This window comes from Mauremys reevesii, linkage group 17 (genome assembly GCF_016161935.1).
Source record: "Mauremys reevesii isolate NIE-2019 linkage group 17, ASM1616193v1, whole genome shotgun sequence".
NCBI classification, from domain to species: Eukaryota; Metazoa; Chordata; order Testudines; family Geoemydidae; genus Mauremys; species Mauremys reevesii.
The window spans coordinates 24,961,629-25,031,681 of record NC_052639.1 but is presented as its reverse complement, the minus strand read 5'-3'; the positions used below and the strand labels follow the sequence as shown (position 1 = coordinate 25,031,681).

General features: G+C 51.7%; 2 protein-coding genes and 4 long non-coding RNA genes across 6 annotated transcripts; 4 read left to right on the top strand and 2 right to left on the bottom strand.

Annotated features, from left to right (window-relative positions):
* Positions 1-1,005: 1,005 nt before the first annotated feature.
* Positions 1,006-7,389, bottom strand: LOC120385176. The gene is made up of 3 exons (XR_005589330.1): positions 7,339-7,389; positions 1,967-2,052; positions 1,006-1,133 (listed from the first exon to the last, which is right to left on the bottom strand). It is a non-coding gene; the product is annotated as an uncharacterized LOC120385176 (long non-coding RNA).
* A 4,321-nt stretch (positions 7,390-11,710) lies between these two features.
* Positions 11,711-13,724, bottom strand: LOC120385159 (acidic leucine-rich nuclear phosphoprotein 32 family member B-like). The gene is made up of 2 exons (XM_039504282.1): positions 12,901-13,724; positions 11,711-12,302 (listed from the first exon to the last, which is right to left on the bottom strand). The coding sequence occupies exon 1, from the start codon at positions 13,396-13,398 to the stop codon at positions 13,024-13,026; it is 375 nt and encodes a 124-aa protein (XP_039360216.1). The 5' UTR covers positions 13,399-13,724; the 3' UTR covers positions 11,711-12,302; positions 12,901-13,023.
* Positions 13,725-18,343: 4,619 nt separating this feature from the next.
* Positions 18,344-28,832, top strand: LOC120384982. The gene is made up of 6 exons (XM_039504078.1): positions 18,344-18,674; positions 19,773-20,131; positions 23,374-23,537; positions 25,558-25,655; positions 27,464-27,590; positions 28,641-28,832. The coding sequence occupies exons 1-6, from the start codon at positions 18,658-18,660 to the stop codon at positions 28,830-28,832; spliced, it is 957 nt and encodes a 318-aa protein (XP_039360012.1). The 5' UTR covers positions 18,344-18,657.
* Positions 28,833-29,598: 766 nt separating this feature from the next.
* LOC120385161 lies at positions 29,599-30,813 on the top strand. Its single transcript, XR_005589310.1, has 3 exons — positions 29,599-29,660; positions 30,169-30,312; positions 30,692-30,813. It is a non-coding gene; the product is annotated as an uncharacterized LOC120385161 (long non-coding RNA).
* An 895-nt stretch (positions 30,814-31,708) lies between these two features.
* LOC120385162 lies at positions 31,709-33,508 on the top strand. Its single transcript, XR_005589311.1, has 3 exons — positions 31,709-31,754; positions 32,843-32,965; positions 33,349-33,508. It is a non-coding gene; the product is annotated as an uncharacterized LOC120385162 (long non-coding RNA).
* Positions 33,509-33,907: 399 nt separating this feature from the next.
* Positions 33,908-36,140, top strand: LOC120385165. Its single transcript, XR_005589314.1, has 3 exons — positions 33,908-33,969; positions 34,798-34,951; positions 36,042-36,140. It is a non-coding gene; the product is annotated as an uncharacterized LOC120385165 (long non-coding RNA).
* The last annotated feature ends 33,913 nt before the right edge of the window (positions 36,141-70,053 follow it).

Below are 70,053 nucleotides of genomic sequence, written 5' to 3'. Positions count from 1 at the left end.
TTCCCAGTGTACGCTGGGCAGTGTCTTTTGCTTCAGGTTCTTGAGTCCAACTCCAAAGTTCCTGTAGTATACCCCACCCTTAACATCCCACCTCATAGTTGTTGTCCCTGGTCAGTGCAGACCCACAGTTCAGAAGTGCACCTGTTGAGTGGCTAGGCAGCAGTTCTGCAGAAAAGGACCTAGGGTTACAGTGGATGAGAAGTTGGATATGAGTCTACAGTGTTGCCAAGAAGGCTAATGGCATTTTGGGCTGTCTAAATAGGAGCATTGCCAGCAGATCGAGGGATGTGATCATTCCCCTCTATTCAGCATTACCTGTAACCAGTTTCTGAATATATTAGGCTTAGACTTGAGTGTTTTGGCTTTATTTTGCTTTTGTGGCTTACTTTGTTCTGTCTGTTATTACTTGAAACCACTTAAATCCTACTTTTTATACTAAATAAAATCACTTTTGTTTATTAATAAACCCAGAGTATGCGATTAATACCTGGGGTGGGGAGGGCAAACAGCTGTTCATCTCTCTCTATCAGTGTTATGGAGGGTGAACAATTTACAAATATACCCTGTATAAGCATTATACAGAGTAAAACAGATTTATTTGAGGTTTGGATCCCATTGGGAGCTGGGTGTCTGGGATGCTGAAGACAGGTAACTTGCTGAGCTGTTTTCAGTGAAGTCTACAGCTTTGGGGGTGTGGACCAGACCCTGGGTCTGTGTTGGGCAGGCTAGCATGTCTGGTCACAAGATGGGGTTCTGGGGGGCCCAGGCTGGCAGGGAAAACGGGCTCAGAGATAATTTCAGCACATCAGGTGACAGTCCCAAGGGGATCTCTGTGACCCAACCCATCACAGATCCCTTTGAACTTCTTCAAAGTCTTCTCTAGGGCCGAGTAACCTACATAATTTTGTGTCATCTGCCAATATACATCTCACTGTTCAGCCCAGGTTCCAAAGTGTTGATAAGCATCTGCTGTACATACCATAGCAGGATGAAGAGGTCTTCTGTGTTGGTCCTGGTTCCCTAGTCTAATGCAGAACCTGACACGAGATTTCCAAGTTTCTGCAACCATTTGTAATGTCTATTGAGGATGTACCTTCTGGTCCTGTCAGATTTCAAAGGCACTTCTTGAAAAGCTGAAACAAAGAGGAAACGGGTTGGAAGCCCCATGGTGCTGATGTAACTGGTGCCTAGGAAACCTCCCCTTCAGATGGCCATTGCCACATGCTATTAGCTACCCAAGAGTCTGGGGGCACAGAAACAACAACTCAGCTACTCCCAAAATAGCCCTGGAGAGAGAGGAGCCTCCATTTTTGCATAAGTTCCCTCTCCGCCGGCATACACATGCACACCCATACACACAGACAGTTGGGGGCACTTGTTCTTTTGGTGGAATAGGAAATTGACAGCAGCAGAGGTGTTAAACCATCAGACATTTAGGCTGAGATCCACAAAGGGATTTAGGCTCCTAATGTCTATTGAAATCCTTTGTGGCCCTGTGCCTTCATTCCTTAAGAGTTCACAGGAAAAGTGTTTCCCATGTGCACTCATGGGTTTTCCTATGAGCTGATAACCAATCTCAGGTGAAGTTCCTTGGCCTGCAAAGACGCCATTACAGGAGGGCAGGTGATGAATCTTTCCCTACAGAGGGTAATCGTCATCATCATCATCACCACCACCACCCTTAATAATAACAACAGCCCTTTTCAATTCTGTCAGGCCTTCCTTTAGAGACATTCCTGACCTTTATGACAACAGTCTCCCCACACAGCTCTATTCTAGGAGCTAGAGATGGAATTCCCCTGCTCCCGTACACATATTGTGGCACCTCGATGAAAGCTCGCGTGACCATCCTTCTTCCTTAAACTCTGTCCTTAGACAGAGAGGACACATTCAAACTGTTTTCAGGCCCTGTGCTGCACCTCTGTACTTCCCACAGAGGCACTAACACACAGAGGTATTTCCTTACCTTCATACAGGCGGGAGATGCCATCTTCATTCACTGTTTCAGACAACAAATCGCAGTAATGGTGGATAGTCTTTCCTAGGCCTGCTCTAAAATACAAGGTTAGGTCAAATTTAGCCACGTTAGGTCGATTTTATAAGTAATGTGTCTACACAACCAACCCCATTCTGACCACCTAAAGGACTCTTAAAATCAACCACTGTACTCCTCCTGATGAGGGAAGTAGCGCAAAAATCAAGCTTCCTGGGTTGAATCTGCAGTACTGTAGATTCAGTACTGTGCAATTTGATGGTATTGGCCTCCAGGAGCTATCCCAGAGTGCTCCAGTGTGACTGTTCTGGAGAGCACTTTCAACTCCGATGCACTAGACAGGTACACAGGAAAAGCACCAAAAACTTTTGAATTTCATTTCCTGTTTGGTCAGCATGGCGAGCTCAGCAGAACAGGTGACCATGCAGTCCCAGAATCACAAACGAGCTCCAGTGTGAAGCAAACCGGAGACACTGGATCTGATTGTTGTATGGGGAGAAGAATCTGTGCAGGCAGAACTCTGATCAAGCAGAAGAAATGTTGATATATATGCCAAAATCACACAGGGCATGGTGGAAAGAGTCCACACCAGGGGGACACAGCAGTTCCATATGAAAATTTAGGAGCTCAGGCAAGCCTACAAAAAGACAAAGGAGGCAAATGGTCACTCCGGGTCAGAGCCACAGACATGCCGCTTCTATGATCAGCTGCATGCCATTCTGGGGGGTCCTTACCTCTACCCACCACTGTTTGTGGACACCTGCAAGGTGGCAGCCTCGTGCGACACGGAAGAGGATTTTGTGGATGAGGAAGAGGAGGAGGAGGAGAATGCCCAGCAGGCAAGTGGAGAATCCATTCTCCGCAGCAGCCAGAACCTTTTCCTCACCCTGGAGCCAATACCCTCCCAGGGCGAATTGTTCCCGGACCCTGAAGGCGGAGAAGGCACCACCTAACTACACTACAGTGATTAAAAGCAACTGTGTTTAATGTTTGATTTGCCCTGAACAATTGGGATGCATTCACAGCCAGTAAAGCTATTGGAAAAGTCTTTTAACATGTCTGGGGATGGGCGGAAATCCTCAGGAATATCTCCACGAAGCTCTCCTGGAGGTACTCTGAAAGCCTTTGCGGAAGGTTTCTGGGGAGGACTGCCTTATTTCGTCCTCCACGGTAGGTCACTTTACCACATCAAGCCAGTAGCAAGTAGTCTGGAATCATTGCAGCACAAAGCATGGCAGCGAATGGTCCTGGGTTTTGGTCACATTCATGCAACATTCAGTCTTTATCTTTCTGTGTCAGCCTCAGGAGAGTGATATCATTCATGGTCACCTGGTTGAAATAGGGGAATTTTGGTAAGGGAACAGTAATCCCCTCTGTTTGGTGATCCCCAGCACATTAGACCCCAGTCATGCTGGGCTGTTTGCACTTGGCTAAAGGGATCATCCTGGAGAATATTCATGCAGGGGATCGGGGGGAGGGGTGTGCTGCACATTTACCCCAAAACCACAGCCCCTCCTTTTAAACAGCAAACCCAACCGGCATTGGTTGCTATGGGAAAGGAGGGTACTGCAGTTTGAAACCATTCCCACATGTCATGAACGTGGAAGAAGCCAACCCTGCGTACCCTTTGGCTTACCATGGCTGCCTGGAAACCGAATTCTGTTGCCCAGCTGTGTGTGATGTGTCACCATACCGGCAGGCACTCAATATAAAAGACAAAGTGCGACCTTGTACCTAAAACACATATGCTGTCTGCTGTGAATTGCTTGATTCACTGTGAAAGAGTCTCTCTTTTGTTCTCAGAAATGTATCTTCTTAAATTCTACTCTCCCTTTCCCCACCCTGCAGCTCCAAATGTTTCTATGCTCCTGTATCAACTTCATCCCTGAGGTTATCGCAGATTAGAAGGCGGAAAAAACGCACTAGTGATGACATTTTCAGAGCTCACACAGTTCTCCCGCACTGATAGGACACAGCTGAATGCATGGAGGCATTCAGTGGCAAAACCAGGAAAGCATACAGTGGCGTTATCGGAACACGCAGGAGGAGATGCTGAGGCTAATGCGGGAGCAAGCGGACATGATGAGGCGTCTGGTGGAGCTGCAGGACAGGCAACTAGACTTCAGAACCCTGCTGCATCCATTGCCCTCCTTGCCAAGTTCAGATCCTCCTCACCCAGATGCCCAAGAACACAGGGGTGGGAGGCTCCGGGCACCAAGCTGCTCAACTCCAGGGGATGGCCCAAGCAACAGAAGGCTGTCATTCAAACAGCCTTGATTTATACTGTGGCTACAATAAGCACTGTGACCTTGTCCTACCCTCCTATCCCACCCGACTAGGCTACCTTTTACTAGTCAGCGTTGTCAGAGATCTTTTTTTTTTTAAATGAATAAAGAATGAATGGATTCAGAACAATAGAGACTTTATTTCCTGTGCCAGCTGTGGTCGAAGAGGGGGAGCGGGATTGGCTTACAGGAAGCACATTCACCAAAGGAGGCAGCTTCACATCAGGACAAACACACACAACTGTCACACCGTAGCCTGGTCAGTCATGAAACTGGTTTTCAAAGCCTCTCTGATGCATAGCATGCCTTGGTGTGCTTTTCTAATTGCCCTGGTGTCTGGCTGTTCAAAATTGGCCGCCAGGAGATTTGCCTTAACCTCCCACCCTGCCATAAACATCTCCCCCTTACTCTCACAGATATTATGGAGCACACAGCAAGCAGCAATAACAGGAATATTGCTTTCGCTGAGGTCTAACCTACCCAGCAAACAACGTCAGTGCCCCTTTAAACGTCCAAAGGCACATTCTACCACCATTCTGTACTTGCTCAGGCTACAGTTGAACTGCTCCTTACTACTGTCCAGGCTGCCTATATGCGGCTTCATGAGCCATGGGAGCAAGCGGTAGGCTGGGTCCCCAAGGATAACTATTGGCATTTCAACATCCCCAATGGTAATTTTCTGATCTGGGAAGAAAGTCCCTTCTTGCAGTTTTCTAACAGCACGGAGTTCCAAAAGATGTGAGCATCATGCACCTTCCCGACCGTCCCACGTTGATATCGGTGAAATGGCCCTTGTGACCCACTAGTGCTTGCAACACCATAGAGAAGTACCCCTTGTGGTTTATGTACTCTTTGGCAAGGTGGCCCGGTGCCAAGATAGGGATACGTGTTCCCTCTGTCGCCCCATCACAGTTAGGGAACCCCACTGAAGCAAAGCCATCTACTATGACCTGCACATTTCCAAGAGTCACTTCCCTTGTTAACAGAAGGTTATTGATTGCCTTGGCTACTTGGATCACAGCAGCCCCCACGGTAGTTTTACACACACACACACACACACACTTTTAAGATTCTGGTGCTGTCGGAGGGAACAGAGCAAATTGATTCCCGACTGACCGGTAGCAGACAGGTGTTGCAAGCTTCCACAGGGATATCGCCACTCGCTTCTCAACTGTCAGAGCAGGTCTCATCTTGGTATTCCTGCACTTCAGGGTGGAAAAAGCAACTCACAAAGTTCCATGAAAGTGGCCTTACACATGCGAAAGTTTCGCAGCCAATGGGAATCATCCCATACCTGCAACACTATGCAGTCCAAGCAGTCTGTGCTTGTTTGCAAGACCTAGAATCGGTGTTCCACTGTATCAATATGCCCCAATGCCGCCATGATATCCCAATCGCCACATCCTGTGCTTTCAGGAACATCTGTGTCCATGTCCTCCTCACAATCTTCCTTATGCTGGTGGCTCCTAGCTAGGCTCTGCACATACTGCAGGATAATGCGCGAGGTGGTTACAATGCTCACAAAAGCCGTGTGCAGTGGAGCGGGCTCCATGGTATCTGCCATGGCATCTGCACAGATAACCCAGGAAAAAAGGTGCGAAATGATTGTTTGCTGTTGCTTTCAAAGAGGGAGGGAGGCCAGACTGACAGCATGTACCCAAAACCACACACAACGATGTTTTTGCCTCATCAGGCATTGGGAGCTTAACGCAGAATTCCAATGGGCAGCGGGGACTGTGGGATAGCAACCCTCTGTGCACCACTCCATGAGTCAATACTAGCCAGGGTACTGAGGACGCACTGCACCAACCTAATGCGCTTAGTGGGGACAAGCATGATTGACTGTATAAAATTGGTTGCTAAAGCTCAACTTCTATAAAATCCACTGAATTTCGTAGTGCAGACACGCCCCTAGACATACCATGGATCTCATTACTTTTCAAATCCTTCGCTGAAAACTGCTAAAGATGCAGCCATTGCCCCAAGACAGCCCTTGGGAAATTAAATACATTCCTTACATCTGTTCACAAAGCACATTAGATAAAACATCAGGGGCCCAGAAGATACTGAGAGGCTGATTTCCAAAGAAGATTGAATTCACATCATGCTGGCTTCCCTAGGTGCAGCCAAAATGTAGTTGTGGGCAGGGGACATTGGTGCAGTCATACAGCTAAGTTGCTCCCTTCACACACGCACACACAGTGTTAAGATTCTGGTGCTGTCGGAGGGAACAGAGCAGCAGTCTAGAAAAGGGCTTTGAAGGAAGCAAGTCAAAAAAGCTCAAGTGAAGTTGCTCTGATTACCAATGAACAGGGCTGCAGAATGTCTGATTGTTGTCTGTGAGCTTTCCAGGTACTCTAAGGCGTGGAACAGGAATTTGGGGATGTGGCTCTGTCATAGGTCTCACCCCCACTTGGAGCTGTTGGGATCCAATGTGGGGACCTGCATGTATCCCCCCACCCTAAAATCCTAGGGTAGGTCTCCTTCTCGCTGCCACCAGTCAGGTTAAAGTGTCTGACACACTGCCTGTCCCCCAAGCTTCCCCTGGGGAACCCAGATTCAAACCCCTTGAATCTCACCAGAGAGTTATCAACAGCGAGTTCCCCTCCCCCCTTCCCCCTCTCCAGCCTGCTCCGGAGAGAGATACCTTGATCCAAACTCCTTGAATCTACACACAGGGAAGCAGCCCACTTCCCCCCTCCCTCTCTCCTAGCCACTCTGGAGAGAGACACACCGATTCAACTTTGTGAATCACCCTTAGGAGGAACTCACTCTTCCCCCCTCCCCTTCCCTTGAATCTCCACAAGAGGAGGAATTAACCAAGTTTTAAAAAGAAAAGACTTTATTAAAAAATAAAAAGAAAGTAACTTGTCTCTGTAATCCAAGATAGAACAATACAGGTTCTAAACTTATCAATCTCTGGAGAGAATTCCCCCTCCCCCCTTTCTCAGTAAAAGCAATATCAGCAAACAGGAATAAAGAATTTCCTTTAGCAAACACACAATTGCAAATGTAGAAATCAAATTATAAGACTAATTCGCCTTTCTAATTAATACTCACTATTAAATAGTAGAAACTACTCCAGGAGAACTTGGAGACATGACTGACCTCTCTTAGATCCAAAGAGAGCTCTAACAAAGAACACAGACAAAGGCTTCCCTCCACAGAGATTTGAAAAAAATCTTGTCTCTGATTGGTCCTCTGGTCAGGTGGTCATCAGGTACTGCATGTTAACCCTTTACAGGTAAAGGACCTTAACCCTTAACTATCTGTTTATGACAGGCTCTTGTTCTGCATCTAGGAAGAAAGAAGGAAGAAATGCACAATATACAAATGACATGTTCTCCCCACAGCGACTAGTCCAGGGAAGCCAAAGCATAGAGCCAGGGCATGGCAACAGCCAGTATGAGCCCATGCACCACAGTAGCACCTCTCTGGAGTTACTATTGTGTTCTCCAGAACCTCAGCTTTCATTTTCAAAAACAAAAGTTTGCAGGTCTGACAGTTGTGGAGAAAAATTTAAAAAATGTGAAGAGATTGTAACTCCTGCAGAAATGAACCAGCAGAGAACCTGGAATAGAGTCCTGCCACCCAACCGAAGCAGATGGGACCTGGCTACAGGGTCAGCTCAGGTGGGAAAACAACCGGACCCTCTCAGGCTTGGGTCAGGGCCAGCTGCAGAGGAGCGAAGGAGTCACAGCGTTTCTAACTCCACAGCGCCTGCAGTGCAGCGGGGGCCGCAGACAGCAGCAGCGGGGTACACAGCCGATGTGCCGACCGCACAGGCAAACGGAGCAGAGTCCGCACAGGCAGGACACAGAGGCAGGAGAAAAATTTAAAAAATGTGAAGAGATTGTAACTCCTGCAGAAATGAACCAGCAGAGAACCTGGAATAGAGTCCTGCCACCCAACCGAAGCAGATGGGACCTGGCTACAGGGTCAGCTCAGGTGGGAAAACAGGCTTGGGTCAGGGCCAGCTGCAGAGGGAGTGAAGGAGTCACAGAGTTTCTAACTCCACAGCAAGGCTTGTGTGGGGATCTCACTCTCATTTCTGAGCTATTCGATAGACATCGGCTTCCTTGGTCCCCCGGACAATCCATGCCTCTCACTTTTTCTGGCTGAAGCACAATACTGCCAAGGCCCCGTAGACTGAGCCTGCGTATGATGGGATTTGTGTCTTTGATCTACTCCATGAACTGCGCCCGGAGGTCTGATTTTGTCACTGTCGTGGCAATAGAAGCACTCTGAAGAAACTGAAAAGAGCCAAATCAAGATCTGGATGAGGAGCAGAGATCTTACTGTGGAGTCTGTTCCTGGACACTCATCTTTACCAAATGGCCACTTACTCCCATACAAAGTCTCTGGTGTGTAGGGAGCCAGGTGCTGCTCTTTCAGTTGGTTCAGAACTTAGACTAATACACAAGTCACAAATAAACCCCCAGGGAAAGGGGAATCTCCAGGCCCCACTGAGTGCCATGGAGCGACCCCTGGGGCAGAAGAAAAGCAGAACCCCAGGAAAAGGTGAGGAGAGAAGCATGGCCTTGGGGCACCGGAGAAACATCTCCTCTTGTCACATGATCCCACCTAGGCACATCCAGCCAGGAGCGATCTCACCCTGTCTCTCCCTCCCTCTCTGTGCCATGCCCCACCACCATCCATGTGCGGAGAGGAGCTAGCTGGCTGGAAGGCTGCTGAGCTGCTGACAATGTGCCCAGAGCTTACTGGCCTGAGCTGCTCTCCAGAAAGCCCACTTGTGCCTGTCAACTAATGAATCTCACCTCAGTGCAGAAAGTCATGGCGATATTTCTCTGCTCCTCCTCCTTCTCACTCTGGACAATGCTGACGGCCTCTCTGAAAGCTGCAGGGAGCTGAGGTTCTCAAACTCGATCATGGCTCTGGAACATAGAGCAGAAAGTCCCTTGTGGTTATCAAAGGAGAGAGAGTTCCTCTCTAGTTGCTGGGCTGAGATGGCAGCCTGGAACAGAGGAATATTTCACATGGAAATCCCATTCCCAATGAAGAGGAACCTTTGGGCTCCTACCTTGCAATCACGCCAACACCCTGCGAGTAGTAATTGCGGGAGGCTATCATGTCTCAACTCTGCTGTAACTGGATGCCAGCAAATTCCTTCCAGTCTCCAGGCATGGAAAAAAGAGTCTTCACAGCCTCCACCGATGTGCTAAAGACAAAAAATACCAGTGTCAGGTAAAGAGATCAGCCCCAAGCATGGCAAATCTGCACATGCCCTGGCACACACAGTATGGACAGCAGGAGCTAGCCTCCCCAAGGATAGATCTAGTGTGATATCATGGTGCTTCCCTGCCCAATGGGCCCTGTCGACACTGCAGTTCCATTGAGTTTGTAACCAGTTAGTGACACTGTAGCTTCTGAAGATGGTTGATGTCATCACTCAATGCGGTTGAATACTTGATTCTTTACTGTGACAGGTAACAGGACTCAAGCAGGCATGTGGGGCCAGATCCTTAGTTGGCATAAGCGAGCAAAGCTGTGTCAGTTTACACCACCTGAGGTGTCTTCTGGCGCTCTCTTTTTCCCATGTAGATGGAGGCCCCTAACTGTGCCCACAGAACCAGTTGAACTGGTCCCTCTTCCTCCTGTTTACCTGTGACACTGACATCCTGCGGTGCCTGGTCCCATGTGCTGCTGGTGTGGCTCTGTCCACGTTCTGGGACAGAGGCCCACAGATTTGCTCAGGGGTCCTTGGCAAGTGCAGATCCATCACATACTGCACTTGCCTGATGCAGAGGATGAGCATCTAGGGATACATTTCCAGGATGGCTTCTCGGTATCCCCATAGGAAAAGGACCTCGTAAATGGTCCTCATTGCCTGGAGGGGGGGAAGAATTTCACTCAACTATCCCAGTCTGCCATCTGCCCCCATTGCCACTCGCTATTGTCCTTTTGTCATGTCTCAATTCCTCTCCAGTGTATTACAAAATAAGATTGGCTCCTCAGAGCGGAGGAGACATATGAAGGCTCCTGAACCTTCACCCACTCCTGGAAGCAGGATGGAGCCCTGTGGAAAGATCAGAAGAGTTTGGATGATGTTATTCCCCGTTCTTTCTCTTAATGCTGCAGACTCTGTGCTTTGGCTTTCCAGCCATGACTGGACAGGCTGAAACCATCCAGAGTAGATCCGTTCTCATAGGCCCAGTATTTCTGGCCCAGTCAAAAGTGGTGGACATCTCATGATCCCGTGCTGGGAAGATTTCTAGGCAAAATTTACAGAGACAGAAACCTGGATACTTCCAAGACACACCCCAACTGCACCTGCTCACTAAAGGGCCACCTAGAGCTGAAGGCAACTGAGCCAGGGTACCAGCAGAGAAACCACTTAAGATCTGGTTTCAGAGTGGTAGCAAAAACGTTTTGTATCAGCAAAAACAAGGAGTCCTTGTGGCACCTTAGAAACTAACACATTTATTTGGGAATAAGCTTCCGTGTGCTAAAAATCTAATGTCCCCCTGCTGATACTCACACTTTCTTGTCAACTGTTTTAAATGGGCCACCTTGTTTACACTGGCTTCATTAGCACTACAAAAATGCTTTCCACCCCTTCTTGGTGGATGCTTCCACCTTGTTGAGATTAGCCCACTTCCACCTTAATTGAATTGGCTGGTTAGCACTGACCCCCACTTGGTAAGGCAACTCCCATCTTTTCATACGCTGTTTATTTATACCTCCCTACTGTCTGTTACACTCCATGCATCTGATGAAAGCATGCACTAAATCTTATGCCCATATAAATTTGTTAGTCTCTAAGGTGACACAAGGACTCCTCGTTGTTTTTGTATTCTGTGTTGTAATTGAAATCAATATATTTGAAAGTATAAAAAAATTCAAAAGTATTGATAATACATGTAACCTGGTATTCTATTATTGTTTAACAGTGCGATCAAAAGGCCATTAATTGACAGCCCTAGTTATTGGCTTTGGATGGAGCCCAACGGGAAATCAGTAGAAATTCTTTCCCAAACACTCACCCACTGTCCTTCTGAGCTCAGAGCTGCCAAGGGGCGGATGACATCAGCGCCCCGTGAATACTGGCTGAATGCCCTCACATGGATAAGGAGAGTCCTTTTATCCCCCGTTTGTGACAATAGAGACCAACCCCCTGCTGGCTGACAGGGCACATGCAGCAGATCTGGGCGGTGTTGGCAGGAGGCGGTACCGCAGTGCCGGTCCTTGGAGGCGTTCTCTGCTTAGGAGAGTGCGGTGTGAGCTCTCACCGTGCAACCCCCACGCTGCAGTAGTTACTTTCTGCAATCACAGCCCTGATGGAATCACATGGCACAGCCCTGGAGGGGGAAATGCCCAAGAAACCCACCACAGGAGCATTTAACCTCAGAAAGGGGAACTGCCCAGACGTGAGCAGGCTCGTTAAATGGAAATTAAAAGCAACATGCCAGGGTGAAATGCCAGCCAAGCGCACGGAGACTGTTTAAAAACACTGTACTAGAGGCTCACACTAAATGTACACCGCAAACAAAAAACAAACCCGTGCAAGGATAAAAAAAATGCCCCCATGGCTAAACAGCCGAGTAAAAGAGGCACTTAGAGGCCAAAAGGCACCTTTCAATATTGACACCCGACTGTGCAGCCCGGGGGTTCTCCCCCAGGAGTTCTCCTGCTCCTTCGTTGTCACCGCAGGCAAGAGTCTGGCAGTGGGAATGGAGAGGGGGTGTCTGCAGGCAGAGCCTTCCATGGCTACCTGAATGGGAGCCTGGCAGGCTTGTGCCCGTGATGGTGAAGGGCCCAGATTCAATCCCCATCCGTGCCCATGGTGTCTCCGTGTGGCCATGGGTTCCCTTACCCATCACCGCAGGCTGTTCAGTAGGTGGAGGAGAACCTGGCCATGGAAGAGGCAGCGTCTCTGGACTGAGCAGCACCGGAGCTGGGGGAGCCAGGCAGGAGCTTCTGGTACGGGAGGTTTCACGTGCGGTCCATGGAGCTGGAGAGGACAGAGCTGGGCCCAGAGTCCTGGGGCAGCTCTCAGTTAGTTCCTGTAAGACCCAAAGGAGAATGTCAGATTCAGGCCCTACTGACCCCTGGGCACTTCCCAGAGAGGCTGCCCAGACACAGCCAGCAGGATCCTCTGGCAACACAGCTGGGCCCTGTCCTCCCGATTCCTTCCTTCCCTTCCCACTTGGCCCAGCCTCTCACAGCTGCCCCCTACCTTTCTACCGCCAGCCTCGCCTTACCCCCCAATCCCACGATTCCCACCTACCCCCAGCGCTTACGCCCAGAATTTCCCCTTGGCTGCTGCCCAGTCCTCAGCCCCAGGAATCCCTGCTCTTTGCTGTCCTCTCCAGTGCCACCGATCTGCTTCCCTGCCAAGGGAGCCCCCTCCTTGTCCAAGGTCTCCTGCCCTCCCGCCAGGTCCCCACAGCCGTCTCTCACTCACTGCTGTCTTCTCCGCCAGGGCCGCTTTGGAGCAGGGCCATTCCAGGCTGTCCAGCCACCCTTCTGTGCGGTGAAGCACATTGGACAGGGGAGGGGAGACGATGGTTCATAGAGTTTCATAGAGCTTAAGGCCAGAAGGTACCATTGGATCATCTCATCTGATCTCCTGAATGTTCCAGGCCATTAAATTTCACCCACCTACAATTTGAGTCTCTCACTGTAGGTCATTTTCTCCAGCTCTCAGATCATTTGTGTGACTCTTTTCTGCACCCTCTCCAATTTAACACCATCCTTTAAAAACACAGACACCAGAACTGGACGTCACCATTCCATTATCTCTCTCACCAATGCTATAGAGAGAGGTAAGATCCCCTCCTTGCTCCTACTCATTACTTCCCTATTTATGCATCTGGGCAAGGGGGACCTGGCCATGGAGGTGGAGGAGGACTTGGCTTTGCCCTCCTCATCCTCTTCCTCATCCAAGTCATCCTCTTCCGCTTTCTTCTCCATGACGACATGCTCCATTCCCATGGCCCGGTCCTCCCCCTCCTCCACTTCCTCCTCTATGGTCAGGTCCTCCCTGGACAGGTTCTCCTCCTCCTTTTCCTCCTTCTCGTCCTCCTCTCTGGCCAGGTCCTCTTGCTCCTCCTCCTCCAGGGCTAGGTCCATCTCCTTCTCTTCTTCATCCCCCTGCATTGGCACATCCTCGTCCTCCTCTGTTCCTGGGTCCTCCTAGTCTATAGCCAGGTCCTCTACCTCCTCTTCCGCCTCTTCTTCCCCCTGCATGGCCACATCCTCCTCCTTCTCCTCTGTGACCAGGTCCTCTTCCTCCTGCTCATTCTCCGGGGCCAAGTCCTAATCCTCCTCCACTTCCTTTCCCTCCATAGCCAGTACCTCTTCTTCCTTCTCTTCTTTCTTCTGAATGGCCACATCCTCGTCCTCCTCCATTGCCAGGTCCTCTTCCTTCTCCTCCTGCTAATTCAGGTCCTCCTTTCCCTCCTCTGTAGCCAGGTCCTCCTCCTCTCCACCTGCTCCATGGCCAGGTGCTCCACTACTGTGGCCAGGTCCTCCTCCTCTTCCTCCACAGGCAGGTGCTCCTCTTGCTGCTCCATGGCCAGGTCCTTCTCTTCTTCCTTTTGCTCCATGATCAGGTGTTCCTCCACCAGGGCCACGTCCTTCCTTTACCTTCTTCTTCCTCTTCTTTTACCTTCTTCTTCCTCCTCCGTCTCTGTGGTCAAGTCCTCTTCCTCTTCTGTGGAGAGGTGCTTGACCTCCTCCTCTTCTGCAGACACGTTCTCCTCCTCCTCCTCCTCTTCTTCCTCTTCTGCAGACAAGTTCTCATCCTCCTCCTTTTCCTCCTCTACGGATATGTCCGCCTCGTCCTTTTCCTCTGTGGTCAAGTCCTCCTCCTCTTTTATGGCTAGGTCCTCCACCTCCTCCTCTTTTTCTGTGATCAGGACTTGCTCTTCCTGCTTCTCCTCCTCCTCTGTCTCTAGCTCTTCCTCCTCTTCCTCTCCTTCTGCGGCTGGGTCTTCATTCTCCTCAGCCTTCTCCTCAGGGGCAAGGTCCTTCTCTGACTGGTCGGTGGGGGGTCTCTGCATCAGAGAGACAAGGGCAGAGGGTGACTCTTGCTGGGAAGGGGGGAAGAGGAAGGACAGGGGTGTAAAGGGATGGGGAGAGAAGATTTAATGTTTTCCCCTCCCATGTTAGCATCCAAAGGCAGAGAGATCCCCACACTGCCCCTCCCACAGACCCCAGGCCCCATAGCAGACAAGTCCGGACACTGTCCCTCTCACAGACCTCTCAGCCCCAGGGCCCCATGGCAGAGAGATCATAGAATCATAGAATCTCAGGGTTGGAAGGGACCTCAGGAGGTATCTAGTCCAACCCCCTGCTCAAAGCAGGACCAAACCCAACTAAATCATCCCAACCAGGGCTTTGTCAAGCCTGACCTTAAAAACCTCTAAGGAAGGAGATTCCACCACCTCCCTAGGTAACCCATTCCAGTTCTTCACCACTCTACTAGTGAAAAAGTTTTTCCTAATGTCCAAACTAAGCCTTCCCTTCTGCAACTTGAGACCATTACTCCTTGTTCTGTAATCTTCTACCACTGAGAACAGTCTAGATCCATCCTCTTTGGAACCCCCTTTCAGGTAGTTGAAAGCAGCTATCAAATCCCCCCTCATTCTTCTCTTCTGAAGACTAAACAATCCCAGTTACCTCAGCCTCTCCTCATAAGTCATGTGCTCCAGCCCCCTAATCATTTTTGTTGCCCTCCGCTGGACTCTCTCCAATTTATCCACATCCTTCTTGTAGTGTGGGGCCCAAAACTGGACACAGTACTCCAAATGAGGCCTCACCAGTGCTGAATAGAGGGGGATGATCACATCCCTTGATCTGCTGGAAATGCCCCTACTTATACAACCCAAAATGCCATTAGTCTTCTTGGCAACAAGGGCACACTGTTGAATCATATTCAGCTTTTCGTCCACCGTAACCCCTAGGTACTTTTCTGAAGAACTGCTGCCCAGCCATTCGGTCCCTAGTCTGTAGCAGTGCAGGGGATTCTTCCGTTCTAAGTACAGGATTCTGCACTTGTCCTTGCTGAACCTCATCATATTTCTTTTGGTCCAATCCTCTAATTCCCCACACTGTCCCTCTCACAGACCTCTCAGCCCCAGGGCCCCATGGCAGAGAGAACCCCACACTGCCCGCCCACAGACCCCTCAGCCCCAGGGCTCCATGGCAGAGAAGGCCCCACACTGACCCTTGCACAGACCCCTGAGCCCCAGGGCCCCATGACAGAGAGAACCCCACACTGCCCCTCCCATAGACCCCTCAGCTCCAGGGCCCCATGGCAGAGAGATCCCCACACTGACCCTTGCACAGACCCCTGAGCCCCAGGGCCCCATGACAGAGAGAACCCCACACTGCCCCTCCCAAAGACCCCTCCGCGCCTGGGCCCCATGGCAGATAGATCCCCCCGCTGCCCCTCCCCACGACCCCTCAGCCCTATTCCCCATGGCAGAGAGATCCCCACACTGCCCCTCCCACACACCCCAAGCCCCATAGCAGACAAGCCCGGACACTGCCCCTCTCACAGACCCCTCAGCCCCAGGGCCCCATGGCAGAGAGAGCCCCACACTGACCCTTGCACAGACCCCTCAGCCCCAGGGCCCCATGGCAGAGAGATCCCCACACTGCCCCTCCCATAGACCCCTCAGCCCTATGGCCCCATGGCACAGAGATCCCCACACTGCCCCTCCCACAGACCCCTAAGCCCCAGGCCCCATGGCACAGAGATCCCCACACTGCCCCTCCCACACACCCCAAGCCCCATAGCAGACAAGCCCGGACACTGCCCCTCTCACAGACCCCTCAGCCCCAGGGCACCATGGCAGAGAGATCCCCACACTGCCCCTCCACTGTGTCCTTCCTACCGCAGTAAGTCGTCCTAACTGATGCTGCTCCAGCCACATGACTAACACAGCTGGATTCGAGGTAGCTTAGGTCGACTTACTGCTGTGTCTATGCTGTGCTGGGCCGACGGGAGACTTACCTTACTCCTGTCGTTCCCGGTGTAGTCCCAGAGTTGCCGGAGGCGCTCTGCTGTCAATTTAGTGGGTCTTCACTAGACCCCCACTAAATCGACCCTGGTGCATCGATCGCAGCAGACAGCCTCACAGCTGTGCTGCGCATCCACCCTGCACTACTCAGCCCCGAGTCAGAAATTCAGCTCCTGTGGGGTGTGTCACCCTGCTCAGCTGAAGATGCTCCCCGAGTCCCCAGTGATTTCTGCGATAACTTGTCTCCAGCCTGTTTGGGTCCATACGCTTCCCACGGGGAGGCTGTGCGTGGTCTAGTGACAAGCTCTGGTTGCTCAGGCCTGTCAGGGAAGGCGAGCTCCGGGGAACATTGACACTCTGGAGATCCCTCAGTGGAAGCACAGGCGGTGGGTATAATAGTGGGGGAAGCCTCCCCTGGCACAGCTGCCGCCAACCAGGCCCCGGATGCCTGGGCCCCAGTGCCCAGCCTGTGCTCCATCTCTTCCTGTATCTGCTTCCCCACTTCTCCCAACCCCATCTGCCCACTGCTGCCTGGCTGAGTTCCCCCTCTCCTCCACTGCACCCCCGTCTCTGGGGTCCCTGCTGCTCACCGTGTGCCTCCTCTTCTCCACCCCCTCCCCCCGCTGGGTCAGTCCTGGGGCCGATTTATGCAACATCTTCATAAATGATCTGGATGATGGGATGGATTGCACCCTCAGCAAGTTCGCACATGACCCTAAGCTGGGGGGAGGGGTAGATATGCTGGAGGGTAGGGATAGGGTCCAGAGTGACCTACACAAATTACAGGATTGGGCCAAAAAAAAAATCTGATGAGGTTCAAGAAGGACAAGTGCAGAGTCCTGCACTTAGGACAGAAGAATCCCATGCACTGGTAAAGACTGGAGACCGACTGGCTAAGCGGCAGTTCTGCAGAAAGTGACGTGAGGATTACAGTGGATGCTAACTCATATCAAGCTTCTCAGTGTGCCCTTGTTGCCAAGAAGGCTAACGGCATATTGGGCTGCATTAGTAGGAGCATTGCCAGCAGCTCGAGGGAGGTGATTTTTTCCCCTCTATTCAACACTGATGAGGCCAAATCTGGAGTATTGTGTCCCGTTTTGGGCCCCCCCACTACAGAAAGGATGTGGAAAAATTGGAGACAGTCCAGCAGAGGGCAAGGAAAATGATTAGGGGGCTGGGGCAGATGATGTATGAGGAGAGGCTGAGGGAACTGGGCTTATTTAGTTTACAGAAGAGAAGAGTGAGGCGGGATTTGATAGCAGCCTTCAACTACCTGAAGGGAGGTTCCAAAGAGAATGGAGCTTGGCTGTGCTCAGTGGTGGCAGATGACAGAACAAGGAGCTATGATCTCAAGTTGCAGTGGGGGAGGTCTAGGTTGGATATTAGGAAACACTATTTCACTAGGAGAGCGGTGAAGCACTGGGATGGGTTCCCTAGGGAGGTGGTGGAATCTCCATCCTTAGAGGTTTTTAAGGCCCAGCTCGACAAAGCCCTGGCTGGGATGATTTAGTTGGTGTTGGTCCTGCCATGAGCAGGGGGTTGGACTGGATGACCTCCTGAGGTCCCTTCCAACCCTCATCTTCTATGAGTCTATCAGTCCTTTGTCCATCCCCTCAGTAGGCACCAACTTCCCCTCTGGCCAGTGGTGCTCAACTACGCTCTGCCCCAGGCCCCTCCCCCACTCCACCTCTTCCCCAAAGCACCGCCCCACCTTTTCCCTGGTCTGCCCCGCTGCACCCCCAAATCAACCCTTTCCTCTGCCCCCTCTCTTCCTAACCCTGTTCCACCCTCGCCCCACTTCTATCCCACCCCACCTCGCCTCTCCTCCATCTCCTCCCCCAAGTATACCATCTCCCCCTCCGCCCCGACCCTCCTGGAGTATCCTGAATTCCATGAAAGAGCTGTTTTGTGGTGGGCAGGAAGTGCTGGGAGGGAGCAGGAGGAGTTGCTCACTGGGGCCACTTGCATGCGAGACGCACTGCAGGCAGGGCAGAGCTTGGCTGCCAGTGGGTGCTAAGCACCCACTAATTATTCCTTGTGGGTGCTTCACGCCCAGAGCACCCGTGCAATTGGAGTCTATAATCCCCCTCCTCCAAATCAAAATCCCTAGAGATTTTGGGTGTCTCTCTCACTGTTGTTAATGTTACAAACTCTTCTGTGTGTGTGTCTCTCTGGGTGGGTGTCCAGGTGTGTTTATGGTTAAATTTATTGTGATGTCATGTATCCCAACAGCAAAGAATGTTCTGCTTCAGCATTCTTGCCCGGCCTTCAGTCTGCCAACTGGCTTGGTTGACAACGGCTGGTGACCCAAGGAGCTGCTGATAGACGCGGACTAGCCATCTCTCAACAACTTCTTGAATCAGCTATTTCCACAGGTGTTCGAACGAAGATGAGTTTTTACAGAAGGTAATTCCCAGATTCTGTTTCTGCTCCTTAGATCGCACATGGCAGGTTGGTGCCTCTTTCTCCTAGCCCAGGGGTGGCCAACCTGTGGCTCCGGAGCCGCATGCGGCTCTTCAGAGGTTACTATGCAGCTCCTTGCATAGGCGCTGACTCCCAGGCTGGAGCTACAGATGCTGACGTTCCAATACGCTGTGGGGTGCTCACTGCTCAACCCCCGGCTCTGCCCCAGCTCCTGCCACCACCCCACCCCTTCCCCCAAGGCCCCTGCCCCTAGCCCCGAGCCTGCCATGCCCTCGCTCCTCCCCCCTCCCCACCACAGCCTCCTGCGCACTGCCAAACAGCTGATTGCAGCGGGCGGGAGGAGTGGGGAGGGAGGGGGAGGCGCTGATTGGGGGGGCTGCCGGTGGGAGGGAGATGCCGGGGGCTGGGGCGGTAGTGGATGAGGGCTGCTGACATATGACTGTGGCTCTTTGGCAATGTTCACTGGTAAATTCTGGCTCCTTCTCAGGCTCAGGTCGGCCACCCATGTCCTAGGGACTGGTGGGGGCCAGGGTTGCAACAGTCAGGTCTCAACGTTCCGTTTTGATTTGAACGTCGGCATCTTTCAGCTCCCTCCTGCGCCAGCCTCTCACCTTCTCTGGAGGCAGATTTCCACTGTTTTAACTTTCAGCAGACGAGTGGGGGTGAATTTCCAGGGTATCACCTAAAGGGAAGATAACAAAACTGGTGTAGAATTTAGACTGATATCTCCATAAATAGTATTTCCTCTGGAGTTGCCCCAATGCACTCCTTGCCTTCCCGTTGGGAATAGAAACCTTTTGTCTCATGTAATGATTGTCTAATGTAGGTGTATTGTTCATTCCCTCTGGGGCACTGGCTACTGTCTGAACACAGGATAATGGGCTAGATGGACCTTTGGTTGGACCCAGGATGGGTGGTCTTGGGTTGCTTATGTTCTCGGTTGTATGAACCAGTCCTGGCTATTAGAGGAGCAGATGGCTTCAAAAGACCGGTCTCCTGGACCTGTGAATCCTGGGCAAACTAATTCCCTTCCTTTAGAGAATGACAGAAAAACCCATTTCCTCCTTCTTTCTATTCCAGGCTTCATTCCTTTTTCCAAAGACTCATCTCTAGGGAGCACAGAGAGATCCATGTGCACAAAGTGCTTGTCCAACCTGTAGCAATGGAGGCATGCTCTGACTTTAGCCAGCAAGAACAGGCCTTGCCAGAGAAGCCCCAGAGAAGGAAATGTTCATGGTCCATCCTGTCAGGCATGAAGAGACTCTGTGTCTGTAACCAATCTGACACCTCGATGGCAGACAGGGATGAGGAGAGAACAATTTCCTCACAAAGAAGGTGGAGGCACTTGTCCCGGAAGAAGATAGCAGCTGAGAACCAGGTGGAGTCAGAGGAGGTGAAGCTGCAGGAGGATACAGGGAAAGTTGAACTGGATCCTACAGGTGAGGATTCAATCCACATGGTTAGCGAGGAGCATGTGAGGAATACTCACACCAGTCACCCTACAAGCCTTACACATCAGGGCCTTCTCACGGGACAGCGATGGGGACCAGGGCCGGCTCTGGCTTTTTTGCCACCCCAAGCAAAAAAAAAAAAAAAAATTGTGCAGAGGCCGAAGTGGCGATGGGGTTGGGGGGAACAAACCTGCCAGCCAGCGGAAACAGCAAAGGGGGGAAACCAACCTGCCAGCCAGCCGGCGGAGCATCAAAGGGGTCGGAAACCTGCCGGCGGTTGGAGCAACAAGGGGGCTCAAAACAAACCGGCCGGCGGGCAGCGAAGTGGGAAACCAACCTCCTGGCGGAGCAGCAAAGGGGTGGGTGGGAAACCTGCTGGCGGTCGGAGTGACGAAGGGGCGGGGAGGATGAATCAAACCTGCTGGCTGGAGCAGTGAAGGGGCGTGAAACAAACCTGCCGGTCGGGCGATGGGGGGCATGAAACACACCGCCCCGCCGGCCGGAGCCGTGACGGGGGGTGAACAAACCTGCCGGCCATAGCAGCAAAGGAGGAGCAGCAGGAAACCTGCCGGCGGTCGGAGCAGCGGGGCGGGGTGTGTGCGAAACAAACCGCCCAGCCGGCCGGAGCAGTGAAGGGGAGTGAACAAACCTGCCGGCCATAGCAGCAAAGGAGGGAGCAGCAGGAAACCTGCCGGCCGGTCGGAGCAGCGGGGGGCGGGGGTGTGTGCGAAACAAACCGCCCAGCCGGCCGGAGCACCGAAGGGAAGAAAAAATAAAAAACCGAAAAGAAAAAAAATACCTGCGGGCGACGGGAACACGGGTGCAGGGGGACTCCGAGCCCTGCAGACCCCGGGCAGCGGAGTGCACACTCCAGCTAGCGTGGGGGGTGGAGACAAGGGGGGCGGCCAGGGCTTCCTTAAGTGGGGTGCTCGCGCTGCCTGCTGGGAGGGCTCCACGCTGCTCCGGTGGGCGGGCTGCTGGGCTTGCTGCAGACCTGGCACCGCTCCCAGCAGCTCCCCTCCTCTGCGCTGCCACAAACCAAAAAGAAAAAAACCTGCCGAGGCAGCGGAAGCAGCAAAGCCCCCCCCCCAAAATGGGATTGGACGGACTGCCGCCCCTTGGAATCTGCCGCCCCAAGCACCAGCTTGCTCGGCTGCTGCCTGGAGCCGGCCCTGATGGGTACCTCAGACTCTGGAATCCATTTAGTGCCAGATCCTTTTGGCAAGGGTGGCCGAGGTCCATCTCTGAGGTGGGGAGAGCTGAGTGTGTCAGGTCACCCCCCCTCTGGGGGTCTGGCACTGTGGGGTGGGGAGTACTAACATTGCTCCGGGCTGTAAGGAGAACAGAGAGGCTGGACGTTGTAGGAAATCATTTCTTGTCTCCTGGATCACGTCCATTTCATCAGTAAAATGCTCCAGAGGTCCCAGCTGGGAACCGTACCAGAGCTGAGCCATTACTTCTTGGGGGGTTAAATGCAAATGAGGCCCGTTGCCCATCACTGACAGGGAAGGTGTGCAAGGGGAGGGGACAAGTAGAAAACACCATGGAAAAGAAACTTGCCCCCAGGTCGAGGAAGCCTCGTGTGGTAAAAGCCCCAGCAAAGATCCATGAGATCGGAGTTCTCTGTAGCTGCCAACAACCTTCAGTCTGACCCTGGGCAATTCACTTCAGGGCTCTGGGCCCGACCTCCATCCTCTGTAAAGCAGGGATACTACATGGAAAAGGAAATGTTACGAATGTTTCTTTCTGCTCCAGGGACGAAGAAGGAGGCGTCAGTCGCAGGGGAAGTGGGAAAAAGGAGCCCAGAAGAGCAGGAAGAAGAGCGCACTCCCACCCCTCATTACCAAGCAGCTCCCATATGACCATGGTAATGACGCTTTGTGACTGTGCTATTGGAAAGCCTCCCCTGCTGGGTGTATTAATATCTCCCGGAGCTGGGATCTCTGACAGGAGACCTACCTGCCCCTTGCTCAGGGAGCTGAAAGGAAACACTCTTCAAGTGTGATCGACTCCAGCCAGTCTTTACGAGTTTCTCTGGGTTGCTTGAACGAGGCCCAGGTTGACAAAGGGGTTCAGGCACCTCAGGAAGTTCAGAGGTGCTTAGTGGGATTCGCAGAAGTGCCTGACTCAGGTGCCTGATTCTGATGCACTCTCCATGGGACACAGGCACTGCTGAAAATCCTACCAGGCCCCTCCCTGCACTTGTAGGGGTAACCCACACACCTGCTGGGTGGGGTGTTCTGGCCCGTCTAGTGGCACCAGGACCACTTAGAGACAGAGATCAAAGGAGTCTGCTCTAGAGCCTTAGCTAACAGCCAGTTGGGTTTTAGCTGCTGCGGGAGAGGCTCCTGCACTAAACTCAGAAATCCCAGGTTGGATCCCCTCTGCCAGGAGTATCTATGCGAGTGTGTCGCTCTGGTGTGCTCTACTGCATCCTCAGCTGCTGGCGTCCAGGACAGACAGGGCTAATCCAGCCACGCAGGCCAGCTGCAGTAACACTCAGGAGGTGCCTGAGACACCAGGGCAAAGGCCTTCAGCACCCCAGGCCCTGGGTTTAGGTGACCCTGGAACCAGTCCCCCTGCAGTAACATTGTGCCCAGTGAGTTCTGACCCACGGGGGGCTGGCCCCAGAGGCCCACAGTTTGGGATTCTCCTCAGCCAGGCAGACTTGCTCCTTCAGTCGAAGCTACTTTCTGTCCTGCCGGCGATTCCTGCCTGTTGGGTGGCCGCACCACACGCTGCAGGGTGGGAAGGAAGAGGCATTTCCGCTTGGGCCCTGTTCTCAGTCCTTTCCTCGCAGACACTGTGGGCTGCTAGAGTTGCTGAGCCAATCTGCTCAGGTGCTCGGGGTGGGATGGGACATGGGGCAGGTTCTGCAGTGACCCCTCGGCTGCACTCAACAAGCAACTTGACTGGGCTTTGCAGGCCATTGAGGCTTTCTCTGCAAATGCTGGGCTTCCTGGGGGGAGGAGCTAGAGAGGGAGGAAATGGGGTGCCCTTGGGGTCCCAGCACCGGCTGAGAGGCTCCCATCTCTTCTCAGGCAGGGGGGAGGGGGAAGCGTATGAAAGACTGAGGAAACCTCGGCACCTGTTGAGGTTTGTTAAGAAAAGGGCTCAGCCGGAGTCTCCACGCTCACGGGCGCTGCCAGCCTCCGCCGGGACAGACTGGTCCATGGCAGCTGAGCGATGGAAATACTCAGTCCCGACAGGCTCTGTCCCTCTCATTGCAGACCCCCGGGGAGCAGCTTCCCTCAGCCCAGCTCCAAGCCCTGCTGATGAGAGCCGTGAAGGGTCTGACGACACCCACCCTGGAGCGATTTCAAGCCGCCGAGGAAGAGCTGAGGACCATCGTGTCTCTACGGAGACAAGATGGAGAGAGTACGAGACTCCCGGCGTGGGGCAGGGGGATGCTGCGCAGAGAGGGGGAGGGGAGAATTTCCTCTCCTAGGAAACTGTTCCTGTGACACACGGGCATGGTGCTGTGAAGGTTGGCTGAGCCCCTTTCCCTTCATCGGCAGCCGCGGGGATCAGCGGCGTGAGGTGTTTGACCTGTTCTCTGCCCGCTGGAGCTCTGACACGTCCTGAGGACAGCCCAGCCCCACTGAAGGGGCGATAGCCCCAGCCCTGGCAGCGCAGCACTTACCTAGTCTGCCCAGGGGCCTCCACACTGGTTTCCTCAGACATGCTGCGGGGCCTTGTTTTCCAGCTGAAGGATCAGGAGGAATTTGGCTTTGCACTTTTCTCTCTGTCTCTCCTAGCTCTGATCCTGCTGCCCATCCCCACAGGATCTGAGTGCCTCCCCGTGAATTAGACTGGCCTAGGAGGTTTCTGGCAGACTTCATTTCTACATCCCCTGGGTAGGAGGCTCTCAGAGTCATTATTCCCCTGATTAATGAAGCTCCACCACCCTCCTGGGAGGTAGGAATTCAACCCATTTGACACCTGGGAAACTGAAGCCCAGAGAGCTCCTTGAGTTGCCCAAGCCTGCGCAGGTGGGGTTATCGAGAAAGGAATCAGGGTTCACGTTCCCTACAGTCCTTTAACTGTTGCCTTCAATCGCTCGGCCTGGAAATAGGTGACATTCCTGCCCTTCCCCAGATACCGCCTGCCCATGGCGCCTAAGTGCAGACTTATTCCCTTCCTGGGCTTTGGCTTTCCTGGAAACTCGGAGACTCATAAACAAACAGAATCCTGAGCCTGAGCTTCCTCCCCAAACCTGCCTGTTCCTGGGGTTTCCTGCAGGTCGTCCCTGTCTCTGTCCGAGTTCCCTGTTTCCAGCAGGTCCGAGGGGGAAGATAACAAATGGCCCCTCAATCAGGAGATTGATTTGTGCAGGGCTCTAACTCCTGCTAGCAGAACAGGGCACCAGAATCCAGCCACCCGGGTTGTAGCTCCTGCTCCTTGTTCGAGAGAGGAAAGAGCAATGACCAGTTCCTCATGGAAGAGCCCGAGGGGGCGGCTTGTCCCTTTCGGGTCTGTCTACCTTGTGCTGCAAACTCTGCAGCAGGAGCCGGAAAGCCTGGCCCTATGGACGTGGGCTCCCAGGGCTGGCACAGTGGGGCCAACCGGCAACGCAGCCTCTTCTGGGCTTGGGCTGGAACTGGAGCTCTGAAGCCTGGGGAGGAGGGGGCTTCAGAGCCTGGGCTCCAGCCCAAGTCTCCAGGTCTGCACTGCTGTTCCCAGTGCCATAGCCTGAGCCCGAGGTTAGAGACCCGGCTTTGAGATTGGTTACGGCAGGTTTTAAAATCCCGCAGTGTAGAGGTTCTCCTTAGGGCTGGGGCCTGGAGCTGGCTAGCCCCGTCCAACTAGCCCTGCCTGCCATCTCTGGGATGGGCTCTGGGGTACATCAGTGGAACCAGCTGGGTCTGGAGCAGCGCTTCTCTACCTGGGACATCCTCAGGGCCAAACAGGTGGTATTGGACGTGCCCCACACAGCACATATGGGGCCCACAATGGAAACTGGGTTGAGAAGCATGGGCCTGGAGGAACTGATTGTGCTAGAGAGATCAGCAGGAAGCTGCAGAGATGGAGGAAAGGCTCCTGCAGGGAAGCCCTTGAGAGCAGGCTGAGAGCAGTTTGCTAAGGCAGGGAAGGCCCTGGGATAGCAGGGGAGTTTGGGCTGTGCCCACAGTAAGGTTTGGGGAAGTCTTTTGTGTGTGTTTCTGAGCTTTGGGTACTAAACCAGACCTCAGGAAGGCTGGGGTTCCTGGACTTGTCAAAGCCTCTTTCTTCAGATTATGGAGGAGCCAAGATGGGCAACCGAGGTGAGAGGCGGCTTGCAGGGCTGCCAGGAGGGGTTACCTGGGAGGTTGTCACTCATGGATAAATCCATCCCTCAACTTTCTGGCATTCTTCCAGGTTGGAGACGTCGTGGGACGTATCTTAATCTGGCTGGACAACGTCTGTCATCCCAGAGCCAGAAAAGCAGCACTGAGGGCCACGGCCTTGCTGGCTCGTTCCCACCCCAGGACGTGGTTCTGAGCTGTGTGGCACACACGCTGTCCTCGGACAGGTAGGAGCTGCTCTGTTATCACCTCAGGCCATTATTTCTCTTCCTGCTCCTACCGACAGGCCACAGTCCGGGAAGGGTCCGTCGGGCTCACGCAGCTGGAGGAGTTTCCTGCTGTGCAGAGAGCTGTCCAGGCTCACCAAGAGGAGATGCCCAGGCCCAGCCACTGAGGAGCCAACCCTCCTCCTGCACTCCCAGGATGGAGACGTGCCAGTTTTCTGGGAAGTCCAGCACGGTCCTGATGTCTATGGGTCACCCCACTTCCTCTCCCGTCCAGTACAGGGCCAATAAATGACTTTGGGGCTCACTCCACATCCCTGGGTCATGAGGTCTGGCTGCTCCCTATTGTGTGAGAGAAGGCAGAGATGGAAAAGGTCCATGAGGTCCATCTGTCCGTCCGCTGGGGACCAGTGCAGGATTATTACCTGCAGTCAGATCCTAGTTATTCCATGGCTGAGGAAGTGGTGAAAAAATGCACTCATCCTTATGGCGCTGCGCAGCAGGTAAATCTCTTCAGACAGAAAGTTCCAGACCTAATTGTTGCAAACTAAATAAATAAATAAATGATCCACACATGACCAGGCGTAAATGCAGTGCAGCCTGCCTGAGTCTGCAGACAGCCGGCAAGAACAGCTCTGAGAGGGGTGAGTGCCTCTTTTCATCTCAATACGTTGTGAACCCTGAGTCCTGCTGGTTATTGCCGATCACTTTGCAGAGTCATCCAGCTGAGGTGTTTATAATACAGTCTCCATGTGCCTAGGGGCCGTGAAACCCAACTGGACCCTCGCCAGAGAGTCAAAACTCCGTCTTTCCTCAGCATCCTCTGCAATGCAGTTCTGCACTGACCATAGACAAATCTGTGTCACATGGGAGAGAGAATTGAAGAGCAGCATGAAAGAAACTGAATTTCTTACCCAGTTCCGTTACCAGAGGAATACAGTGTTGGTTTTCATATTGATTTGAGTGTTTGATTTGTAAACCTTTCAGGTTTGAATTCCTTGAAGCAGCCCCAGTGCTTTCCAGGGTCTGTGCTCAGAACCTATAGAAACTCGGCAGCGTTGGCACAGAATTTCAGTCAAGCTTCCTGAAGACCTTAAATCCAGGCCATTTGCTCTTGGTTTGTCAACCTAGTTCTCAGTGTCCCCAGGGCTTGACCACCATGTCCGACCTTCCTCACCAAACTTGGAAGTTAAATGACTGGAAGCCTTTTGGATCTGTCTGCAGTCTTCCTGTGCGGATGCCTGGGGACCAGGAGCGGTTAGATCAGCAAGAATGGAGAGAAGAGAGGAGGGGATTTCAGTACTAGTTTCCTTCCAGCTCTGTCACACTGGGCAGTACAATCTCCCTGAACCCTCTCCTATCAGGGCATGTTCTGAGTCAGTGTCTGACCCGTCCACCACACTGCAGTAGGATTCAGCTGCTAAGAGACACTTGGCCAAATGCTGGGTCTCAGTTACACCCCCAAATAGCCAGAGGAACTGCACTGAGGTCAGGCAAGTTCCTCGGGACTGAGCCTAGCGTAACAGAGCAGAATGTTGCACAGTCTGGTGGTCACACTGTGCTGGTCACTCGGTGGTCAGATCATGGTCACTGTCCTGGAAACAGCGGTGCTAGCTTCAGGAACAACAACCCATTAGGGGAAAGGAATAAATACAACCTTCTCTGACAGGACTTGCCCTGCCTCAGCCTCCCTGCACCAATCGGTGTCTCCTCTCTCAGACGCCTTTCCTGCCCGTTTTCCAAGCCTCTCCCTGGGGAGGGCAAGAGGTGGCCAAGCAGGGAAGGTCTGACTTCTCTTTCTGAATCTGCAGATGTGCCATTGAGCTGTGGAAGGCCCTGGGGGAAGAACCACAGCTCCCCAGGGAGGTGCTGCAGCAGCTGCTGGACAAGCTCCAGCAGAGACACCGGGAGGAGAAGAGCGGCAATGTGTCTCTGGCTGTAAGTGAGGTTTGAGATGTCACTTTGAGAACCCGCAACCGCGGGGAGGATAGTGCATCTGTGTGTGTCTGTGAGCTTCACCCCTTCTTAGCTTCAGGCCACGGCTCCACTACACAATGAAGCCGACCTGCGTAATCTCGGCATACAGCCGCCACAGCAATTCTATCCCTTGTGTGTGTCTGCACTTTGCTGCTTGTGTCGGCAGTGCGTCCTCACCAGAAGCGCTCGTCTCGATTATGCGGTCAGGGTGGGGCATTGTGGGAAGGCTCCTGAAAGCCAGTTGGCGTCTGTGCGACGTTGTGTCTACACTGACACTGCATCGACCTGGACTCTCTGCCACTTATGGAGGTGGAGTTATGAATTTGGCACCAAGGGGCAGTTCTGCCAATGGGAAGGAAATTCCATAGTTAGGGTGATGCTGGGTGAGGGGCCTTGCATTGACATAACTCTGTAATGCAGACCAGGCCTTAGTGTGTCCTGGCCACCTGCTAGCAAACCAAAGAGGTGTAAATAAAGCTTCACCCAGGAAAAGTTACTGATCTGAAGCGGTTTATCTGCTGGTGCCCTGGCTCTGTTTGCCGCTCTAGGTGGCTCTTTAGTGAGCAGGTGCAGTTCGGGTGTCTCTTGGAAGTATCCAGGTTTCTGGCTCTCTAAATTGTGACTAGAAATCTTCCCAGCATGGGATCATGAGATGTCAGTACTTTTGACTGGGCCAGAAACACTGGGTCTACAAGAACAGATCTCCTCAGGATGGTTTCAGCCCGTGCAGTCATGGCTGGAAACCCAAAGCACAGAGTCTGCACCATTAAGCGAAATAATGGGGAATAACATCATCCAGACTCCTCTGACCTTTCCGTAGGGCTCCATCCTGCTTCCGTTCCAGGAATGGGTGAAGGTTCAGGACCCTCCAAATGTCTCCTCCCCTCTCAGGAGCCAATCCTCTTTTGTAATAGGCTGGGGAGGAAATGAGACCGAGAAAGGACAATAGCGAATGGCAATGGGGGCAGGTGGCAGATTGGGATAGTGGGTGAAAGTCTTCCCCCCCTCCAGGCAATGAGGACCATTTACGAGGTCCTTTTCCTATGGGGATACCGAGAAGCCATCCTGGAAATGTATCCCCAGATGCTCATCCTCTGCGTCAGGCAAGTGCAGTATGTGATGGATCTGCACTTGCCAGGGACCTACATGGCCAGCACGACATCCAGCCCCGAGGAGGATCAGCTGCCTCAACCCCTAAGGTAATGACTGAAAGGAAAGGAAGAACAGATGTGCTCTGCTAAACACATGTAGGCTGTTCATGGCCATCATTTGTTCAGGTGCTATAGTTAGCCCAGGCTCACTTACACCAACTAAGGATCTGGCCCCACATGCCCGCTTGAGTCCTGTTACCTGTCACAGTAAAGAATCAAGTATTCAACCGCATTGAGTGATGACATCAACCATCTTAGAAGCTACAGTGTCACTAACTGGTTACAAACTCAATGAAACTGCAGTGTCGACAGGGCCCATTGGGCAGGGGAGCACCATGATATCACACTGGATCTATCCTCGGGAGGCTAGCTCCTGCTGTCCATGCTGTGTGTGCCAGGGCGTGTGCAGCTTTGCCATGATTGGGGCTGATCTCGTTGCCTGACACTGGTATTTTTTGTCTTTAGCACGTCGGTGGAGGCTGTGAAGACTCTTTTTTCCATGCCCGGATACTGGAAGGAATTTGCCAGCATCCAATTTCAGCAGGGTTGGGACATGATAGCCTCACGATATTACTACTCGCAGGGTGTTGGCGTGATTGCAAGGTAGGAGCCCAAAGTTTCCTCTTCAGTGGGTCTCTCTTGGGAATGGGATTTCCGTGTGAAATGTTCCTCTGTTCCAGGCTGCCATCTCAGCCCAGCAACTAGAGAGGAACTCTCTCTCCCCCTTGATAACCACAAGGGACTTTCTGCTCCATGTTCCAGAGCCATGATCGAGTTTGAGAACCCTCAGCTCCCTGCCGTCTTCAGAGAGGCCGTCACCACTGTTCAAAGGGAGAAGGAGGAGGAGCAGAGAAATATCGCCATAACTTTCTGCACTGAGGTGAGATTCATTAGTTGACAGGAGAGCAGCTCAGGCCAGTAAGCTCTGGGCACATTGTCAGCAGCTCAGCAGCCTTCCAGCCAGCTAGCTCCTCTCCGCACATGGATGGTGGTGGGGCATGGCACAGAGAGGAGGAGAGACAGGGTGAGATCGCTCCTGGCTGGATGTACTTAGGTGGGATCCTGTGACAAGAGGAGATGTTTCTCCGGTGCCCCAAGGCCATGCTTTTCTCCTCACCTTTTCCTGGGGTTCTGCTTTTCTTCTGCCCCAGGGTCTCTCCATGGCACTCAGTGGGGCCTGGAGATTCCCCTTTCCTGGGGGTTTATTTGTGACTTGTGCATTAGTCTAAGTTCTGGGAATGAGCCAACTGAAAGAGCAGCAACTGGCTCCCTACACACCGGAGACGTTGTATGGGAGTAAGTGGCCATTTGGTAAAGATGAGTGTCAGGGACAGACCCCACAGGAAGACCTCTGCTCCTCAACCCGATGTTGATTTGGCTCTTTCCAGTTTCTCCAGAGTCCTTCCATTGAGACAATACTGACAAAATCAGAGCTCCAGGCACAGCTCATGGAATGGACCCAAGATAAAAACCCCATTGTACGTCGGCTCAGTCTGCGAGGCCTTGGCAGTATTGTGCTCCAGCCAGAAAAGGTGAGGCGTGGATTGCCTGGGGACCGAGGAAGCCGATGTCTATTGAATCGCTCAGCAATGAGGCGAGATCCCCACACAAGCCTTGTTGTTTAACGCACAGCACTCGAATGTTGGAGGTGCTTTACTGAGCAAATCAAGGCACGACGTGGTCCCTGCTCCCGTGAGCTGACCCTGATTGCAGATGTGATGCAGTGGGAGGCGGGTGAGCAAAGACAAAGGTTACAGTGAGCAGCTGGCAGAGAGTGACAGGAGAATGACTTTGTGCCCCATTGGGCGGCTGTGCCAGCCGTGGTGTCTCATAGGTGGGAGTGGGATGGGCCAGCATATGCCCCAGGCTGTCATCCAGGGTAGTAATGAGCTGCCTTCTCCATTGCTGCAGGTGCACTCGTTACGGGCCCAGCTGCCAGCGATCATGGACATGTTCTGTGACACGGATAGAGGGCGTGTCATGGGAGCCATGCATCAAGCTGCAGACATCATCTACCTCCTGGATGGGGAGGGCTTGGCTCCATCTCCCAGGACATTGCAGTCAGCCTTCGCCCCTTCATTGATGACGTAAGGCTGGGAAACACAGGAGAACCCCATTCCTCCCCCCCCGCCTGTCAATGGTGCCCTTGTCTCTCTCTTCCCATCCCCTTCCCTCCCCCCCCACACCCCAGCCAAGAAACCACCCAAGGGTGCCCCAGCCACGGGTGGGAATCTCCTGCTCAGCCACCTCCTGTCAGAGCTCTTCTCCGCAAACCTCAGCATCAGCGCCATGCTCCCAGCCCCTGCTGCCGCCTGGCCTCGGGGAGAGGGGTCCTGGCACTGGGCAGATGACCAGCTGTCTGGAGAACACCGGCCCCCAAAGAGGTGGAGATTCCCAGCAGGAAAGAGGTGGGTCGGGAATCTCCCGGCTCTCAGGGGCACCAAGGAGCAAAAGAACTGCTGTGTTTTGTAGCAGCACCTCCCTGTAAGGCTCCAGCAGCTGCTCCTCCCCTTCCCCAGACCAGTCTCCAGCAGCCTTCCCTCCCTCTCCCCTAAGCTTCTAGGGGTCTAGGATTCTGTGCTCTCCAGACAGAAATTGTGTCTAGGACACCATGGGGCTGCACTGCCCTGCACAGTGTCTCAGGCCTTGTTCTACACAAGATGTCTATGGCGCTGGCCTGGTGGCCTCACTGCTCCCGCGACCCAAGTCAGTTAACACGGGGGAACCGGAGCAGCGTGCGGATTATGACTCTGTCACGTTATGCTCTGATCCTGCCTGGCTTTAACCGGGCTTCCCCACTCCCTGTGTGTCATTGCCAGGAGAGGGACAGCGTGCGCTCCGTTGCCATTTTACTGCTTGGCAACGTGGTGAGCAGCGTGAAGGACCCGGACAAACCCATCGTGCAGCAGAAGATGATCCACTGCTTGCTCCGCTCCTGCTGCACCTTGAAGACCGGGATGAGAGTGTGACACTGGTAAGTGCCACGGTCATTATTTCCTTAAGAGTAAAGAGCCAGAATCTCCTGGGGCCCCACTCCATTAATGGCCAGAGCCCCTTGCCCAAGCAGAGTCTTCTCCTCCTGCTTCACTCCATGCTGGAGCCCAGTGCCTCATCCATTCTCACAGCACACAGCACAATTGGGAAGAAAAGCCTTCTTCTGGGAAAGAGCCTGACCCTCTCCTGCAAAGACGGGCCTCAGGCCTTTGGGCTGCTGCATCCAAAGGTTCATAACAAGAGGCAGCAAAAGAAAGGGAGCACAGATCTGTAAGAGCCCCTTCAGTTCAGGAGCTGATATCTGCCCACAGCCTTCTGGAAAGTGGGTGCAGCTGCCTGACTTCTTCCCTGGAGCTCCTGAGAGAACTTCTCCAGGTCCCAGCTTCCCAGAATTCACCGGACGTTGCCCTCTGTTGTTGGGCCAACTGGGATGTGGAGGGAAGCCTGATCTGGGGGCCCTTTGGTCCGACTCTTTGGGATCCCAAAGCTGACTCACGCTCTCATGCAGTCTCTTTGCACCTAAGGACTGAGCTGTGGAGATCTCTTATGAATCTTTCCAGGGCCGTCCATAGAGGGGCACAGGGCCTGGGACAACACCCCCTACTCTGCCCTAAGCCCCAGCCCCACTCCATCCCTTCCCCCAAGTGCCACCCCACCTCTTCCCACCGCTGCTCCGCCCCCTGCCCCATCCCTATTCCTCCCCTCCCCCCAAAGCCCCACCCCCTCATTTCCCAAACGACGCTGGGCGCTGGCGAGGTGGGGCATAGCATAGTGGGACCGGGAGTACTGCTCCTGGCCCCAGCATGGCCCACGTCCTGCGTCCCCCTGAAGTGCGGGGCCCCCCAAAGCGCAGGGCCCTGGTCAACCGCTCCAAACCATCCAAAGACAGGACGGCTCTGGCTCGCTCCAGCCAATTCCCTCTCCTGAGCACACTCCTGTGTACAACAAATGACAGGAATCTCCTCCACTAGCAGGAAAAGCAGGAGAACAAGTGACGGGGAAGGCTCCATGTCCCCCAGACTGTCCCTCTCTCAGTGAGAACCCTCTTGGTCTCACCTTCTCTTGCAGAGATGCAAACTGACGCTCTTCCGCTGCGCAGTGTTTCTCAGGTGGGCTCATTTGAAGACGCTGTTCCGCAGCATGGCCTGGGATGGCTCCACACAGCTCCGGAAGTGTGCCTGGAAGTGCTTGGTAGGTGAATTCCTTGTGCCTTCAGAGTGGTGAATGGGGACTTGAGGGAGACCTTTTTAACCCCACACCCTGAGTACCCATCCGCTTCCATCGGGTGGCAGGACTCTATTCCAGGCTCTCTGCTGGTTCATTTCTGCAGGAGTTACAATCCCTTCACATTTTTGAAATTTTTCTCCTGAACTGTTAGACCTGCAAACTTTCTGAAAACAAAAGCTGAGGTTCTGGAGAACACAACAGTAACTCCAGAGAGGTGCTGCTATGGCGTATGGGCTCATACTGGCTGTTGCCATGCCCTGGCTCTATGCTTTGGCTTCCCTGGACTAGTCCCTGTGGGAAGAACATGTCATTTGTATATTGTGCGTTTCTTCCTTCTTTCTTCCTAGATGCAGAACAACAAGAGCCACATCCCCAAATTCCTGTTCCACGCCTTAGAATACCTGGAAAGCTCACAGACAACAATCAGACATTCTGCAGCCCTGTTCATTGGTAAGCAGAGCGACTTCACTTGAGCTTTTTTGACCTGCTTCCTTCAAAGCCCTTTTCTAGACTGCTGCTCTGTTCCCTCTCACAGCACCAGAATCTTAAAACTGTGTGTGTGTGTGTGTGTGTGACAGAGAGAGAGAGAGAGAGAGAGATTAACATGACTTCCAAGATGAGTGGAGCAACTTAGCTGTATCGATCGCACCAACTTCCCCTGCCCACAACTCCTCTTTGGCTGCTCCTTGGAAACCAGCATGATGTGAATTCAATCTCCTTTGGAAATCAGTCTCTCAGTGACTTCTAGGCTTCTGATGCTTTATCTAATGTGCTTTGTGAACAGATGTAAGGAATGTATTTAATTTCCCAAGGGCTGTCTTGGGAGAATGGCTGCATCTTTCGCAGTTTTAAGCAAAGGATTTGAAAAGTCATGAGATTCATTGTCTGTCTAGGAAATACTATCCACCATTACTGTGACTTGTTGTCTGAAACAGTGACTGAAGATGGCATCTCCCGCCTGTATGAAGGTAAGGAAATACCTCTGTGTGTTTGTGCCTCTGTGGGAAGTACAGGGGTGCAGCACAGGGCCTGAAAACAGTTTGAATGTGTCCCTCTCTGTCTAAGGACAGTGTTTAAGGAAGAAGGATGATCACGTGAGCTTTGATCGAGGTGCCACAATATGTGTGCAGGAGCAGGAAATTCCATCCCTAGCTCCTAGAATAGACGTAGCCTTAGAACTGTGTGGGAGACTGTCTTCATAGAGGTCAGAACATCTCTGAAGGAAGGCCTGACAGAATTGAAAAGGGCTGTTGTTATTATTAAGGGTGGTGGTGGTGATGATGACAATTACCCTCTGTAGGAAAGATTCATCACTTGCCCTCCCTGTAATGGAGAGATTTCAGGCCAGGAACCACTCATATCTTGGTTATCAGCTCATAGGAAATTCCCTGAGTGCACATTGGGAACATCTTTCCCTGTGACCTCTTAAGGAACGAAGGCCCAGGGCCACATAGGATTTCAGTAGATGTTGTTAGGAGTCTAAATTCCTATGCGGATCTGTGCGTAAATGTTGGATGATTTAACACCTCTGCTTTTCTGTTCCATCCCAAGCAGAGTTGCTCCCACCTGCCTGTGTTTTAGCGTGTGGACGTGCGTATGCTGGGGAGGAAGTTACGCACGGAATGGGGTCTCCTCTCTGTCCAGGGCTATTTTGGGAGTAGCTGAGTTGCTGTTTCTTGCCTGCAGACTCTTGGGTAGCTAATAGCATGTGGCAATGGCCATCTGAAGGGGAGGTTTCCTAGGCACCAGTCACATCAGCACCATGGGGCTTCCAACCCGTTTCCTCTTTGTTTCAGCTTTTCAGGAAGTGCCTTTGACATGTGACAGGACCACAGGGCACATCCTCAATAGACATTACAAATGGCTGCAGAAGCTTGGAAATCTCGTGTCGGGTTCCGCATTCGACTAGGGAACCGGGACCGACACAGAAGACCTCTTTGTCCTGCTATGGTACGTACAACAGCGTCTTTGGAACAGGGACTGAACAACGAGGTGGATATTGGCAGATGACAGACAATTGTGTAGGTCAGTGAGGCGTAGAGAAGACTTTGAAGAAGTTGAAAGGGATCTAATAAAGCCATGTGACGGGGCAGCACAATGGCAGATGAAAACCAGAGCTGACAAAGTCAGGGCCATACGCATGGAAAGCCCGGAGGTGAACGACTCCTACATATCGCTGGTGTCAGACACCAGAGCATGGACAGTTGGGCCCAGTGGCTGGAGCCGGGTGGTGGGGCCTAGTGGAGGTCGAGCCGAGGGTTGGAGCTGGAGTGAGGAGCAGCTAGGGGCAGGGCCAGGGTGGGATTAATGATTCGCAGCCAACAGGAGCTGTAGGGGGCGGAGCCTACAGGCAAGAGCAGCTCATAGAGTATCACTAGCAGGGTTGGAAGGGACCTCAGGAGGTCATCTAGTCCAACCCCCTCCTCAACGCAGGACCGATCCCCAACTAAATCCCCAAATGGCCGGGGGGGGGCGGAGAGGAACGGCAGCGCGTGGAGCCGCCTCGCCCCACCCCAGCCAGGCAGAGCCGGCCCGGCTGGAACGCAGCACACAGGGGCTTTAGCGGCTGTACCACGGGGCCCCCCTTAGCCCTACTCCTTTCATGAGTGCATCACTGCCCCACTTCTGCCCCAGCCCCACACACGGTTACAGGGCAGAACCCTGTAGCTGAACTCTGAAATCTCTCTCACTGTAATGAAGTTACTGCAGAGTCAGGACAACCCCACCTTTGGGCTCCATGTCTGACATCTCTCCCCACTGCACAGAGCCCTACATTCACAGAGCTTCTCGCATGTGATTCCCTCAGTCATCAGAGCCAGGCGGAGAGAGGAGAAAGTCTCCCAGACTCCCTCTATCCATTGCCAGCCCACAGGGTAGCGGAGGTTGTGGGGGGTTGGGTGCTCTCTTTACGCAATGCCAGCTCTCAGGGAAGTTACAAAGGAGCATTAGCAAAGTGTGGTGGTTTTGTGCTGTGGAAAACTACCCTGCTGGAAGGTTTTGTTCTTCTGATTTGTGTTCCTGCCCTTTCTCCCTCTTACAGACATCTAGAGGCTAACAGGAGCCAACCAGGCCCACCACTGATCACATCTCTTGGGAGACGGCAAAGCAGCTGCTGCATGGGAAGGAGGAGAGAGAAGAGGCAGAGCACGATGAGCCGGGGTGCACCAGTCACACATAACCTCACAGTCTAGGCGGCGGAAGCCAAGCCCCTCCCCAGCCCTGCCGGACATGCTACAACTGGAGCACCAGTGTGAAAGGGAGCAGCTCAGCTCGGTCTAGGCAGATGCCGAAAATGGAGGATGCACATTGTAGGCTCCAGTCCAGAAGCAGCTGATGCCCCTGACTGCAGAGCCCCAAGGTGCCGAGACCCAACCCCATCCCCGGGTGCCTGCAGACGTGCAAGGGAGCTCGGAGTCTCTGGGAGATTCCCACGCCGGGAGCCCAGAGACCCCCAGCCCATGTCCTAGAGACATCTCGTAGGAAGTAACCTGGGAGAACTAGCCATCGCCATGGTGACTGACGTCAGATGTTCTGGCTGGATCCCCACTGACTCAGTGCCGAACACATTGGCCATGGACAAGGCCCTGGGGTAGGACCCGGGGGGGGAGTAACAAGGGCCTGGGTCCCCCTACCCCGGCCACCATCCATCCTTGGGTGGCAGCCCACCTCCCCAATGTGCCACTAGACTGCACAGCCCCAAGAGGAGGGGCGGCCATCTTGTCTCTGAACTCTCAGCCAGACAGCCCTGTGCTGAAGGGCAGCGATATTGACTCTGCCCGTTGGGCCACACAGCACTGAGGGAGAGAGCAGCCATATTGTCTGGAGCCATCGGGCCACACAGGCGTGAGAGACAGGATAGCGGCACGGACACTGGTCTCTGGGCCACACAGCCCTGCCGGAGAGGGAGGGCGGCCGCACGGACTCTGGTCGTTGGGCCACACAGCCCCGACAGAGAGGGAGGGCGGCCGCACGGACTCTGGTCTCTGGCCCCACAGCCCCGACGGAGCGGGCGGCCGCACGGACTCTGGTCGTTGGGCCCCACAGCCCCGACGGAGAGGGCGGCCGCACGGACTCTGGTCGTTGGGCCACACAGCCCCGACGGAGAGGGCGGCCGCACGGACTCTGGTCGTTGGGCCACGCAGCCCCGACGGAGAGGGCGGCCACACGGACTCTGGTCGTTGGGCCCCACAGCCCCGACGGAGCGGGCGGCCGCACGGACTCTGGTCGTTGGGCCACACAGCCCCGACGGAGCGGGCAGCCACACGGACTCTGGTCGTTGGGCCACACAGACCCGACGGAGAGAGCGGCCACACGGACTCTGGTCGTTGGGTCACACGGCCCCGACGGAGAGGGCGGCCGCACGGACTCTGGTCGTTGGGTCACACGGCCCCGACGGAGAGGGCGGCCGCACGGACTCTGGTCGTTGGGTCACACGGCCCCGACGGAGAGGGCGGCCGCACGGACTCTGGTCGTTGGGTCACACGGCCCCGACGGAGAGGGCGGCCGCACGGACTCTGGTCGTTGGGCCACGCAGCCCCGACGGAGAGGGCGGCCGCACGGACTCTGGTCGTTGGGCCACACAGCCCCGACGGAGAGGGCGGCCACACGGACTCTGGTCGTTGGGTCACACGGCCCCGACGGAGAGGGCAGCCGCACGGACTCTGGTCGTTGGGCCACGCAGCCCCGACGGAGAGGGCGGCCACACGGACTCTGGTCGTTGGGCCACACAGCCCCGACGGAGAGGGCGGCCGCACGGACTCTGGTCGTTGGGCCACACAGCCCCGACGGAGAGGGCGGCTGTACGGACTCTGGTCTCTGGCCCCACAGCCCCGCCGGAGAGGGCGGCCGCACGGACTCTGTTCTCTGGGCCACACAGCCCCGACGGAGAGGGCGGCCACACGGACTCTGGTCATTGGGCCCCACAGCCCCGAGGGCGCGGGCGGCCCCACGGCCTCTGGTCGTTGGGCCACGCAGCCCCGACGGAGCGGGCGGCCATACGGACTCTGGTCATTGGGCCCCACAGCCCCGACGGAGCGGGCGGCCACACGGACTCTGGTCTCTGGGCCACACAGCCCTGAGGGGGAGGGCGGCCGCACGGACTCTGGTCGTTGGGCCACACAGCCCTGAGGGGGAGGGCAGCCATTTTGACTGTGGCCATTAGGTCAAACCACACTGAGGCTAAGGGCAGTTATTTGGTTCCAGCCAAGGGACCTCGCCCCTTCACCCCTAAGGCATCACTCGTCTGTCACCAGGAGAATGACCCCATGACATAAGACTTTCGGGGTCAAGATGCAAACGTGAGCAGAAGCAAGGAGTGGCATGTGACCCCTCTAAGAGCTCCTCCCACTCCTCCCCCAATCTGGGGGTATTTTATCGCCATCGATCTACCTCAGGAATGGATCTGAGCAACGGGGGAAAGTTCTGGGGCAGAGTGACCCATCCGGAAGTGGGTCATGTCATCCCTCCAAGGACTCACCCCAGTTGGGGTGGGCCTCATCCCCTTTGGACCAACCAGAGAGGGGATTTCACCAGATAGGTGAAAGTGCCATGGTGGGGTGACCTGCCCATAAGAGGGGCCCATCACCCCTCCATGAAATCCCCCCACCGTCCTCTGCTAATCGATCAGGGTTTCACACTCATCCCTTAGGCCATCCCAGAAGGGAAACGTACCGATCAGAATAGGTAGTGCCCGAAGGCCTAGGCCAGAAGCCGCCGATCTCCGGAGCTCCATGTTTGCGTGACTGGCAGCATCGTCCTGGAAGTCGCAACCCAACACTGCGGGGAAGAGGCCGTCTCGTTCCAAGGATGTGTTTTGCAGAAATCATGGCCTCGACCTTCGGGCTATATCTGTTCTGATTGGTACATGTTTCCCTTCTGTGATGGCCCAAGGTGGGTTGAAACCGTCGCCAATTGGTAGAGGGTGGTGTGAGGGCTTTTTAGATGGCCCATGTGATCCTGTTGCGGGCAGGTCACTCCGCCACATTACTTCCGTGTTTGGTCAAATCCCCTCTCGGGTGGTCCTACAGGGCTGACACCCACTTCAATTGGTAGAGGACAGGGGAGGAGTTCTCAGAGGATACACAACCCCTTCTGGATGGGTCACCCTGTCCCAGAACATCCCCTGATCGGTCAAATCCAGTCTCCAGGTTGTAAAATGCTAGTTGCCCTGCCAAATTTTAGTAAAAGAAGGGAAGAAAGGCATGTACCTTTGCGTTATCTATAAGGTGGCCATCTTGGACTTGGGAAAAGAATGTGGTGACCTTTTCCCATGTGCTCTATTATTTTGGGTGGGAAGCACACTCCCACGCACGGATTGAATCCGCGTAGATAGGGTCTAACATCCAGGCAGAGACGACGCAAAGAGGGATAGGGAGGGGTTTTAGTTAGGTCTACTCACCCGTTCCTATGTCCCTCATCGAAGTCCGTCCCTGATGTCCAATGTCAAGAGAGCAGCAGCCATCCACCACTGTCCTTGCAAGAGAAGAGAGAGAACATCAACATTACCTCAGGGGTGTAACTGTTTGGGAGAGTGGAGCATTTCCAGAGTTAAAGTTTTGTTAATCTGCCCCTTCTCTGTCCTATCCTAGCCCTTTTCCCCATAGGAAATAAAGTCTTGTTTGTGTGGTTACCACTGCGTGTCCTTTTTTTCTTGTGCTAAGGGAAGCTCCGATAGATGGGCTTTACAAAGGGGACTATGTGGGAAGAATTTACTGTAAGATTCCCCATGTCTTCTGAATGGGGTTTGGGTCCTGCCCTCTTTAAAGGAAGGAAAAATCCTTACAGGTGATCCCACGGGGGTGAAACCCACTGTGATTACTTAGTCATCTGTCCTATTCACCACGATGTGTGTGACCCTGTGTATCACAGGGAAGTAGCCCATGGGGCATTATAAATCCTCTGATTTCAAATGGACACTCGTGGATGAAGAAGGACAACTTTCAAATCCAGTGTGCACCGAGATTGTATGGACACTGAACGTATTGAGTACAACGCTCTTATCTTTCATCTGTTCATTAAACAAGGCCAAAGGAGCAGGGTTGGGAGGCTGGGCATTGACTTCCCCAGGATCATTCCTCTCCTAGTGATTCCCATTACAAATCTCCAGTCAAGGATGGGTAAGAATGGTGTCCCTAGCCTCTGTTCGTCAGAGGATGGAGATGGATGGCAGGAGAGAGATCACTTGATCATTGCCTGTTAGGTTCACTCCCTCAGGGGCACCTGGCATTGGCCACTGTCGGTAGACAGATACTGGGCTAGATGGACCTTTGGTCTGACCTGCACGGCCTTTCTTATGTTCTTATGTATGGACAAACCCTAATGTCCTCAGTGATTCTAAGGGACAAGATGCCAGGTTTGGAATAAAATACTGCCTCCTTAAGATCATGTTTTCCATGAATTCAACTGTCACCAGATGGATCAGACTGAACAGTTTCAAACCTCGAGGAGGCTCTTACCTTCTAAACAGGGTCGGCTGTTTTCAAGTAAAATCACTAAAAGGGAAGGAGAAAACTCGAAAGAGGTTCCTCCTGGCGCTCAGGTAAGTGAACCCCAATATTCCCCCAGTCCTCAAAGAGAGACCTGGAGAAGGAGACTTGCTGAAGCAAAGCCACAGGGTCTCTGAGGTTTCCCTGGCCCCTCGCCCCTGTCCTGCCTGGCTGATGTCAGCATCTCTCTGTGAGGTCACCACCTCCCCACCGCCTTTGACCAATAGTCTGAGGTCCTGCAAAAGGCCTTTGTGATGTCACTGCCACACCCTCCCTTGCTGGGCTAATGTCCTGCCCCTGGCCAGGCACTTTGAAGGTTTGAGCTACTCCCTGTGGATCACCCCACTCAAGGAGCATTCGTTCTAGGAAGCAAGCCGGATAGACAGGAAAACATCAGACGCTGCTCCCAATGCTACACTCAGTTCTAAAGAAACTAGTCGACTTTATTGCCACAAGAGACCATTAGAGCATCTAATCTGACCCCTGCATATCACAGGCCTCCTGTATGACACACTAGCTACTTTTGGGGTAAACACATTCCAGAAAGGCATCCAGTCATCATGAAATGACGTCACGAGATGGAGAATGCACCACTTTCCTTGGTAGCTTGTTCCTGTGGTGAATCATCCTCGCTGTTGAATATTTGTGCCTTAATTGTAATATGAATTTGTCTCTTTTCACCTTCCAGCCATTGGCTTTTTTTATGCCTTTCTCTGCTACATTAAAGAGCCCTTTAATAGCCAATCTTTTCTCTCCAGTAAGGCACTTCAACATTTCAATGAAGTCACCTTTCAATCTTCTTTTGAGAAGCTAAACAGGTTGAGCTCTTTCAATAGCTCACTAGAAGGCATTTTTCTCCAGCCCTCAGAACATTTGGTGGCTCTTTGCTGTCTCAGCTCCAATTTCACACCATCTTTTTCAAATGAGGACACCAAAACTGGAGGCAGTATTCCAGTATCAGTCTCGCTGATACCATGTCACCTCCTGTGACGTTCTTGACATAATCTGTAACTGTATAGATCACCGTTGCCACCACTGTTCTATATTTGCAGCCAATATTGTATAAAGGTGGTCACATAAAGGGTCTATGGAGAGGTTATGATTGGCTGATTATAATTATGCTATCTCTAGATATGTATCATTTTTGTAGTTGACATTATGAATATTGGCTCTATGCTGCCTGTATTTCAAACTTGTGCTATGCTTCTGGGGAACACCCCAGCCAGACAAATTGGTGTCAGCTCTGCCTAGCCTGCTTGATGGCCCATTAAGGACCATCAGCTACACAATTGACCCATTTAGCGAAGGCAGATATGCCTTGTGGCTCAGCAAGGTGTGCAGGGACCTGCCTATGGACAGAAATCTAAGGTTTTTCTATGTCGTGTGCTGGATAGAGTGTCCTTGGGACAAAGAAAGCAAAGACCACATGGCAAGAGACTATAAAAGACTGACGCCTCATCTCCATCTTGTCTTCAGTCCTGCTTCCTACCTCTGGAGGACTTGGCTACAAACTGAAGCTCTGTACAAAGGACTGAATGGCCCATCCCAGTTGTGGATGTACTCCAGAGACTTGATTTGAACCTGCAGTTTATTCCATCACTGCTACAAGCCTGAACCAAGAACTTTGCCAAAGTACAAGTTTTGCCCAGGGCACCATTTCCCCTGACGCTGGTCCTTGGTAACATTTCTTGATGGGGGAGGCAGGGGGAGGGGCGAGAGATGAGGCGTTTTCTCTCTGTTTCTTTCCTCTCCGTTTTCTGCTCCTTCCTTCAATTCCAGAAACCTCCCTTGTGTTTCAGACTGTGCAGTGACACCCTCCCCACCCCAGGACTATGGAGCCTTTGGAGCAGAAAGATCTTAGGAGCTAAGCATGAATCCAGGGGTGAGTAGCTGGCAGGAAGGAGTCCTAGCAACTCTTCTGGGAGTGCAGGGGAGGAATGACTCCCCCTTCTCTACATTCTCCCCATGGGGCTCTGGGGAGCAGGGAGGGTTGTGTGATATATTCCATCCAACATTCCCCTTTGATCCAAGCCGAGAGACATCTCAGCTCTGCACGATCCCCTTGGCAGCACCAAACAAGGGATGTTTTCCACTGCCCAGGAGACTCAGCCAGGGACTGATGTGCTGGAGATATGTTGGGAAAAGGGACTGTCTGAATTACCAAGGCAGGAAGCAAACAATGTACAGCAACATCATTAACCACAAACACACTCTAAGCATGCTCCAGCCAGAAGGGAAATGGGCAGGAATTCTTGCTGTTCAGCCATGGCCACACATACAGAGCTGCACAGCAGTGAGGGTGCTGGGTAAGCTGGTCTGAGCGAACAATTGGAAATGATCCTTCCGTTAGAACAGAACCAGAGTGTAGAAAGGCCCCTATGTTAAGTGGTTGAGGCTGAGGCCTTAGGAAGCTGGCCTACGATACCATAGGGATCTTTCTGTGGATGTGTGATACTTGCCAGCTAGGGGAAGCTGGTGTGTGGTGTCTTTGTGGCTGCACTTTCAGTGATGCAGGTTTCTCTATCCCATTGTTCCAGGGTCATCCTACTAGATTGCCAGCTGCTTTTCAGCTGCAGTGTGGAGACTGTTTGTGTGTGGGGAGAGACAGTGTGTGTGTTGGGGAAGAGTGAGTGTGTTGAGGTAGGTAGGAGCGGATCATTATTATCCCTACTTGAAAGAGGGAGACGCTCAGGCTGAGAAAGGAGAATTGACTTGTCTTAGGTCACAAAGCCAGTCAATGGCTGAATTGGGAATAGGACCCCCAGAGACCTGATTTTTAAATTAACCATCGGATCTTGAAATTCATACATTGAATGACCTCAATAAAGTGCTCTTAGATGAGCTCCAGTCCAACAAGTGTGCACAGTAATTATTCAGCCAGTATTTTAGGAGAACTGCAATGTTAGAGAGAATTATGAACTGCTCAGAGACAATTAATGCAGAGAAGCAGCACAATCCACTTGGTGATGCAGTCCATAGGAAGGAAACCTAGGACAACATGAAACAACAACATGAAACCTCTCTGAGGCTCTTATCTGCTCCACAGGGACATCTGTCTCCTCATTCAATTAGCAGTGGGAAAGGGGATGCAATGTCTGCCCCCAGCCAGACCACCAACCCCATCAGACACCCTCCCCCGCTGGTGCACCAGGGTCTCCCCCAGACCGACAACAGCTATGAATTAAAACCCCACAGTGTTTGTTGGGGCTACTGGAGATGCTGAAATCTCACTCTTGTCTCTCTCCTCCTGCCTCCACCTCCAAGCCAGGCACTGGGCAGTTCAGTGGGGAAGGGATGAACTGATGACAGTGGAGGAAAAAAATCAAAAACCAAAAGTGAAGCCAAAAGCGCAAGCCGGGCAGGCAAGGCAAATCGCAGGCTGATGTCATAGACTAGTCCTCCCCGCTCTTCCAATAACCCACCCAAACCACGACACCACAGACCCCACGTTCCTGGTGTAGCTCCACCTTCCAGTGGGGAAGTGGGGAACCAATTACTAACACACACAGCATATTCCTGAGGCGCAGTGCTGGGAGCTGGGGGGATCTGGCGGGCACCTCACTGTGGTATTCACGAGTGGCTCCGGGAGCATCCATGCAATCAAGCCGCTCCACATGCCGTTGTGCCGAGGGATAACAGCGCCTGGAGGGGTTGCTGCTGGTCAGTAGCAGGGCATTGTGGGAGACAGCCCAGGCTGGAGAGGGTTCGGGGGCACAGCGGATCCCATCACAGCGTGTCCCCCCAGCACCCACAGGGAATATCGTGCCCCTAGGAGGAGCGTTTGGGCTTTGCTGTGATGTGTCACTTTCCAGCCTGTGCTCTGTCTCTTCTCCTGTGCACACCCATGTCAATCAGGCATTGCTCAGCTGGGCTCTGCAGAGACCGGACTGGCTACACCCCGTGACGGGACTGAGGGGGGGCTGTGCTGAGCGTCACAGGACCTGGTTTCAGCAGCGAGAAAATCCAGGAACAACCGAATTGTTGTTTCACCCACGAAAGCTCATGCTGCAAAAACGTCTGTTAGTCTATAAGGTGCCACAGGATTCTTTGCTGCTTTTACAGGAACAACCCAGTGATCCACTAAGCGGAGTTAGGGGCCTGAACTCCCTGTACGATGCACGGGCGACACAGGCACCTTACAGCACAACTCACAACCACCAGCTCCCCAGGCAGGGAGCCAGCCAAGCCCGCCCAGGGAGACACTGACAACGGGGAGGTGTCCTAGCCCTGCCCCTCTCTCACAGATAGGTCCTGTGCTGTTGCGTTGCATGCAGGCCGGATAAAGCACAACAACCAATATGATTGCAAGCTGAATCATTTATTATTTACAATGCATCATATTATATAGGCTTCTCCATATTAGCAAACGTCAGACACACCAACATTACATTGCTGCTGATTGGTTCTTTGTCTGATACACACACTTTTCACATGCATGGCCCTTTCCCTAAAACATTTTTACTTACAAGACTACCCGAGTCCTCCCTTATTCCACAATCAATTAGCTAAAAGGGTGTACTTCATAACTAACCCCACCCTTCTAATCTCTACTACAAACAATTATCTGTACTTTCCCACCGTGGGGGCTACATATTCATGCATAACTTTAATTACAACATCTGCATTCAAACTATCTATTATAATATTGGCTACATCTAATATCAAGCAGTCTACAACGACCAATAATCAGCACATAACACAAAATTAACAAAAAGTCTAAACAGACTAACAAAAACACTTTACATAAAAATTCTTAGGGTCACATAAATTCAAAGCCATTCTCCCAAATTACCTAAATTCATGCCTAATAACACCATAACTCCTCTCCTTGAGAATACTCAACAAACCTTTTGGCTGAGTTTTCTCAAACTTTAAAACAAAAACAATTAAACTCTAAAAAACCGGGGTAGTAATGGGGGCGGGGGTAATATCATTACAATCCAATTAGGGAGAGCAATATATGCTAAAAATTTTATCCAAAACACAGGGCGCAGCCTGTAGAATAAGTCCCAAAATCCAATTAACATCACATTTCTCAGCAGGAGTCCCAAATTTCTTCCTGCCAGTGTACAATTCTTTATTTCTTCACCAGGGTCAGTTCTCAATGTCTTTTTAGTCAGGAATTTCTGGTCTTTGGCAATATCAACAAAGTGAGTGTTTTTTCTTCTTTCCACCACCGTCGTGGTTCAGCTTCTACGGGGGAAATAATCAGGACGTGGGGGCTGCAGCGGACAAGGGAGAAATTAGCCAGCACGTTACCTTGTCCTTTTTTCCTGCTGTTTAAAAGCACAATGGAACTAAAAAATAATTAGGCCAATCATCAGTAGAAAAATTCTCCTGATGTGAAGGGGTCTTTTGCAATAAAATCATGGGTCCCAGCAGTCAGTCTCCTGGTTGCAAAAATGGCAGGGCTGCTAGGATCTTTGGGCAGCTCTTCCATACCTGTAAAAGGAGACAGCTAACACAGTCCGTTAGTGCCTGGCAGGATTTTGCAGCTCTCATTAGCTTTTTTGGGCCCAGTCAAGCTCTCTTTAGTCTGGGCTGTTCGCCAAGTCTTAGTGTCCTTGACTGGGGCGAGAAAAGAATGAGCTTTTCTTCGATTAAATCATCCTGTTCCTTTTCTTTCCTGCTTGGCTTCTTTTAATCTGTAAATCCTGTGTCAGAACACCCAGCTGTTGCTGCTCATACTGAAGAAGCATAACGGTTTTCCCGGCACTGTCCCCGCCTCAGACCAGCCAGCGTGGGACGCCTTCTCCGGGCTGCTGCCAAAACAACTTACTTGCTTGTAGGTCCGAACGACCTCCGGGGCCACGGCACGAGCCTCTGCCTGCGCCGTGCACTCCAAAGTTTTCCCGTCCAGGGCTCGCTTCCAGCGGAGCACCTCCTCGTCCTGTGCCCGAAGGCCGGTCAGGAGGAGCCTCCCCAACTCCCCCTCTCTTCTTAATAAGTAAATCAGTGCAGCAGGGGAAATCTTTTCCCCCTGTCGGTTCATAATGTGCAATAAAGGCTTCTGTATTTTCTTCCTTGTTTTACTCCATACTTGACTCAGGGAGAAAGCTTCCTTATCGCCCTGAGTCACCGACTCCCAAAGCTCGGAGCCTAGCCGCTCCCAAACAGTTTTATCAAAGACTGTATTTGATTTAACGAAAAGTCCCATTCTGTGTTATCTTTTCTTCAGCTGATACAGCAGTACTCACGTTAGCTGCTTTGCCCTTTCCTCCGCGGCTTATAGCCGCCTTCCCCTGGCTTCTGGCTTGTAGCCACTTTCCTCCGGCTTATAGCCGCTTTTCTTCTTCCGCTGATGCAACGGTTCCCATATTAGCCGCTCACCTCTGAGCTCAGATGTGCCTCTCCTTTGGACGCCCGGGGGCTGGCCCTTCTCCAGCACTCCCCGCCGCGGCTCTTCCGCCTGGAACAGGCCACCGAGACTAGGCCACCGACACTTTCAGCATTCGATACGAATCACGTCGGATAGGCACTCCCCGCCTCTGGGCTCAGGCTCCTGGCCGTTCGCCTCTGGGCTCAGGCTCCCGACACTATCATGATTCAATACGAATCACGTCGGGGTCACCATTTGTTGCGTCTCGGTGCCTCTCAAGCGGGCATGAACAAAGCTCTTCAGTCAGTTTGATTGGCAGCTAAGTCATTTATTTCTCTCCAGCATATTTCATTTATACAATTAATGCAGGCAATCAAGCAATTGCTAATTGGTTAATAAGGTGCAGACAGGCACAGCTGTAACTTCATTGGCTAATTAACATCCTGGCCAACCCTCTAATTTATTATCCTGTTATTGCCTCCCAGCAGATAAGAACTAGCTTCATCCTTGAAACTTGCATGTCAGTTTCTCACACTCTTATGCAAAACAATCCGACACTGTGCTCCCAGCACCCACCTGCCATGTGGGAGATCCAGGTTCAATTCCCTCTGTCCAGCTGCAGAGAGTAGCTCAGGGACGTGAGTACCAAGCTCACGGCAGACTGTTACACACCAGGGCACCCCCCATGGGGACTGGGAGCTTCCACCCCCCGAGAGCGAACTCCCCAGGCACACGAACAGCCTGAGCAGGGAGTCACAGACAGTCCCCTTGGGCACTCGGGGCTATCCTGCCACCTAGGCAAGTCTGCCTTTGGGCTAGATCTGTGCCTCAGGGAGGCCTGAGGCCACAGGCATGAGCTGGGGCTGCCAGCATCACCTCCGCCCCCCGCCACTGTCCACAAGGGAGAAAGGATTTGAACCAGGGTCCCCCATGTTTCAGGTCAGTGCACGAAGCAGTGTGCCGTGGTGGGGCTCTGTCCAGCTCTCCCTTTGAAGGGGGTTCATTGGGGCTAACTAATGAGCGCGAGTGGGGCAGGGGGATCAGCTCCCCGGTGTGTCCTAATTCCTGCCTCTCAGCTGGGTGCCTGAACTACTGGACACTGTCATCCAAATACCATTGCTAGAAATAAACAATGAAAAGGTGCAGAACTCCAGGAGCTCAGGACAGGGAGACTAACTCAGGCAATCAGAGCAGCAGATAAGACAAATCTTGAGCTACTCTGAGGCTCCAAGCAGACATGTTACCGAGACGGAAACTGGCCAGGAATTCTTTGAAACGGCGTAAACACGTCTAAAAGTATCAGTTTGCTTTATGATGAGGGGATGGGGGGAGGGAGGTTTAAACTATTTCCCTAAATCACATCTCCCTTGGCAGCTCAGTCACCATTTCAGCTAGAGCAGAGCGGTGGAGCCTGGGCACTGGGCCGCTCGGGGCCTTTAACACCACAGCCCTGGGGAGGGGGGGCTGAGATGGACCATCCTGCAAGGAACACGAGTCCCTCTACCATCCACCACACCCTGGTTTGGAACTGCTGCTGCCGGCTCACCCCATCTGTGGGGACTTCTATCCCCTCTGCCTCCCTCTAGCTGGGGGTTTTCCCTTCTGCACCTACCTGGCAGGGCAGCCCCCGTCTGAACCCCTGATCCTCTCCCAGTTTTGTCCATCTGCCCATCCCGCCCCTCCGATTCCCCCCTTCAGGGGGATTTTCTGGCCTTTGATTGCAGGGAGCAGATTCTGATGGCGCGTGAGGGCAGCAGCTTGCAGCTGTTACTGAGCATGTGAGAAGAGCATTAGAAGGGAAGACCGGCCAGACTGGGTCACACCAAAGCTCCATCTAGCCCAGTGTCCTGTCGGCCGATAGCGGCCAGTGCCAGGTGCCCCAGAGGGAATGAACAGACAGGAACCATCCAGGGAGCCATCCCCTGTCGCCCAATTCCCAGCTTCTGACAGACAGAGGTTAGGGGCACCATCCCTGCCCACCCTGGCCAACAGCCATTGATGGACCTGTCCTCCACAGAAACACAGAATCCTAGACAATTAGGGTTGGAAGAGACCCCAGGAGGTCATCCAGCCTAACCCCCTGCTGAAAGCAGGACCACGAATCTCTCTAGTTTCCTTTTCATCACAGGACCCTGCTCAGGAACAGTGACGTTGCAAGATCTAACAGGAAACAGCTTCAGAAAGAAGGGCAGCTCCTCTTCCTCCTCCCCTCCCGTGGGGACGAGCAGCCCCCCAACAGCCTCTCTGCCCCGGCCTCCTTCAACCCATTGCCCCCTTCAGCCTCCCCCAACTTCCCCCATTGCTCCCTTTAGCCTCCCCCAACTTCCCCCATTGCACCTTTAGCCTCCCCCAACTTCCCCCATCACCCTCTTCAGCCTCCCACAACTGCCCCAATTGCCCCCTTTAGCCCCCAAATGTCCCGTTCCCCATCTCCCCTTCAGCCTCCTCCAAACTGTTCCCTTTCCCCATCGCCCCAGTCACCTCCAGCCTCCTGTTGCCCTCCTCAGCCTCCCCAACTCCCCACTGCCCCGGCTCCACCGCTCTCAGGTTCCCTTCCCCACAACCATCTGCTTCCTCACCATGGGGAACAGGAGCAGAAAATGCTTTTGAAAAAACCTTCTGCAAAGCAAAAAGTAAAACGAGCCAAGCAACCACTTCCCTGGCTTTGTGCTGGGTGCCCAGCTGTGGGCTTGTGTGTGTGTGTGTGTGTGCGGGGGAAGGTGGGGCTGTTCTGAGCACACTCCGGTCAGGGAAGGGGCAGAGTTGGCCAAAGGGGCAAGTTGAATCTTTAGCAGAGAATTCCTTTCTCCATTGTGTTAGCTAAGCGTTGCTGTTAAATGTCAGCCGACAAATGCAGCATTTGAAACAATCCGACTCTAAATCCCCCACCCTCTCAGTTGCTGTAGTTCTCACATCCTCTGCTCTTGTGATGTCACCACATGACATAGTGTCTTATTCCCATAGTGTCCTGTAGGTTAGACAGGAATAAGTTTATGAGGTAAAAAATGAAGCATAACTCCATCCCTTCCCCCTTTTGACTTCGGAAAAATAAATCCTGTCGCCTCCCTCAGTCCCAACCCAGCCCCACCGGCACTGCTGCGGCTTGGAGACAGGTGCCCTCTCATCTGGCCCTGTGCTGGTGTGGGGAGAGAGGGCTGGAGGGGGCAGTTCTTTCTCCCTGGGGCAACCTGCTCCCCAATCTCCTCATTCCCAGCCCCACCCCAGAGCCCTCACCCCCTGCGCCCCTACCCTCTGCTCCAATGCTGAGACCCTCATCGCTAGCCCCACTCCAGAGCCTGCACCCCCAGCCGGAGCCCTCCCAGCACGGCGCCCCAACCCCCCCCCCCCGAGCCTCGCCCACACTCCAAACCTTTCAGCCTCACCCCTGCCACACACCATCCATGTGCAGAATGAATTTTGTAAGAAGCGCAATATGCAGGTGATGTGTCACACCTCACCTCCATATTTGTGCCCAAAACAAAATTCATTCCACACATGGACATAACAAATTAGAGGAAACACTGCTCCTGGCTTTCTGCCTCTCTCTCACATCTTGAATTTCACACACTGAGTGATCAGAATAAAGTGCCCTCAAGTGAGCTAGAGACCAACAGTGGTTCATAGTAATTATTCAGCAAGTATTTTAGAAGACCTAGGACATTATTGAAAATCAAGACCTGCCAAGAGACAATTAATGGAGAGAAGCAGCAAGATTTATTCCATACATTGGATTGGTTGTGACTTATTTGCCTGATTTGAAAAGAGACCAAACTGACCTGTCTCCTTGGTGTCGATAGCCCCCTGCTCAGCCAATCAGCACTGAGACTCTGAGGGGCAGGAGGCTGAGGGGTCTCACCAGATGTCCCAAAGGACGGCCCAGGACACCATCAGAGGGGATCACTCTCAGACCCAGACCCACCTCTTGGTGAGGACCTCCCGCAATGAGAGCAATACCCCTCCCTTGCCCGCACTCCAGACCCGTCCCTCCTAGGTAGAGGGAGGGAAGCTGGAAAAGGGAAAAAAGAAGCAAGAGAAGAGGAGGGAGGAAAGAGGAAAAGATAAACCAAAAAGGATACACCCCAATGTCCCCAGGGATTCCAATCATCAAAACCTAGGGAGGAAATCAAATTCTGCCACCTGAAGCCAGCGCTGTCTGGGCCTAGAATGCTGCCTGCGCCAGGTGGATCAGACTGAACAGGTTCCAAACCTCTCTGAGCCTCTTACCTTCTCAAAGGGAAGTTTGTTTTCGGCACAATCAGTGGGAGGAAAGGAGAAAACTCCACAGAGGTTCCTCCTCATGCTCACAACTCTGAATCCTAATTCTCTCTCAGCCCTCGAGGAGAGACCTCGCGAAGGAGACTTGCGGCAGCAAAGCCGGGAGGTCTCAGAGACTGGCCTGGCCCTGCGCCTCTGTCCTGCCCGGCTGATGTCGGGGTCTCTCTGTGAGGTCACCCCCTCCCCACCACCTTTGCCCAATAGGCCGAGGTCCTGCAAAAGGCCTTTGTGATTTCACTGCCACACCCACCCCTCCCCTCAAAGCTGATGTCCTGCCCCTGGCCAGACTCGTTGGGTGTTTGATTTGTTTCCCCTGGATCTGGGGTTGCCAACTTTCTGACCCCACAAAACCGAACACCCTCATCCCGCCCCTTCACCGAGGTCCCGGCCCGCTCAATCCATCTCCCTCCGTCGCTCGCTCTCCCCCACGCTCACTCACTCGCTCGTTTTCACCAGGCTGAGGAGGGCTGGGGAGGGTCCCTTTTCAACTGGGTGTTGTCGGTTCAGACCTGCGAAGGAGGCTGCCTGCCAAACACCTTTGAGAGGCGCCGTCCCTCCTGTCAGAAAATCATCTCCCTCCTTCAGTTCAGTCACGGCCTGAATTGTTCCTTATCCCAGCAGAGCCGGAGGATTGAAAGCAGCAACGTCAAACCCCTGTGCAGCTAACAGGAATGGACACAGACACTCCCTTGTATCTGAACAGATATTTAGTTTTACTCTTGGTAAACTACAAGGCTAAAGGGACAGGCAGTGGCACCAGATCTAAGGAATGAAACACAACACAATCATCATCGTTATGCCCATCGCTGCCCCTTTATTCTTCCACTGTCTCTCTCCCACCACCGTCGCCCTCTCTCAGTTCAGTGACAGTGCCACACTCATTCTTCCGACACACAAAGACTCACACACACACCTTGCACGCAAAACCTCACCAAGGAGTCAGATGCACCTGTTGGTTCCCTGCACCCCTGCTGTACAGAATCCAATCACAAGGAAAGCTTGTTGGCCCAGAGCTGGCGGGGAGCCTGGGGCTGGAGTATTTAACCTACAGTGACGGCACTCACAGGAAAGATGCTGAACGAGTGCAATTAAACATTGGTAGCTCCGGTTCCAGTCCCCTCACAGGTCAGTCCATCCCTCCAGGAAAGGGGCACATCTGAATTCCCAGCTGGCTCAGTCTAGCTGCGTAGTTCTTCTTTACACCCAGTCAGGTCTGAGGCCTGTTCCGCACCCTGTGTTTGAGGAAACCGTCATAACCAACTCTCTGCAATAGCAAAAGCAGGAGGCCGTGTTATTGCTCCTGCCCCAGCACAGACAGACAACGAGGAAATGGTCTGTGTTGGAGGGTGGGCTCCCTGCCCTTGGCCAAAGACCAGCACCTCCCTTTGCCCTTTGTCACTCGTGAAGCTTTTCTTTCAGCAGCGAGCCCTAGAGCTCAGTTGCTGGAGCGCTGTGTTTGTCACTGACGGTCGGGGAGCTCCACCATCACTGGGCTCTTCTGCCAGGAAGTTCAACGAAAGGATTGATTTCCTCATGTGACACTCCTGGGCTTGTCTGAGGGGTATCCACATTGCACACTGAGCCTGTCTCTGCATGGCCTGGGCTTGGTGACTTGTGTTGCCAAGCTGGTGTTTGAGCATCCAGACTGCAGTGGAAACTCAGGCCTCAGGCTGTGTCCATCCTTCTGCAGTAAGTCGTCCTAAGTGACGCTGCTCCAGCTACGGGACTAACACAGCTGGATTCGAGGTAGCTTAGGTCGACTTACTGCTGTGTCTACGCTGTGCTGGGCCGACGGGAGACTTACCTTACTCCTGTCATTCCCGGTGTAGTCCCAGAGTCGCCGGAGAGCACTCTGCTGTCAATTTAGTGGGTCTTCACTAGACCCCCACTAAACCGACTTGGGTGCATCGATCGCATCAAACAGCCTCACAGCTGTGCTGTGCATCCACCCTGCACTGCTCAGCTCCGAGTCAGAAATTCAGCTCCTGTGGGGTGTGTCACCCTCCACAGCTGAAGATGCTCCCCGAGTCCCCAGTGATTTCTGCGATAACTTGTCTCCAGCCTGTTTGGGTCCATACGCTCCCAGGGAGGCTGGGAGTGGTCTAGGGACAAGCTCTGGTTGCTCAGGCCTGTCAGGAAGGCGAGCTCCGGGAACATTGACACTCTGGAGATCCCTCAGTGGAAGCACAGGCGGTTGGTAAATAGGTGGGGCCCCTGGCACAGCTGCCGCCAACCAGGCCCTGGATGCCTGGGCCCTGGTGCCCAGCCTGTGCTCCATCTCCTCTTGTATCTGCTTCCCCCCTTCTCCCATCCCCCATCGCCCACTGCTGCCTGGCTGAGTCCCCCCTCTCCTCCACTGCACCCCCCTCTCTGGGGTCCTCACCACTCACCGTGGCCTCCTCTCCTCCACCCCTCCCCCACGGACTCATGGGTCAGCCCTGGGGCTGGTCAACGAGCTGAGGATTACAGTGGGCGAGAAGCCGGCTATGAGTCAGCAGTGTGCACTTCTTGCCAAGCAGCCTAGCGGCATATTGGGCTGCGTTAGTAGGAGCATTGCCAGCAGATCGAGGGAGGTGATTATTCCACTCTATTGGGCACTGGTGAGGCCATATCTGGACATCTGGAGTATTGCGTCTGGTTTGGGGCCAACCCACTACAGAAAGGGTGTGGACAAATTGGAGAGGGTCCAGCTGACGACAAGGAAAATGACCAGGGGGCTGGAGCTTATTTAGTCTGCAGAAGAGGACAGCGAGGGGGGAATTAATAGCAGCCTTCAATAGGGTGACCAGACAGCAAATGTGAAAAATCGGGACGGGGTGGGGGGTAATAGGAGCCTATACAAGAAAAGGACCCAAAAATCGGGACTATCCCTATAAAATCGGGATATCTGGTAACCCTAGCCTTCAGCTACCTGAAAGGGGGGCGGGGGTCCAAAGAGGATGGAGCTCAGCTGTTCTCAGTGGTGGCAGATGACAGAACAAGGAGCAATGGTCTCAAGTTGCAGTGTGGGAGGTCTAGGTTGGATATTAGGAAACACTATTTCACTAGGAGGGTGGTGAAGCACTGGGATGGGTTCCCTAGGGAGGTGGTGGAATCTCCTTCCTTAGAGGTTTTGAAGGCCCGGCTTGACAAAACCCTGGCCGGGATGATTTAGTTGGTGTTGGTCCTGCCATGGGCAGGGGGTTGGACTGGATACCTCCTGAAGTCCTTTTCAACCCTCATCTTCTCTGAGTCTGTCAGTCCTTTGTCCATCCCCTCAGTAGGCACCAACTTCCCCTCTGGCCAGTGGGTGCTCAACTCCTGCTCTGCCCCAGGCCCCTCCCCCACTCCACCTCTTCCCCAAAGCACCACCCCACCTTTTCCCTGGTCTGCCCCGCCGCACCCCCACATCAAACCCCTTCAGGAAAATAATAGTAGAGGAAGCAATAGTGGATGGGAACCTAGAAGGCAGTGACCATGAGATGGTCGAGTTCAGGATCCTGACACAAGGAAGAAAGGAGAGACCCTGGACTTCAGAAAAGCAGACTTTGACGCCCTCGGGATGCTGATGGGCAGGATCCCCTGGGAGAATAACATGACGGGGAAAGGAGTCGAGGAAATACTTTAAAAGTATTTTAAAGAATCCTTATTGAGGTTGCAGGAACAAAACCATCCCGATGTGTAGGAAGAAAAGTAAATATGGCAGGCGACCAGCTTGGCTTAACAGTGAAAACACAAAAACAGCTTACAAGAAGTGGAAGATTGGACAAATACAAATACCCTACAAAGACCTTGTGAGCTCTCCAAGTTCAGGATTGTTCTCTGCAGATGTGGAACCATTATGGCAGATGTCACTCAAGGCTTCCCATCTATTCTGACTGACAACTGGAAACAGGTCCCTCCCCAATCTCACTTTCTCCTGAATGATCTCATAAGATACAGACCAAAACTGATCACTTCCTCTCTCCTCTGGGGAAGGATTTGGGAAAAATCAGATCCTGATAGGTTTGATCTCTCCTGCACATATTTTGGTTTGTTCATCCCTTTTCCATTCCTCTCTCTGAGATTCCTTTCTCTCCAGCATAGGAGTGACCTATGTCTGGATTGTCTCTATCTGCCATCAGGTGATGGGATGGTGAGTGAGAATGAGGAGGAGAAACCCCAGCAGGAAGATGCTGAACAAGTAGAACCACGTGGAACATTATCAGGAAGATCCAAAGGGAATGTTTACGGGAGTTGTGCACTCCCAGAAAAAGCAAAAGCCTGTGAGACTCAGCACAGGCCAGAGGAAACTTCAGTAGCCACTCAGACCTTATTACATGCAAGAGAATCAACCTGGAAGAGACACGCTACAGATGCCATAAGTGTGGGAAAAGCTTCAATCGGAGCTCAACTCTTCTCACACATTGGAGAACCCACACTGGAGAGAAACCCTACATGTGCTCTGAGTGCGGGAAAAGCTTCATTCGGAGCTCTGCCCTGATCACACATCGGAGAATCCACACAGGTGAGAAACCTTATGGATGCTCTGAGTGTGGGAAACACTTCAGTCAGAGGCCACACCTTACCACACATCAGACAATCCACACGGGCGAGAAACCTTATGAATGCTCTGAGTGTGGGAAACGCTTCATTGATAGTTCAACCTCATCTCACATCATAGAATCCACACAGGAGAGACGCCTTACACATGCGCTGAATGCGGGAAAAGCTTCAATCAGAGCTCAAACTTTATCAAACATAGGAGAATCCACACAGGTGAGAAACCTCATGGATGCTCTGAGTGTGGGAAACACTTCATTCATCGTTCAGCCCTCATCTCACATCAGAGAATCCACACAGGAGAGAAGCCCACATATGCTCAGAGTGCGGGGAAAGCTTCAATCAGAACTCTACCCTGATTGCACATCAGAGAATCCACACAGGAGAGAGACGCTACACATGCTCTGAGTGTGGGAAAAGTTTCAATCAGAGCTCAAACCTTATTAAACATCAGAAAATCCACATGGGGTATGTCTACACTACTGGATTATTCCGATTTTACAGAGACCGATTTTTGGAAACATTGTATAAAGTCGAGTGCACGTGGCCACACTAAGCACATTAATTCAGCGGTGTGCATCCATGTACCGAAGCTAGCGTCGAATTCTGGAGCGTTGCAATGTGCGTAGCTATCCCATAGTTCCCATAGTCTCTTCTGCCCATTGGAATTCTGGGTTGAGATACCAATGAATGATGGGGCAAAAACAGTGTCGCAGGTGATTCTGGGTAAATGTCATCAGACAATCCTCCCTCCATGAAAGCAATGGCAGACAATTATTTCACACCCTTTTCCCTGGATTGCCCAGGCAGATGCCATAGCACGGCAACCATGGAGCCCATTCAGCCTTTTTTCACTGTCACCGTATGTCTACTGGATGTTGCTAACAGATGCGGTACTGCAGCGCTACACAGCATCATCCCCTTGCCTTTTGCAAATTAGCCAAGAGGGTGACCAGCTCTACTGTACCGTCTGCTGCATTGCAAGTTGACAATGACTGTTACCAGTCATACTGTACCGTCTGCTGCTGTCATGGGTGCTCCTGGCCGGCCTCGGTGAGGTCAGCTGGGGGCGCATGGACAAAAATGGGAATGACTCCCGAGGTCATTCTCTTCTTCAAGTTTTGTCTAAAGGGAGAGTCAGTCCTGCCTAGAATATCAGGCAAGCCTACTAAAAAACCAGAGAGGCAAATGGCCGCTCCAGATCAGAGCCCCAGATATCCCGCAGAAATTATGAGCTGCATGCCATTCTAGGGGGTGCCCCTGCAACAATCCCACCCATTGCTTCCCTCCTCCCCCACCCCTCCTGGGCTACCGTGGTAGTTATCCCCCATTTCTGTGATGAAGTTATAAAGAATGCATGAATTTGAAACAACACTGACTTTATTGCCTCTGCAAGCAGAGATCAAAGGAGGGAGGGGAGGGCAGCCTCCAGCTGCTATGATATTCCAGGCAGGAGTGAATCTTCAGGAGACAAAACTTAAAGAAGAGAATGACCTGGGGAATCATTCTCATTTTCGCCCAGGCGCCCCCGGCCGACCTCACCGAGGCCGGCCAGGAGCAATCAGGGGACGACGATGACGGAGATCAGTCATGCTGCACCATCTGCAAGGGAAGGGAAGGGAAGGGAAGGGGATGCTGCTGTGTAGCACTGCAGCACCGCATCTGCCAGCAGCATCCAGTAGACATACGGTGACATTGAAAAAAGGCGGGAAATAATTTTTTTCCCTTGGTTTCACAGAGGGAGGGTTGGGGGGCTGATGACATATACCCTGAACCACCCGCAACAATGTTTTTGACACTTCAGGCTTTGGAAGCTCAGCCAAGAATTCAAATGGTTTTCGGACAGTGCGGGAACTGTGGGATAGCTACAGTCGTCAGTCGCTCCTCCCTCCGTGAGCGTCCATTTCATTCTTTGGCTTTCTGTTACGCTTGTCTCAGCTCCTTAAGTTTCACGCAGCACTGGGCCGAGTTCCTGTTGTGGCCTCTGTCCATCATGGCCTTGGAGATTTTTTCAAATGCTTTGGCATTTTGTCTTTTGGAACGGAGTTCTCGTAGAATAGATTCATCACCCCATACAGAGATCAGATTCAGTATCTCCCGTACGGTCCATGATGGAGCTCTTTTTTGATTCTGGGACTGAATGGTCACCTGTGCTGATCAGTGCTCCATGCTGGGCAAATAGGAAATTAAATTCAAAAGTTCCTGGGGCTTTTCCTATCTACCTGGCCAGTGCATCTGAGTACAGATTGCTGTCCAGAGCGGTCACAATGGTGCACTGTGGGATAGCGCCCGGAGGCCAATACCGTTAGATTGCAGCCACACTAACTCTAATTCGAAATGGCAAAACCGATTTCAGCGCTACTCCCCTCATCAGGGAGGAGTGCAGCTATCGACATTAAGAGCCCTTTATATCAAAATAAAGGATTTCATTGTGTGGACGGGTGCAGCGTTAATTTGGTTTAAAACACTGCTATATTCGAAATAAACTCGTAGTGTAGACCAGGAAGGAAGGAAAACCTTCAATCAGAGCTCAAGCCTTATTAGACATCAGAAAATTCACATGAGAGAGAACTGTAATAAATGCCTTGACTAGGGTTGGCCAAAGATTTTTTTTTTAAATCACATTTGTTAATTCCCCACAAAGTGATCTTCACATCATCTTCACCGTGGTCTCTCAGCTCCTGCAGATGGGTTGCCTGCTTCTGCCTTTTGCAGCTGACCCTTCTTTGGGGTCAATCCTGCGTTCTTTTCTATCAACTTTTTTCCTTTTGAGTCGTAGGAGTGTGTGTCCCTCCAGCTAGGAATGTTCATCAGCTCCAGGTGGGGGGAGAGAGGTTTGATCCCAACAAGCTACACTGAGGCAAAAACTACCTGGGCCTTCCATCCACTAGGGCTGCACATGGTGTTGGCTGCTCAAGTTAGTGACCTTGGTGTAAAAAGACAGTTATAGTTGTAGTGCAGCTGCAGCTGCAGCCCAGGTGCAGTGGTTGGCATTAGCTTTCCCTATGACCTGCCCTAAACTCCATCACTTTTCCTAGTCTAAACAAACCCTGAGCATTACGGTTATACTGTTCCCCCATTTCAAAGCAATTGTTAGTCATCAACAAATTGTTTCGTTCCCAGTTGCTCTGATGTTGCTTCAGGTTGTGCTGGAGAACAAATTGTTACTACCACTTTTCTCACTTAAAATATATTGAACTATAACAAAGAGATGGAACTGGGAGAGAGAGCTCAGTGGTTTGAGCATTGGCCTGCTAAACCTAGGGTTGCGAGTTCAGCCTTTGAAGGGACGATTTGGGGCAAAAATCTGGGGATTGGTCCTGCTTTGAGCAGGGGGGTTGAATTCAATGACCTCTTGAGGTCCCTTCTAACCCTGATATTCTATGAACAGGGCAGGGATAGGGGAAAATGTCACTTCACCCTCTCTAACAACAGAAGAAGCTAGGGTAAGTCAGAGGGCTTCCCTATCACCATCCAAACCATTCAGTTGGGAAGGTCAATATATTTTCTAAAGGGCTGTGAAGAAGATTCCTGGTAAATGACTTGGAACTAAGGTTAGGGGGTTGTTACAGGAGTGGGTGGGTGAGATTCTGTGGCCTGCATTGTGCAGGAGGTCAGACTAGATGATCATAATGGTCCCTTCTGACCTTAAACTCTATGAGACTATAAGATACCCATGCATTTGGCCCCCAAAGCAGTTGTGGCCCAGGCCCTGCAGGAGGTTGCTCGTGAAGAGATCTCCTTCCTAATCAGGTGCGGGTTGCCTGTTATTTGGGAAATGCAATTCCCATCTAGGTAGGGAAGGGGAAAATGGAAGTGATGTTTCTGTTCAGTCACCCCTGGGCGATGCTGCAAATATGTAGAAAATGAAATCCGTGTTTAATGTGATATAGCTACAGAAAGAGACCTATTTTCCATAGATACCTGACATTTGGTGTTTTACAAGGATTCTAAGCCACACCTGAATTTAGTCCCTAATTTAAATCTGTGCCACCAGATTAAAGAAATAAAGGGCATATTTGGGGAGGAGGAGTTATACTTCACTATTGCTACTGATCTTTTATGTGCTTGGTGAAGAATTCTACACCAGAGAAGTATAAAATTACTCCAAGAAAAGTCAAAGGTTTGACAAGGACTCAGGTAGAAATCGCATGTACTAGTGGTTGATTTTTCGCCCCAGTGATGGAAGCTATGGTGACCTGTGGCCCAGGTAAACTATTTTAGAATGCTGCTCCCTAGTTAAGTGGCATTGGTCTCACTCCTAAAGGATGCCATTATTAAATTGGGAACAACTGTCTTTTACCATTTGGATCCAAAGTTTCATGAAGCACAGAGAGAAACATCTGATTGCTTCAGAGCCAATCCATGCCTATGGGTCCCAATCTGGCTGCCTTTTGGACAAGAAGCAGTTCCATGCTGGGCAAATTATGGTAGCTAATGAGGGAATGTATCAGATTCCAAGTTCAGACTGCAGGATACATGAATGCTGAGTCCTGACTCTGTGGTTTGGTCTCTTAGTTTTGCTATTAAGTCTTATGCATTTGTATCACTTCTCCACCTGTTGCTACTCTGAAAGATTAGAAAATGTGATAATAGAACACAGGAGTTTTTTCTCATGATGCAGCCTTCCCACGTAGCGTGAGAGCCCTTCCACCTACACTTATGGGAGAAGACCCAGGGCGAAATGAACTCACATAAATGGAAGGCTCCTAGGTTATTGTAGAATGTGACTTCACACAAAACTCAATGGTGGAAATGGGAATTAAGAGAAAACTGCCCTATAGGTTTATATTTTGTAATCTTTGAATAAGTTGTTACCAGTGACAATGAAATTAAACATGAAGTTAATTAGTGTAAAGTAAGAGGCTGATTATGTGATAACTTTCAGTGTTACTATATAGTTCAGGTTTTCTTCTAGTTCTCTCCCCCCCTCCTACTATATTGGAAATGGTGGCTAATCCTGAAAAGTAAAACCTCACTCCAAAGGAATTAGAGCGGGGGAACATGTGGGAGAAATAGCATGTATGAAAATAGAGCCCCAGTGTAGACTGTAATTATTTCTCTTTCAAATGGAATTTACTTTGATAAACTTTAAAATAAATATTCTGTGAAGAGGAAAATTGCTTGAGTCAAGATGTGTAACCTTCTACCGAGTTAGAGGGTAACAGCCACAGAGTCCCCAATTTGCTTGTTTGCTAAACAAAGACACATCGGGCAGGAGAGGTCAGAATTTAAAATGGTGATGGATGCAGGATGATTGATTTTTGCAACCAGTTATTTTTATGGGTGCTGAGACCGTTTTTCCTTTTGAGGAGGCAGCTGTTAGAGCCCAGCTGCTTAACCCTCAGGCCTGGCCATGGAAACCTCCCCGTAACTGGCCTTTGTTTCTTTCACATTTGATACCTTTGGGGTTCACACGTCCACACTGCATGCAGTTTACGGCAGCAGATACTTTGAGAAAACTGCCGGGCTCAGTCGGGCTGTTCCAAACTGACGTTGGCCCAAACTCTGCCTCACTTCATCTAGAGTGGGACATGTCTGTATCGAAGGATTGGTTCACACCTGATTTGCCCAGACACCTCGCAGGAGGTGTGGTAAGATGGGTAAGCTGGAATCTACAACGATAAAGTAAAAGGTAAGGGTGGGAGTCCTTCAGCTTTCAGCTCAACAAGCGTGTTCTGTTCATTCTCTCTGAAGCATCTGGCACTGGTCACTCTCAGGCAGCACACTGGGCTAGATGGCCCATTGGTTTGACCTAGTATGACCTGTCTTGTGTTCTTATGTAAGTCATCTAAGGAGACTGACTTCCAGGATCCCAGGACTGATCCCCTCTGGGGAATGAAGCACAACAGTGACAGGCTGTGCAGCCTGCACTAGTCTCCTGTACCTGAAAAGCCTGCTAGCCCGAAGTGCTGGGCCAGCTATGCCAGTACCTGGTTCCTCAACTGCAGCTACAGGTCCTGCTCCATGTGACTCCAAAGCCAAAGAGCTGCAGAGATCCAACCCCTCATAATCTTTGCCATTTATTTTCCTTTTTCTATTATTAGTGATGCAATAGTGAAATCTAAGGAGAAAACTAATTCACTTTGAGGCTGTGGGCTAAATATAAGCAATAATTTGGTTTCGGTATTGAAATGTTCACCTCTCCAAATCTGGGATGCACTGCCTGGGTGAAAACCTCTGGTTGGGGTTTTGGTACCACTAAATATGCACCTGCCTCCTTGGGTTGCTGTTCTAGGATTTATAAGGGTTGATTTTCTGCTGTATTCTTCTGATGGTTTGACTAAATTGATGACTTGATTCCAACGCAATATCCTAGTTAACTCGTTGATTTACTGATTTGACCTGAACGTTATCACTGCATTGTTTAACCCTTCATTAGCTAGTCGTTTAGCCTTAGCGATGTATGTTCTTGGTTGTATTTGTTCATGTTAATAAAACATGAAACTGGGATACTGAGTCATTTCTTTCAATAAGCAACAAGGGCTGGAACTGTGGAGAATGTGAACGGAGATCAGACATTGGACGTCTGAGCCTTATCAGATTCATCTAAATTAACACTGTGTTTCCCAAAGGGAGCAATGGAGGGGCATCTATCTTAGCTCCAGCTGCGGCCGGGTGGGGAGGAGAGCTCAGACCATCACAAGGAAAATAAGCTCCCCTACCCAGGCTTTCAGGAATTTGGGGAGGGTGCAGTGTGTCTGAGTGAGGAGAGATCAGTGAGGTGGGGCTGATCTGAGTAGGGGTCAGGGTCTTGCTCTGCAGCCACTCTCATGGCCCTGCCCAATCCTTACCCCAGTCTGATTTGCCCAGGGTTGGGCCTTGTCAGGCCAAGATGGGGTTGGAGCTCTGGTTGGAAGGGCTGTAAAGGTAGTGAACAGTTTGTAGATTTCAGCCAGCAGGGTGTTGGTAGAGTAAATGTGTGTGTGTTAAAGGGACGCTGCTGACAGAGGACAGGATGAAGGTGGTGCAGGCAACTGTAACTGCGTCTCCTGCTTTTCAGAAGTTTGAGTTTTGCGGCTGCAGAGGTTCTGCAAGGGGCTGATATTGCTCCAGCCAATCTTAACTCTGCATTAAGGAAGGGTTTTGCCCTTTAATGATTAATTCTCCCTCAGTACTAACTGGGCTCTGAGGCTGACCCCCAAGCTAAATGCTTAGAAAGAAAACAATGAAAATATCAACTGTCCATGACTCGTTTAAAACAAATCCTGTCCCTCCTGTCTGCACTGGCAATGATGAGAGGAAACCAAGCCAAGTGATTCATTGCCTCGGGAGAAGTTTAACCACTTCCATTCTCTGTATCTTTACTGTAACGGAAAGGAACAAGAAAAGCAAATGGAGTTCACAGAGAAAAAGTGGCAGATTTCTTCTCTCTCCAAAGCTCTGAGAGCAAACCCTGTTCTCCACATGACCCTCTTCTTTATATTTAACTCCTCCCCATTGGGCTGGATTACTGCTAGTAGCACATCCTCGCTCTGCTTCCTTCAGCGTCTCAGTGTGATTACGATTAGATGAGTAATGTCCGTCCTTTCCCCTTCAACCTGCAAAGGAAACTTCTGCTTCACCACACCAGCTAACAAGAAGTCATGAAAGCAGTTTCCTTGGGAATCCAGTCCTTGTATTACCACCAAAAACACTAGACTGAGAAATGAGTGGTTCTTTAAAATCAATGTCTTCAACTAAGGCCTGGTCTACACTAGGTGGGGGGGGTGTCGATCTAAGGTACGCAACTTCAGCTACGTGAATAGCATAGCTGAAGTCGAAGTACCTTAGCTAGAATTACTTACCCGTCCTCACGGCGCGGGATCGACGTCCACGGCTCCCCCGTCGACTCCGCTACCGCCACTCACTCTGGTGGAGTTCCGGAGTCGACGGGAGCGTGTTCAGGGTTCGATATCGCATCTAGATGAGACGCGATATATCGAACTCCGAGAAATCGATTGCTACCCGCCAATCTGGTGGGGAGTGAAGACACCCTAAGAGGCTATATTCTGATCTCACAGGACCAGCCGCCCACCCAGGTCAATATATAACTTAGATATTTCCCCAAAATCACATTGATGCCAATCCTTCAGTATCTAAATGCTAAAGGTTTATTTATAAAAAGAAAGAAAGAAAGAAAGAAAGAAAGAAAGAAAGAAAGAAAGAAAGAAAGGTGAGAATTAAAATTGGTTAAAGAAAAAGAAAAAGGAAGAAAAAGAGGCCTTGGTGTGTGTGTGTGTACACCAGTGTGAGTGGCTGTTACCGGGCTAGCCCAGTAACTAATGGATCTTTAGGAGATCCGACCCACGGTGGGCTGACTCAGCCTGGCATAGTCCGGCGAGGAAGCTGCCTGGGTCTAGGAGTGTGTGAACCCATCTTCCCTCCCCTTTCCTTGTGAGTCTCTCCTGTGTGAGTGGAAAATGGGTAAGGGACTGTCTAAATATTCCACCTTACCCCCTAAGGGTACCCCAGCATATTACATGTACGTACATTATGGTCCTAAAACCTGCAGGTATTTAAATGATTGGAATCTGTATACGCGTGAAAATTCATTTAAACAATGCCCATTAGAAGGTACCTTCAATCTAGATAAGATCATATATCTCAGTGGAGCTTTAATCACAAAGAAAAACCTCTGTTACAGTGTGAGCAATTTGTCTAGGAACGGGTTAATTTGAAATTTGGCTTAGCCCTGAGATAAGGGAGAAGTTGTTTTGTCTTCAAGGTCATGAATTAGTGCGGACTATGCTAAGTGCTAAGTAAAACTGCTTCAGCCCCATGGCAAACCAAAAAAGCAGTATAAGTTACAAAACTGAGATTGCATTTGCAAAGCTTAACGGTTCAGTGAGATCCAACAGTTTTTGCAACCCTGAAGCCGGACAGGCAGCTGACCTGAACTGGAATCTCTGAAAGAGACGCCGCAGGAGATTCCAGGGTGTAAAAGAACAGCCATCCCAAGAGTGGAAGCATGTTGGAAATGCTGGACAAGCTGTATACAGGATAATCTCCCGTCCACCTATTTCCCTTCTCTGAACATTATACACAGACATGCCAGTCTGGATATGTGTAAGTATTAAAGTGGCTTAAGGCTTGGGGCATTCATATTTTTCCCGAGTGATGTGGGAGCATTCCCAACACTCTCCATTGTTGTTTTATTATTTTTAATGAAGCTTTAAAATTTGATTGTATGCTCTGTCAGTTTGATCACCTGACATGAGGGATAAATTAGTAATAGGAATTTGTCACAGTTTGGTGAGCAATTGCAGAATTTACACCATCTATCTGTTTTACCCTTGTTAGTTTATGTTTGCTTTGTTTGGTACTGTTGGTGTTTTGTGTTAAGAATAGCATGATTATAGGTGAGCTCTAATAGAATAAGGAAACACTATTTGGTTTTGGTGCACTATTTAGCTTTGGCTCTGTTTTGTTTAACCGGTTACTGATGTTTTTCTGCTCTATTCATTTGGGCGTTAGGTGTGTGAGCGGAACTGAACTTCTCGTTCGTAATTCCTCAGGGTGGAAGCCATGTGTGCGATGAAGCTCTGAGGTTGTCCTGAAATTTTACAGTCCCGCCCCCCCGTAGCGGACAATATAATAGAAGTAGAAAAATTTGGCTTAGACTGTAATTTTCTTTGTTTTTTGTGTAATTTTTTTTTCTGTTTAAGTGTCAGCAGACAAATGGGTGGGTCTCTGGGTAGACCCCCAAAGGGGTTTGGATTATGTGTTAAGTGAATGGCCATGTATTTTTGCCCAGGTGGCAAGCCTTACTAGGCAGGACTCAGGTAGTCTTGTGAGTAGAAATGTTTTGGGGACAAGACCAGAAGGGTGGGGGCTAGTTGCGTAGCCCACCCTCCTAGCTAAGAACTGGTTGTGGAACAAGCTAGTGTCCATGGATGGGACGATTCAGTGAGGAAAAAAGGATCGGGCCCAAGCGGGAGGGCAACAGACAGAGTGTTTGGAAAACAGGTTGGAAACTTTTGAGGGTGTAGTGGAAAGAAGGAGTAAGTGAATATAAGCATGAGGATTTCAAATACTCAGAAGGATATTTGGAATGGTGATTTGCATTGGTAAAGTGGCTGTTGGAAGGAAAAAGCAATTGATTTTTAAGGGAAAATGAAAAATTGACTCTGTGTTTGCTGGGGGGAACAGCACTTGAACTTTGTGAAAAAGCTGAAGAGAACAGTTTTTTGGTGTCTTTGACATGTTTGTGAATGAATTCAGGCAAAGAAATTATTAGATTGCACTCATTTGGCTATGAACAATTTTGTTAAATCAGTTGAAGAATGTATACAGTGCTATGTAATGACATTGTATTAGGCCCTACAGGCACTATAAGTGGTGATGTTTTCTTTCAGTGTTTAAAAGCAGGAGTTAAAAGGAAAAAAAACCAAGCCGGAGAGCATCTGTGTTAATGCAAATTAACTAACTGATAAGGTAGAGGCCGCTGAACCAGGGCTGTCTAAGAAGCACATACGAGAAAATATGGGGTAATTCCTCTGTTTTGCCTAGAATCAACAAGAGTATTTGTATATTTTAAGTATTTAACTGCCCCGAAGGGGTGGACCTCTGTTTTTGTCTTTCAGATAATCAAAGAACATTAATGCCAGCTACACAGCATTCAACATACTATGATTTACTGGCAGTCACAATTATGTTCTGTGTTCTATGTTCTGTTTTGTGGTGTTTTGCCAAAAAATTGTTGTGTTTAATATTTTCATGAGATGGTCTGATTTGACATCAAGCGAAAATGTTGCATTGCAATGCAGATACTTGTTTGTTCAACTTAGAGTACAAAGTGTTTAGTTATATCAGAAAAATGTGATATACTAAAGTCTAATACATTTTCTTCAGAAAGGGAAGGAAACTACATTGGCCAAATCTTTTAATTGAGAATTGTTGTTAAAATTTGCATACTGACAGTCTTTGGAAGCAAGGACATGAAAAGTTAATCCACTCCCCATATTGTACGAGGGATCCTTCTGGCTACCTCAGACTTTAGCCAGAGGGCTGGGGATGGTGGAAAGCTATTGGACCAGAATCTAAGGAGTTCTCCCTACAGGGTACTCACATACAGGAGAGACTCACAAGAAAGACTACGACCCTCGTACACGTCCTTTCAGCAAAGAGCGTCGGCTAAAGACTCCATCTCCGGGAGATAAAGCCGCATACTCTAATTGCTTACAGGGAAACGATCAGATTGTCAGTAGCCCACACAGAAGGGAAAGGGAGGGAAGATGGGTTCACACACTCCTAGACCCAGGCAGCTTCCTCGCCGGACTATGCCAAGCTGAGTCAGCCCACCGTGGGTCGGATCTCCTACAGATCCTCTAGTTACTGGGCTTGCGTTAGACTACTCCTGATCATTAGCAATCGCTTCACAGGGCAATCTGGGCGTCTTCCAGCAACAAACACTCACACAGGTAAACACACACACACACACCAAGGCCTCTTATCCTTTTCTTTTAACCCTTTTTTTAACCTTTTTATCTCTTTTTAAAATTTTTCTTTTTATCTTTTTTTTCCTTTTTTTTTTTTTTTTTTTTTTTAACCAAGATGCATCGTTACCTGGTCCGGACCAATACTATGAGGCGGTATGACAACCCCTCTTGAGGCAGTAAAACAAAACCCCTCAGCACCGGTGCATTCTAATGCATTACCTTATGCATTACCTTATGCATTACCTCATGCATGTACCTGTTGGCCAACTCAGCAGTTCCCAGTACTGCTATAAACTAACCCTTTTGGGGCCTCTCCCCAATACCACTCTGCATCTGATCCTGCTGCACAGTCAATAAGTTCAGATGGCGTGAGCCCAACAGAGACAGACGTCCTCACGGAAAGTCCTCCTCCGATACCCCAATAGAGATTTCAAAAGGTCTCTTACCTCTATTGTGGCGCCATGGGGTTCGAAGGGGAACGATCCGTAGCAGCCGTCTGTGTGTCCGTGGGCGTTGCCATCCCGGACGAGCCCCCAAATTGTCGAAGAAAAACTCAGTTCTCACTTTTATGTTTAGGTGCAGCAGAAACAAATACTTTATTATAATACTCTAGTGAACACAAGAGGGAGAGAGTGTCAGGAACTAGGTTTGCCCCCTGCCCTGGACGGATCTCTCTCAATTAGTAAACAATCATAACAATCTTTATACCTTTCTATCAGACCATGGTTAGCATACTTGCAGACAGTAAAAGTAAACAATTGCATTTGTTTATACATAAGCCTATTCGTTATCTTATTTGTCTGCAATACTAGAACAAAAAACAAGACTACAATTCACAAGGTCGTAACGACTTTTCACACAATTCACTCTGCACCAGATACAGGGTAACATCTTAACCTCTGCTAATTAGCTAACATACATTAAGATCCCTTCAAACCTCTATTAATTAATTCTTGGCCTCCACAAAGGCTCGCTCGCTCCACTGCCGGAGCCGGCACAAGGCTCTGCTGTGAGCTCCTTGGGCAGTGCAGCTGCAGAGCACGGCCTGACCCAGTGCTCTGAGCTGCGCGGTGGCGGTGGTGGCATGTCCCGGCTCCAGCCGGGTGGCGCGGCTGTAACACTGCCAGCCACTGGTGCTCCAGGCAGCACGGTAAGGAGGCAGGGAGCAGGGTGGGTTGGATAGAGGGCAGGAGAGTCCGGGGTGGTGGTCAGGGGGCGGGGGTGTGGATAGGGGTTGGAGGGAACAGGGGGTTGAATGGGGGCAGGGGTCCCGGGGGATAGTCAGGAAGGAGGGGGGTTGGATGGGGTGGCAGGGGGCCGTGAGGGGCGGGGGTTCTGGGTGCAGTCGGTGAAAGGGAGAAGGGGTTGGTGGATGGGGCAGGGGTTTTAAACAGAGACTGGGAATGGTTGGGTCATTGCACTAATTGAATCTATTTCTCCACGTTAAGTATCCTCACACCTTCTGTGGGTCATCTTGATTCTCACTTCAAAGGTTTTTTTCTCCTGCTGATGATTGCTCATCTCAGTTGATTGGCCGCTTAGAGTTGGTATGGCTACTTCCACCTTTTCACGGTCTCTGTATGTATAAATATCTTCTTTCTGTGTTCCATTCTATGCATCCGCTGAAGTGAGCTGTTAGCCAGTGAGTGGCCCATCGAATGGACACTTAATTCACAATGGACCATGGGAGGCACCCATCTACACTGAACGGACTTTTCTGGGAATGTTCTATCTGACGTATCCTGCAAAGTATCCATCCTGCAATGACTGAGCAAAATGGGGCATGGACAGGGACTTGCCCATGTGACTCCAAGCTCCCATCTTTCACCTGTGATTTTCCACTAGCTGTGCTGAGGACTTTGAAACAATGGGTTTCCCTTCATATGGCAGAAGTTAAAAGAGGCCCTGGAAACATCTCCACTGTGCCTCTAACCTGCTCCAGCCTCTTTCCTGCTCAAACATCTGGACTATGGACTTATACCAGGGGCGGGCAAACTTTTTGGCTTGAGGGCCGCATCGGGTTTCAGAATTGTATGGAGGGCCGGTTAGGGAAGGGGGTCATGGCCCAGCCCCACCTCCTATCTACCACCCCGGCCAGGACTCCTGCCCCATCCAACTGCCCCATTCCTGATGGTCCTCTGGGACCCCTGCCCCATCCACACACACCTGCTCCCTGTCCCCTGACTGCCCCTGGGCCCCTGCCGCCCCATCCAACCCCTCCTCTCATTCCTGACGGCCCTCCCGGGACCCCTGCCCCATCCACACCCCTTCTCCCTGTCCCCGACTGCCCCCAGAACCCCTGCCCCTCACTGCCCCCTGCCACCCCACCCAACCCCCCTCCTTCCTGACTATCCCCGGGACCCCTGCCCCATCCACCCACCCCTTCTCCCTGTCCCCGACTGCCCCCAGAACCCCTGCCCCTCACTGCCCCCGGCCACCCCACCCACCCCCCCTCCTGCCGGACTACCCCCCGGGACCCCTGCCCCATCCACCCACCCCTTCTCCCTGTCCCTGACTGCCCCCAGAACCCCTGCCCCTCACTGCCCCTGCCACCCCATCCACCCCTCCTTCCTGACTATCCCCGGGACCCCTGCCCCATTCAACCCCTGTTCCCCCAACCCCTATCCACACCCCCGCCCCCTGACCACCACCCCGGACTCTCCTGCCCTCTATCCAACCCACCCTGCTCCCTTGTGCCGGCTCCGGCAGTGGAGCGAGCGAGCGAGCTGAGGCTGTGGGCGAGGGGGAACAGTGTGGGAGGGGCCTTGGGCGAGCGTCTCGGGCTAGAAGCTCGGGGGCTCAGCAGAACGGTCCTGCGGGTCGGATGTGGCCTGCAGGCCATAGTTTGCCCACCCCTGTTCTACACTCACTTGCTATCTTGCGTTTCTTCGGTGCTGCCATTTCTGGTGACTCGTGGTAACTATTTTTCTTTGCTTAATGTTGTTTAGTGGAGAAGCACCTTTTCTGTGACTGGCTCCATCTAGTGTTGAAACTGAGAAGTGCAACAGAGTTGAGCTCAAGCGCCATGTGCGG

Coding starts and splice junctions, on each gene's coding strand:
- LOC120385159 (XM_039504282.1), bottom strand. CDS start 13,398: ATGCAGGGGGATGAAGAAGAGAAGGAGATGGACCTAGCCCTGGAGGAG.
- LOC120384982 (XM_039504078.1), top strand. Junction 20,132..23,373: donor AGTTGAACTGGATCCTACAG/GTGAGGATTCAA, acceptor CTCTCATTGCAG/ACCCCCGGGGAGCAGCTTCC. Junction 25,656..27,463: donor CACACGCTGTCCTCGGACAG/GTAGGAGCTGCT, acceptor CTGAATCTGCAG/ATGTGCCATTGAGCTGTGGA.